Genomic DNA, 72,089 nt, shown 5'->3' on the forward strand with positions numbered 1-72,089 from the left:
TGCTGGAGTGGGAGGAATTGAACATCAAAGCTTCTGTTTTTGCTGCAGCCGTGGCTGGAGCCCTTAAACCCCATAAGGAACTACTCTTATTTTCAGTGTGTCAATATTGTGACTGTCTTCAAGAGTTCTTTCCATTATGTGGTTAATAATTATAGAAGGAACCAGATGATGCTGGGGTTTGCTGAGTGAGTCTATTCACAGTGGGGTGGGCCATCTGGCAAGTTCCAGGGGCTGGAGTGGTGATGGTTGTGTAGGCAGTCACTAGGCCACACTACCGAGAATCCTTGGATTCCAGGACCAGCATGTGGCCTGTGGCTCTTAGGAACCCCAAGTGAGGGTTGTGTGGATGGAATGCTTGATTATACTACGCAGAATCCTCAGGGGCCCACAGTTCACAGGAAGGGTTGCATGGTTCCTGGAAGTTCCTGGGTAAGTATGTGGCCTACAGTTCCCAGAGGCTTTTGCAGAGAATGTTGGACTGGCAGTCGCTAGGCTACACTTCCTAGAATACTCAGGGTATCAGGGAAAGCATGTGGGCTGAGGCTTCCAGAGCCTTCATGATCAGGGTTGAGCAGCAGGTTCCTGAATCCTTAGGGTGGACTGGCCAAGCATGTAGCATGTAGCTCCCAGGAGCCTCTGGGCGAGGGTGCATGGGTAGGATGAACTGCACTATGTAGAGCCCTCTGAGACATGCAGCTCCCAGAGACCTCTTCAGTGAAGGCTGTGAGTAGGTCAACAGGCCACCCCACACATGATCCTTGGGGGCTGCAGCTTCCGGAGGCCTCTTCAGTGAAAGCTGTATGCCTAGGTCAACAGGCCACATTACCCATAATCCTTGGGGCCTACAGCTCCCAGAGGCCTCTACAGTGCCAGAGTCTTCTGCAGTGAAGACTCTGTAAGTAGGCAATAGGACATACTAACCATAATCCCTGGAAGTCTGAAGCTCCCAGAGGCCTCTGCAGTGAAGGCTGTGTAAGTAGGTCCACAGGCCACATTCCCCATAATCCTTGAGGTTTAGCAGCTCCCAGAGGCCTCTGCAGTGAAGGCTGTGTGAATGGGTCAACAGGCCACACTACCCCATAATCCTTAGGGCCTGCAGCTCTCAGCAGCCTCTGTAGTGAAGGCTGTGTGAATTTGGTCAACAGGCTACACTACCTGTCCTGCATTCTTTACCACAGAGGATCCTGGGAGCTGGAGGTTTTACATTCACTCTGGCTCCCCCAGGGATTCTTAACATTGTAGTCTAAAATTCCTTCAGTGCACAACCCTCACCATGGAGGTCTAAAGGAATTGTAGGCTACACACCTACCTGGGCAGAAGAACTTTGAGTAGTGTAGTTGAGCCTGCAGCTCCCAGTATTGTCTGTGGTGAAGGCAGGAAGGACAAAACACCAGACTACACTGTCCAGAATCATTGGGGATTCCTGCATGAATGTGCAGCTGGTAATACCCAGAAATTTCTGTGATGAGGGCTGCTTTGGTAGAGCACTTGACTAGTCTACCTAGAATCCTTGTGGTATTAGGTCAAGAACAGGAAGAAGAGGTATGTGGGCAAAATACTGGGCTACATCACCAGAATCCTCAGGGTTGCCAATCCAAGGATCTTCTTGGTGAGCAGGAAAAACACAGGACTACATTTCCCACAAATCTTAAGGGGCTTTAGCTCCCAGGATCCTCTGTGGTGAGGGTTGCAGGCAGAGATCTGAACTTCACTACCCAGAATGCTACACAGGGGGTGGTGTCAAGGTGAGCCGGAAGCCTGCAACTCCCAGAGGTCAGACTCCACTACCCTGAAGCCCTGGTGTCCTTCATCCCCCAGACACTTGTGGTGGAGTGCTACAAGGACAGAGCTTTGAATTACTACTCAGATTCCTCAGGAGTGTCCTGGTAGGCTTGTGGCTTGCAGTTCCCAGGAGACTCGATGTGAGGTCCACTTAGGTAGGAGGGGGCTGCACTACCCAGAATAATCAGTGGCCTGCTGTTCCCAGAAACTTCTGAGGTCAGAGGGCTGCCTGAATAGAACTGATCACAATACCCAGAATTCCTAGGGGTGTGTGGGCAAATGTGCCAGCTGACATTCCAGCAACCTCTGCAGTCAGGGCTGCACTGTAGGATGGCAGACTACACTTTACCCAGAGTATTTGGAGTACCAGGCAAGCCTGTGACTCGCATCCCTAGAGACCTCTGGGGTGAAGGCAGGATGCCATCCAGAGTTTTCTGGAGTTCCTGGGCCAGGATGTGGCACACAGCTCCCATAGTCCTCAAGGCAAGGGCTGTGTGGGCAGAACATCAGAATACATTGTCCAGAATCTCTGGGAACAAGTGGACATGCAGCCTGGGGCTCCCAGAGGCCTCTAAGAATTCTCTAGAATCTCCCACATGCTAGTGGGGTGCATCCTGCAGCTCCCAGAGGATGCTGGGAATTTTCCTTTGAGCCGCAGGTTCTCCTCACCTTGACAGTGATCACAGTGGGCTGCCATTCACCTTCTTGCAACCCACAGTTCTGTCATTCGTCTCAAATACTACACTTCCCAGATGCCTCTGCAGTGGCCTGTTTCTGGCCTTAAGCCCCTGGGCGTGCGAGGGAAGGGTGGGGGGCACTGCCGGTGTGCACGCCCCTCCTCTGCCCGCCTGGCCCTGGCTCCTGCAGCGCATGGCCTTGGGTCTTGGGAGGTGGTTTCCTGGACGCCCTTTTCTCCTCGCTCGTGTTTCCGCCGTGGAGATGCCACAGGCACACTGCCAGGCGGGTAAACCACTGGGAACACGCTCTGCGCAGAACCGCGGGGGCGAAGGCAGCCTGGAGCGGCTCGGCCTCCCGGCCGCTGGGCGGCGCCCGCGGGTCCCGACCTCGGCGTCCCTCCACCTCCTTCAGGGCGCAGGAGCCTCCTCCTCCAGACCCGAGCGGGAGAGACCTGCCTCTGCTCCTGGTGGGTCACCTGCAGGGAGGAGCGGAGGTCCCCGCTCCTCAGAGCAGCGCGAGGGGGACGCCCGGCCTGGGGACGCTGTGGATCCTGTCTCTAGGGACGCTCGGGGCGCCCTTCTCAAAGCAGCCCGAGGGGGACTCCTGGCTTTGGGACATTGTTGGTGTTGTCTCTAGGGACACCTCGTGCTCCCTGCTACTCAGGCAGCCGGAGGGGGACGCCCAGCTTGAGGACATTGTGGGTCCTGTCTCTAGGAACACCTGGGGCTCCCTTCCCAGAGCAGCCCGAGGGGGACGCGAGGACATTGTGGGTCCTGTCTCTAGGAACACCTGGGGCTCCCTTCCCAGAGCAGCCCGAGGGGGACGCCCAGCTTGGGAACGCTGTGGGTCCTGTCTCTAAAAGCTTCCTCTCCTCAGAGCAGCCTGAGGGATCCCAGTCTCAGGCAGATGCCTGGCTTGGGAACCCTGTGGGTCATGTGTGCAGGGCCACCTGGAGTTCCCTTCTCTTGAACAGCCTGAGGGAGACACTGGTTGGAGACCCTGGGGGTCATGTCTTCTAACATGTCTCTTGAGCTCCCTTCTCAGAGCAGCCTCCGACGCCTGGCTTGGGGACACTGTGGTCCTGTCGGTAGGGATGCCCAGAGTGTCGCCGGCACAGCAGCCTCGGGCACACACCCAGCCTGGGGACACCGTGTTCCTGTCTGAAGGGATGCCCCGAGTGTCGCCGGCACAGCAGCCTCGGGCACACACCCAGCCTGGGGACATTGTGTTCCTGTCTGAAGGGATGCCCAGAGTGTTGTTGGCACAGCAGCCTCGGGCACACACCCAGCCTGGGGACACCGTGTTCCTGTCTGAAGGGATGCCCCGAGTGTCGTTGGCACAGCAGCCTCGGGCACACACCCAGCCTGGGGACACCGTGTTCCTGTCTGAAGGGATGCCCAGAGTGTCGCCGGCACAGCAGCCTCGGGCACACACCCAGCCTGGGGACACTGTGTTCCTGTCTGAAGGGATGCCCAGAGTGTCGTTGGCACAGCAGCCTCGGGCACACACCCAGCCTGGGGACACCGTGGTCCTGTCTGAAGGGATGCCCAGAGTGTCGCCGGCACAGCAGCCTCGGGCACACACCCAGCCTGGGGACACCGTGGTCCTGTCTGAAGGGATGCCCAGAGTGTCGCCGGCACAGCAGCCTCGGGCACACACCCAGCCTGGGGACACTGTGTTCCTGTCTGAAGGGATGCCCAGAGTGTCGTTGGCACAGCAGCCTCGGGCACACACCCAGCCTGGGGACACCGTGGTCCTGTCTGAAGGGATGCCCAGAGTGTCGCCGGCACAGCAGCCTCGGGCACACACCCAGCCTGGGGACACTGTGTTCCTGTCTGAAGGGATGCCCAGAGTGTCGTTGGCACAGCAGCCTCGGGCACACACCCAGCCTGGGGACACCGTGTTCCTGTCTGAAGGGATGCCCCGAGTGTCGTTGGCACAGCAGCCTCGGGCACACACCCAGCCTGGGGACACCGTGGTCCTGTCTGAAGGGATGCCCCGAGTGTCGTTGGCACAGCAGCCTCGGGCACACACCCAGCCTGGGGACACCGTGGTCCTGTCTGAAGGGATGCCCCGAGTGTCGTTGGCACAGCAGCCTCGGGCACACACCCAGCCTGGGGACACCGTGGTCCTGTCTGTAGGGATTCCAGGCACTCCCTTCTCAGAGCAGCCTCCAGGAGATGCTCCTGAAGCTTCTCAATAACCAGGCAGCAGGTGAGGAAAAGAGAGTGAGGAGAGAACCTGACCTGGGCCTGAGAGCCAGCAGCCTGGCCGGGACCCCTGCTGTCTTCCACTGTGCAGCAGCACCCTCCCCAGGCTGTCCTCCTCATAGTCTAAACAGGGTGACCCTGGTAGTTTCTGGGTAACCTGGCAGGGAGGAAGGAAGAATGCTGAGGGAGGTTCTCGAGCCTGAGGGGATGAGGCCCCAGTGAACCCCATTACTTGTTTCCTTAATGTTCTTATGGCTCAGTTTTTTCTTGGAGTGTTAAAGTAGTAGAAAATATTTTGAAAAATTCAAAAGTACATGTGTTAGTCCCACAGTTATTTAAGTAAATGTATTATTTCTAACAAAGAATTTAAAATTTATTCCATGGCTTTCATGGAAGTAGACTCGTTGACCATATTTTTCTTTGGCTGAGAAAGTCAGAGTTTAATTGACAGTACATGTTTATTTTCCCTCTTTAAAAAATGTTTTTGTTAGTGCGATTTAGTATATATGATAGTGGAGTCCATTTTTATGTATTCAGACATGTGTAGAATATGATTTACTTCATTTCATCCCCATACTTCTACTTTGCTTTTCTTTCTCCCACTCCCTACTCCCCCTTCTCTACTGGTTTTACTTTTATTAAATCGGTGCTTTTTGGATACACATAAAGGTGGGGTTCTCTGTGGTCTATTCACATATGTACATAGAATCATTTGGTCAATTTCATCCTGCAGTTTTTCTCTTTTCCCATACCTTCTCTCTCTCCCTTTCTTCTATTCCACTGATCTCCCTTTTGTCTTTATGGGATCTTCCCCATTTTATATTTCCTTATCTCTGTCTAGTTTCTGCATATGAGGTGAAATGTTTGACCTTTGACTTTTCAAGTCTGGTTTATTTTACATAGCATGACGTTCTCCACTTCATCCATTTACCAGGAAATGCCATAATTTCATTCTTTATGGCTAAGTAAAACTCCATTTTATATATATATATATATATATAAAAAATGTGATATATATATATATATATAAAATGTGAGATATATATATATATATATATATATATATATATATATATATATATATATAACATTTTATCCATTCATCTCTTGATGGACACCTGGCCTGTTTCCATAACTTGGCTATTGTGAATTGTGTTGCTATAAACATTGTGTTGCCTGTATCATTATAAAATGCTGATTTTTTTTTTTTTTTTTTTTTTTACAAATACCGAGGAGTGGGATAGCTGGGTCATATGATGGTTTCATTTCTAGTGTTTTGGGGAATCCCCATACTGATTTCCATAGTGATTGTATTAATTTGGAGTCCCACCATCAATGTATGAGTGTACCTCTCTTTGTACATGCTTTCCAGCATTTATTATTATTTGTATTCTTAATGTTTGCCATTCTAATTGGAGTGAGGTGAAATTTCAATGTAGTTTTGATTTGCATTTCCCTGATTGCCAGGGATGTTGAAAAAAGATTTTTCATATATTTGTTGGCCATTTGTATTTTTTCTTTTGAGAAATGTTTGTTTAGTTCTTTTGGCTATTTATTGAGTTAATAATTGTTTTGTTATTAAGTATTTTGGGTTCTTTATATATTCTGGATATTAATCCCCATTTGGAAGAGTAGCTGGCAAAGATTTTCTCTCATTCTGAGGGTCTCTCTTCGTGCTCCTATTTCCTTTGTTGTGCAGAGCTTTTTAATTTGAATCTGACTCACTTATTGAGTCTTGATTTTATTTATTTAACTTTATGGGTCTTGATAAGGAATTTGGTACCTGTTGGTGAATTAAGTTTCTATGAGCCCAATCTAGCTTTTCCACTGACTTATATCTTCATTTCAGAAATCCCGAATTTTGAATTTGTTAATCTATAATAAATAGCACCTTCCATTTTAGAATCAAGTGCTTTTAGCTTCTGCTAAATAGTTCATTGTCCATGAACATTAAAATGCATTAAAATGATGATGAAGATGAAGATAGAATAAAAAGAAATGGGCTTTATTGTAATAATGCATCCATGCCCCCCACTCCCCGCAGCAGTACTGTGGATTGAGCCCAGTATGCATCCTAGATAAGTGCTCCACCACTGAGACATGATCTTGCCCAGGTTGGTCTCAACTTGCAGTTCTCCTTCCTCAGTCTCCCAAGTAGCTGGGATTATAGGTGTGGGCCATCTTGTCTGGTTCCTCTCCTCTTTCAGCATTAGGTAATGAATACCTGCCACTTAGGCAGTACTTTAAGGCAGCTGGTACACAGTAGGTAGTGGTGGTGGGTGGCCCAGGGACTACTGACCCTGGATTCATGGAAGCTGCTGGTGCCTAGTGCGATGGCGGGTCAGGTAGGCAGTCACTACCTCTGTAGAACTTCAGCAGCAGTTTTCCTGTGGTAGGATGTCAGGATGGAAAGCTGGAGATTTGAGCCGCCCTGAGCTAGAGACCACCAAGGCCCTACCACCCTTTTGCCCTTCCTCTAGACCCAACCCTTCCCGGGCCCTGCCCCTTCTCCAGACCTGCCCTTCCTCTAAGCCCCACCATATCCAGGCCCCTCTTCTAAGATAACCCCTCCACTCTCTCTGGGCTAGGATGAGTAGCCAGCCCACTGCTGCCAATTGGCAGTATGTTTGCAGTTGTGCACAAAACAATGTCTGTTGTACAAACATTGATATCCTGCATTGGATAAAATTTCTTGACTGTATCAGGCTTTGGTATATTATAAAATGAATTTAGGAAAGTCACCTATTTTTTCTTTAGATCATGGACACTTGAAATAAAATCAGAATTTGTTAAAGATGACAGTTCATGAGCCCCAGTGACCCTGGGGTCTTTTCTACTGGGAGATCTCTAAGCACCAGTTTAAGCTTTTCTATACTAATTAATTGATTTATAGTCTTATTGTAGAGTCATGTTGCAATGTCTGTACTTACTAGGAAATCTTCCATCTCCTCCAGGTTTCCGGTCCCAGGCAGTAGGTTTCTTCCTCTGTGCAACTTTTATTTGTTCTTTCTAGATACAAATGATAGTAGAGTGCATTTTGACATATTATACATATATGAAGTATAACTTATTTTAGTTTGGATCCCATTCTTGCCATTGTACATGATGTGGAGTTTCACTGGTTGTGTATTCATATATAAACATACAAAAATCATGTCCAATTCATTCTACACGTCTTCTCTATTCCCAGCCTCCTTCCCTTATCTTTCCCTTTGTCTAATCCAGTGAATATCTATTCTCTCCTCCTGCCTTATTGTGAATTGTCATCCACATTATCAGAGAGAGCATTTGGTCTTTGTTTTTTGGGGTTGGCTTATTTCAGTTACCATGATAGTCTCCAGTTCCAGTCATTTACCAGAAAATGCCACAATTTCATTCTTTTTTATGGCTAACATTCCATTGTATATTTTACCACATTTTCTTTTTTTTAAACTTATTTTTTAGTTTTAGGTGGACACAGTGTCTTTATTTTCTTTTATATGGTGCTGAGGATCAAACCCAGTGCCTCACACATGCCAGGTGAGCGTGCTACCACTTGAGCCACAACCTGAGCCCCTTACCACATTTTCTTAATCTATTCATCAGTTGAAGGACATCTAGGTACTATTGAACTTTTAATTTCTCCTCTTTCTAGTTTTCTACAGAATTCTTAATCTTTCTGCTGTTTTCATCAACAATATTTAAAAAATAGTTTTAGTTTACTTTGTTTTTGATTGAGAGAATTATCTTGTTTGAAATTTCTCATGGTAATGTTAAATTATTTTAATTAATTTCCATTTATTAAGATATCTCTGGGGGCTGTGTGTGCATCTGGGTGACAGAGCAGTTGCCTAGCATGTGAGAGGTCCTGGGTTGGATCCCAGCACCACAGACCCGCACACACAGACGACACCTTTGACAGGACTCAAGCGTCAGAGGTATCCAGAGGCATGGTTAAAGAGATCACACATATACATATACACATACATCACAATACCCCTTCCAGATTTGGATGTAATTATTCAAAGAAAAAATTTCAAATCAGTTTTAGAAAACAGAAGCAGGATGGTGGATGGTGATCTTTTAATATTAATTATTGATAGTTCGTGATACTTAAAACCATTGTAGATGAAATTTCCTTAGGACTCAAATCATTAAGTATGTAAGAGACAAGTCAGTATGTAAGAGACAAGTCTGCTTTTTGTAATTCAGATACTGAAGCAGACCAGTTACCTCCACCCAAAAGACCCTTGCCATAATTAAACTTCTTTTGTCAGAATGATATTTACAAAGAATGTGGGCAGGGTTTCTGCCAAGGGCATTGTGATTTGAAGCTTTCTCAACTTATAAGTGCCAGGTTTGCTTACAAAAGGTGTGACAGGGCCTGTCTCAAAGAAAGCTTGTTGCTATGCAAAAGATACTATCTCTGTTTTCCTGGTAAAAAGTTATCAAAACCTCTGTCTAGCCTAAGAATATGGGACAAAGGGTAATTGTTTTGTACACTGACATGTAACCATCCCCCTGAATATAAAGTTTAAAGAATTTCCAGACTTTGGGGCCAGATATTTTTAGGCATTAGCCCTTCTAGACCACTCAACTTAAAAAACCCTGCTTCCTGAAAATTCCTTGGGTGTTCAGCCTCATCTATACTATATCAATACATTTACTAAAAATAAACTTTTTTTTTTTTTTTTTAGCAGTGTGTGTCTTTATTGCCCAGGCCGTGCTTCACGGGCTTGTAGGTGATGGAGAGCTCGCCCAGGTAGTGGCCGATCATCTTGGGCTTGATCTCCACCTGGTTGAAGGTCTTGCCATTGTAGATGCCAACCATGCTGCCCACCATTTCAGGCAGAATTATCAGTCCCTTAGGTGTGTCTTCACCACCTCTGGCTTCTCCATCGGGGGTGCCTCCTTTTTGGCCTTGCACAGGCGCTTCAGCACCGAGGGCTACTTCCTCCGCAGGCTCCCGTTCAGCCTCTGCTGGCAGGCGTTGTACAGCTGCATCAGCTGCTCGTGGGACATGTCCAGCAGCTGGTCGAGGTCCACACTGCGGTAGGTGAATTTGCGTAGGTCGGCTTCTTCTGCTCCACTTCCACCATCTTGCCTGCTCTGCGGATAAAAATAAACATTTTTAAACAGACACTTTCTTTTCTACTTTTCAAATTTAGGAAGCATCTTCATGTGTCTTATTGATACTGCTGGTTATTGGTGACGAGTCCTGCTTCCTCACATGTTGAAGTATAACATTAGAGAAGCACGCCAAGGCAAACATATAAAAACAGGGTTTATTTAAAAAGGGGATAACATAGACTTCTCCCAGGAGGGAGAGGGGGCCATAGCTTATATTGTGATATCCCAAGAAGTGACAGCATTCTGCCTTTTTTGTTATATGTCCTAGGCTTCCTTTGTTCTCCTGCTCTCTTCCCCTTATCTGTCTTTCCTGTGTATATGACTTGGCCCAGGAGATGTTCTGGTAGAATGGCCAAAGGTGAGAAGCAGATGGACAGGAGAGGCTAAGGTGGAGTGATCTGGGCAGCTTCAGTAGCAGTTTCCCCGTGGTAGGATATCAGGATGGAAAGTTGAAGATTGAGCCACCCTGAGCTAGAGACCACCAAGGCTGCTGCTTCTCACCATCTGTGGTCCCTCTTGCCCTTCCTCTAGACCCAACCCTTCTCCAGGCCCTGCCCCTTTTCCAGACATTCCCCTCCTGCAAGCCCTGCCTTGCGTTAACAACTGGCACATTGTCTTCCAAAGTGTCTGTGCCACATGTTCTACAAGCAGTGTACAAGACTACTGATGTCTTGCATCCTGCAGCTGTTGGTGTACTGACACTTCTTAGAGTTTAGCAGTTCTAATAGCTTTGCCATGCTACCTCATTATTGTTTTGTCATTCTCTAATGATATGTGATGCTGAACATCACTTTTGGCCATCTTTATATTTCCTTTGGTCAGGTGTCTGTTAAGATATTTACTTTTTTTGTTGTAGTAGGGATGAACCTGGAGGCACTTAACCACTGAGCCACATTACCAGCCCTTTTTATTTTTTTGAGACAAGATTTCACCAAGTTGCTTAGAGGCTTGCTAAGTTTCTGAGGTTGGCCTCAAATTTGTAATCCTTCTGCCTCAGCCTTTTGAGCAATTGGGATTGTTGGCATGCAACACTGAACTTGGTAAAATTTAATTTTATAAAGTCCATGTTATCAATATTTTTATTCTGTCAATTGGTATTGTGAGTTAAAACTCATCACCAAGGGCTGGGGAGGTAGCTCAGTAATAGAGAGCTGTCTGGTGTGTGTGAGGCCGTATGTTCAATCCCCAGTACTAGAACACACACACACACACACACACACACACACACACACTTATCACTAAGTGTAAAGTTACATAGATTACATAGATTTTCTTCTGTTTCCTTTTAGAATTTTTTAGTTTTCTCAAATGTTAGTCAAAAGACTATTATGAGTTAATTTTTATGGACATTTCAGTTTGCCTACATTTATTTCAATATAGTTTCCAAAAATGTTCAACCACCACTTTTTGAAAAATCATGAATCAATGGGTTTCATTTCAGTTTATCTTTCTAAAATCATTGTCTTGAATAACCTAGATACACTACTGAATTTCGTCCATTTCTCAGGATGGCCAGGAGGGGGCACATACACTGCCTCTGTGCTGAGTCCCAACAGCCACCAGAGGGCGAGTGCCTTCCTGGACCCCATACTGATATGGTGGTGTGATAATGCTGATGTGTTATCCACATGCAGCCTCTAATGCTAGTGCATTATATATAGTAGCTTTTGATACTAAGGTGTCCACATGTGGCCTTTGATACTAATATAGTGTCCACAGAGTGGCCATATGGTTTTTAATATTAACATGATGTTCCCACTGTGGCCTGTAATATTAATGTAATATTCACACTGTGGCCTCTAACACCAATATAATATTCACGTGGTGGCCTTTTTCTTTTTCTTTTTCTTTTTTTGGGGGGGAGGTACTGGGAATTGAACTCAGGGGCACTCAACCACTAAGTCACATCCCCAACCCTATTTTGTATTGTATTTAGAGACAGGGTGTCACTGAGTTGTGTAGCACTGGCTTTGAACTTGAGATCCTCCTGTCTCAGCCTCCCAAGCCACTGGAATTACAGGCATATGCCACCGTGCTGGCACATGGTGGCCATTAATGCTAATGTAATAGCAGAACTGTGGACTCTAATACAATATGCACACTAAGCCCTCTCATACTAGTATAATAGCTGCCTTGTGGTCCTTAGTATTAATGTAACATCTACACTGTGGCCTCTAACACTAATACAGAATCCACATTGTGGCCTCTAACACTAATTCAGTAGCTCCCCTCTGGACTTTACAATATCCACACACTTACAACGAATACTAATGTAGTAGCCACACAATGGTCTTATAATTTTAATATAAAATCCACGCAGTTGCATCTAACACTAATAGGTATTCTGTGTCCTTTAATGCTAATATAATGTCCGTACTGTGTTCTCTAACAGTAATATAATGTATTCCTTATGTCCTTTAATTTTAATAATATCTACATTGTGGCCTGTAATACCAATATAATATCTATTCTGTGGCATCTAACAGTAATTTAATTTTTACTTATGGCATTTTATTTAATATATTCTTCATACTGTCACTATAACATAATATCCATATGATTGCATCTTACACAAATGTAAGAGCCAATAGTGGCTTCTAATGCTAATATCAAATTTAAACTGTGGCTTCTAAAACTAATAAAATATCTGATGTTTGAAATTAATGTTAATATAATATTCATATTATAGACTCTAATACTAAGATAATATCTACCATATGTCATCTAATAGTAATATAATAGCTGCCTGTGGGCTCTAATATTAATATAATATTCACACTCATTAATGAAATATCCATATTGTAACATCTAAGATTAATATAATATCTTTCCAGGGAACTTTTAATACTAATATAATCTCCGTAGTATAGCATCTAAACCTTTATAATAGCTGTCCTGTGGCCTTTCATAGTAATATAGTATCTATAACATACAATCTGAAACCAATATAATAGCTGACCTTTGATCTTTAATATTAATATAAATAACATGTATACTATGGCATCTTAAACTTCTATAACAACTTCCCTGTGTGCCTAATGTAATATGCACAGTATAGCATCTAATGCAAATTTAATATCTCACCTTTGGCCTTTACTACTACTATATAATATTCATATTATAGCATCTAAAACTAGTATAATAGCTGCCTTGTAGATTTTAACATTAATATAACATCAATACTATGGCCTCTAAAACTCATGTAATAGCTGTCCTCTGGCCTCTTAATACTAATATTGTATCCAAACTATAGCATCAAAAGCTGGTATAATAGCTGGGCGTGGTGATGCATGCCTATAATTCCAGCAGCCTGGGAGGCTGAGGCAACAAAATTGTGAGTTCAATGCCAGCCTCAGGAACTTAGCAAGGCCCTAAGCAATTTAGCAAGACCCTGTCTCTAAATTAAATATTAAAAAGAGCTGGAGATGTGGTTCAGTTTTTAAGCACCCTTGGTTTCAATCTCCTGTACCAAAAACAAGAAACAAAAAAAACACCAAAACCAAAGACAACAACAACAACAACAAAATCTGGCATAATTAGGTGCTCTGTGGCCTTTAAAGGTAATATAATGTCCATAATATAGTATCTAATACTGATATTATAGCTGCATTGTGGCCTTTAATACTAATGTAATATCTATACTGGGGCCTCTAAGACTAATATAATGTCTTTCTATGGCCTTCAATACTAATATAATATGCACTATGGCAGCTAAAATATAATAATCATTAATATTATTATCATTAGCAGGAAGCACTGTTGTATATCTTTATTTATTTATTTGTGGTACTAGGGATCCAACCCAAGTCTTCAGGCATGCCAGGCAGACACTCTACCACTGAGCCACATCCCCAGCCTGGTACCTAAAATATGATAGTAGATGCTGTGTGGTCTTTGATACTAATGATATCCATACTGTAGCATCTAAAACTAAGGCAATAGGTGCCCAGTGGTTTTTAATACTAAAGATATCTATACTATACCTTCTAAAACTAACAATGATGGCCCTGTGGCTTTTAAACTATTATACATAGGAAAGCATCTAAAATTATTATAATAGCTGCCCTGTGGCTTTTAATATTAATATGGAAACCAAATTGTGTCCTCTAAAAGTAATATAATAGCTGCTCTGCTGCATTTAATACTAATATACTATCCATAGTATAGCATCTATGATAAATATAGCATCTCTCCTGTGGCCTTTCATACTGATGTAATATTTATATTATAGCATCTTATACTAACGGATGTTCTGTGGCCTTTTATACTAATATGCTATCCATGCTAAGGCATTAATACTAATATAATAACTGAGCTGTGACCTTTAATAGCTATGTAATTTCCATACTCAAGGACTTAAAAAATGTAATAGCTGCCCTGAGACCTTTAATATTGATGTAACATCTATAATATATAGCATGTTACACTAATATATAAGCTGTCTTGTGATCTTTCATATTAATGAGATATCCAAAATATAATATCCAAAACTAATATAATAGGTAGCCTGTGGCCTTTAATATTAACATAATATCCATAATTTGGCATCTAAAACTAATATAATAGCTTTCCTGAGGGCTTTAACATTAATATGAAAACTGTGGCCTCTAAATCTAATATGATAGCTGTCCCATGGCCTTTATTACTGATTTTTCCATACTTTAGCATGGAAAACTGATCAAATAACTGTTCTGTGGCCTTTAATATTAATATGATTTCCATATTATAGCATCAAAAACAGATATCAGGGCCATTCAGAGGTCTTTAACTAATATGATATTCAACCTATAGAAACTAAAATGAATATAATAGCTGTACAGTGGACCTTAAATCTAATGTGATATTCATTAAATCTAATGTGATATTCATACTATAGTATGTAAAATGAATATAATAGCTGTGCTGTAGCTTTTAATGCCAATATGATTTTCATATTTTGGCCTCCAAAACCAATGAAATAGATGTCCTGTGGCTTTTAATATTAACATAACATCCTGTCTATAGTGTGTAAAACCAATATAACAGCTTGTTGTGCTATGGCCTTTCATATTAATAAATTAGCTTCTATACTACTAAAATAGCTGCCTTTGACCTTTATTACTCATGTGATACCCACACTATAGCATTTAAAACGAATGGAATAGCTTCCATGTGACCTTTAATACTAATTTTACACTCATACTATAGAATCAAGAAAGTAGCTATTGTATTAGATTTAGATAGCATCTTTTATATATATATATCTTCCCTGTGACCTTTAATACTAATACATTATACATCTGTAGCATATAAAAATAATATAATTGCTTTACTGTGGCCTTCAATACGATATAAAACCCACTGTATACCATCTAAAATTAATTACATATATGCCCTTTGGCCTTTAATACGAATATCTACAAAATAGTATCTAAAATCACTATATTAGCTGTCCTGTGGCCTTTAATACTAAAGATACCATAATGTAGCTTCTAATATAATAGATGTCCTGTGATAACTAATACTAATATGATATCCATACTATACCATCTAAAAGTAATTTAATAACTACCACTTGGCCTTTAATATTAATGTAACATTCATACTGTAGCATCTACAACTAATATAACATCTGCCCTGTTGCCTTTAATATTAATATATTGTCTATACTATAGCATCTTAAATTGATATAAAGCTGTTTTGTAGCCTTTAATACTAATATGATATCCATACTATACCATCTGATACAATACTATCTAACTGATATAATAGCTGCCCGGTAGCCTATAATATGACTGCAATATCTATATTATAGCATCTGAAACTAATATCTCTATTATGGCATTTTTATTAATGTAATATCCATACTATAGCATTTTAAACTAATATTTAGTTGCTGTCTGGCCTTAAAAACTAATATAAAATGCATCTTTTAGCATCGTTAATAAAATAAGTGAACTTTAGCCTATAATAGTAATCTAATATCCATAGAATAGCATCTAGAGCTAATATAATAGTTGCCCTCTGGCCTTTAATACATTACTATATCCAAATATAGCATCTCAAACTAATTTCATAGCTGCCTTTTGGCCTTTAATTTTAATATAATAGCCATACTGTGGCATCTAAATCTGATATTATAGCTTCCCTATGGCCTTTAATACTAATACTAAATACATTTTGTTGAGGGCCATAGCCGAGTCGGGATGACGCCTGGCATTTGTGCCCAGCCAGACTGCGGCAACATTTTATAACGTCAAAAACTGATAAAATAGCTGCCTCCTGGCCTTTAATATTAATATGATAACCATAATATAGCATCAAAGACTGACAGAATAGCTGTATTGTGTCTTTTAATATTAATATGATATCTGATACATAACATGTCAAACTAATAGCTGCCCTGTAGCCTTTATTATTAATATGATATCTATCTTATACCATCTAAAGGTGACAAAGAGCTGCCCTATGGTTTTAACGTCTTTATAATGTTCATACTATAATATTTAAACTAATATAAAAGCTGTCCTGTGGCCTTTCATACCAATATGATATTCATACACCAGGATGTAAAACTAACATAAGAGCTTCCCTGTAGCCATTCATACTAACATTATATCCATACATTAGCATCTATGAGAAATATAAGATCTGCCCTAAGGCCTTTCATGGTAACATAATCCATACTGTAGCATCTAAAAGTAATATATAAGAGTTGCCCTGTGGCCCTTAATAGTTATATAATAATTACAATATAATATTTAAAAATGATATTATAGCTGTCCTATGTCTTTTTATAAGGACTATTATAATATCCATACTGTGGCCTCTAGAACTAATATAATGTGGCCTTCCATACTATTTTGATATGCACTGTGTACCTAAAAATTTTATAACAGCTTCCCTATCATCTTTAATATTAATGATATCCATACTATAGCATCTAAAACTAATATAATAATTGCCCTGTGGCATTTAACATTAATATACTATCAATACTGTGGCCTCTAAAATTAGTATAATAGCTGTCTCATGGCCTTTTAATATTCATATTGTATACATACTATAATAACATCAAAAATTGATATAATAGCTACCATGTAGCCTTTAAAATTAATATAATATCCATAATATAAAATCTAAAACTAATAACTGAATTTTGGTCTTTTTTAGGTGGGATAGTAGGTATTGAACTCAGGGGCACTCGACCACTGAGCCACATCTCCAGCCCTATTTTGAATTTTTCTGTTTTGAGACAGGGTCTCACTGAGTTGCTTAGCACCTTGTTTTTTGCTGAGGCTGGCTTTGAACTCACAATCCTCCTGCCTCAGCCTGCTGAGCCCCTGGGATTACAGCTGGGCACCACTGAGCCCAGTTGAACTTTGGTCTTTAATACTAATATAATATGCATACTAGCATATTACAGCTTGTAAATCCAAATAATACCTGACTGTTAACCTCTAATACTAATGAAATATCTATACTGTTTCATTAAAAACTAATACAGAAACTTCCCTGGGGCCTATGATAGTTCATACCAAAAATATTCATACCACAGCCTCTAAAATTAGCATAACAGTTGTTCTGTGGCCTTTAATGCTAATATCTTATGCATACTACAGCTGTCTCCTGGCCCCTAATGCTAAATGATCTCCATACTATTGCTACTAATATAATATCTGCTGTGTGTCCTTTAATACTATGGGAAATATCCATGCTTTAGATCCTTAAGTTATATAATAGCTGCCCTATGGCTTTCAACACTAATATCCATACTAACGCATCCATAGCTAATATTATACCCATTCTGTGGTCTTTAACATAATGTAATATTAATACTACAGCATGTTAAACTAATGTAATAGCTGCCTCAGGGCAGTTGATACTATTATGATCTCCTTAGTATAGCATCTAAAACTAAAACTATAGGTGGTTTGTAGATTTAATACTAACATGAGATGCATATTGTCACATCTGATACTAATAAAATAGCTGTGCTGTGGCATTTAATAGTAGTATAATATCTGTACTATAGCATCTAAAGTAAATATAATCGCTGCTCTGTGGATTTTAATATTGATTAGTATACATACTATAGCTTCTTAAGCTAATATGATGTATGTCCTGTGGTCTTTAATACTAATTCAATAATCATACATTGGTCCCATAAACTGATGAAATAGCTGCACTTTGTCCTTAATATCAATGTAATATCCATACTTTGCTATCTCAAATAATATAATAGCTGGTCACTGGCCTTTGAGTTAATGTAATATTGATAAAATAACATCTTAAACTAATATAATAAGTAAGCTTTGGCCTTTAATATTAATATAACATGTATACTACAGTATCTTATACCAATATATTAGCTGCTCTGTAGCCTTTCATATTGATATAATATCTATACTATAGTTTTTGAAACTAATATAATAACTGTCTTATGGACTTCAATATTAATGTAGTATTTATATTATGGCATCATAAACAAATATAAAAGCTGCACTGTGACCTTTAATATTAATGTAATATCCATACTATTTGCTTTTAAAACTACCATATTAGCTTCCCTGTGGTCTTTTAACACTGATGATATCCAAAGTATAGTATCTAAAACTAATGTAGTAGCTGTGCTGTGGCCTTTAATACTAATGTGACATTTATACTATATCATCTAAAACTAATATAATAGCTGCTCTGTAATGTCTAATAGTAATACAATATTCATGCTATAGCCTCTAAAACCAATGTAATAGATGTCCTGTGTCTTTTAATGTTCCATCCTTTCTATACTCTATAAAACCAACATAAAACCTTCCTGGTAGATTTTAATATTTATTTAATGTCCATAATATAACATGTAGAACTGATAAATAGGTGCTCTATGGTCTTTAATATTAATATTATATTCATATTATAGCACCTTAAGCTAATATAATATCTGCTTTATGGCCATTAACTAGTACGACATTCGAACAGTAGTATCTGAAATTAATATGCTAACTGCCCTGTTGGCTTTAATACTAACATGATATCCATACTCAAGCAAATCAAAGTGATATAATTGTTGACCTTGGGCTTTAAATACTAATATGAGCGCTGGGGATGTGGCTCAAGCGGTAATTGCGTGGGGCGCTGGGTTCGATCCTCAGCACCACATAAAATAAAATAAAAATGTTGTGTCTGCCGAAAACTGAAAAATAAAAAAAATACTAATATGATATCTATACTAGCATATATAAAACTAATACAATATCTGCCTTTGACCTTTGATATTAATATGATAGGCATACTAAAGTATCCATAGCTAATATAATAATTCTCTGTAACATTTATAATTAATATAATGTTAATATTGCAGATTTAAAAACCAATATAATAGGTTTCCTGTGGCATTTAATTTAAATAGAATATCAATACTATAGCATCTAAAACTAATATAATAGCTGCCCTATGACCTTTAATACTAACATGATATCCATACAATGGAATAGAAAAAATATACTAATGCCCTCATCTTAAAATTAATATAACATCTTTTAATGTGTTTAATACCTGAGTTCCCGTTGGTATCTAATGCTGATCTAAAACTGCCCTGTGTCCTTACATGTTAATATGATATAGATATTATATCAATTAAAATTAATATAATAACTGACCAGTCTCCTTTATTATTAAGAATATCCATAGTGTGGCCTAGAACACTAATATAATACCTGTCCTGTGGCTTTTAACATTAATATAGTTAGTATAGCCTCATACTAATATAATGGCTTCAGTGTTGCCTTTCATGCTCATATGATGTCCATATATAGCTTCTAAATCTAAGACTGTAGTAGCTACACTGTAGTCTTTAATACTAATATAATACTTATAGTATGGCATCAAAAATTAAATAAATAGTGGAGAGCAGTGGCACCCACCTGTAATCCCAGTGACATGGGAGGCTGAGGGAGGAGGGTCATGAGTTCAAAGTCAGCCTCAGCAACTTGGCCCTAAGTAACTTAGTGAGATCCTGTCTCAAAATAAACAATTAAAAGGGCTAGGAATGTGGCTCAGGGGTTAATTTCCCTAGGCTTAATTTCTGGTACAAAAATCTCAAAACTAAATAGATGTGCTGTGGCCTTTAATACCAACATGATATCCATACAATGGAATAGAAAAAATACTATGGCATCTCTCATTATGTAAAAATGTGGATGTGTAACCGATGTGATTCTGCAATCTGTATTTGGGGTAAAAATGGGAGTTCATAACCCACTTGAATCAAATGTATGAAATATGATATGTCAAGAGCTTTGTAATGTTTTGAACAACCAATAAAAAAATGAAAAAAAAATACTATGGCATCTCAAAATAACACAATACTCACCTGTGGCAATTAATACTAATATATCCATATTATACTACCTAAGGCTCATTTTTTAGCTATCCTGTGGCCTTTAATATTACTGTGATATCCTACTAGAGCATTTAACACTAAATAATAACTACACTTTGGCCTTTAATAGATATACTGTTTATACTGTAAAATTTGATCTTAATATATTAGCTTTAATGTTACGGCCTTTAATGTTAATGTAATATCCATATTTAGCATCTGACATTAACATAATAGCTGCCTAGCAGACTTTAATACTAATGTGATATCCATACTATAACTCTAAAGCAAAGGTTTATAGCTATTCTGTGTCGCGACCCCTTGCCCGCAAGGAAGACGCAACTCAGGAATCTTCTTTCAGCAGTTTATTCAGGCCTTGATTAAAGTATCTTTTAGTGACCTCCCTCTCTACTGGCGAGCGCCCAAGCACAGCCTAATAAAGCCTCCCACGTACCAATCTTAAGCCGCCGCGTGGATCTTTCTTATAGGGTGGCAAGGGATAGCGTGCCAACTCTCCACAAAAGAATTTGTTTATCACAGGCCACAGTGGAAGCCGGCGCCATCTTCTAATGGCGGCCACAATCTACAACAATGGCTTACCACAATTCTGTGGCATTTAACATTAATGTGATGTCAATATTATAGCATGTTAAACTAATGTAATAGCTGTCTTATGGCCTTTAATACTAATATGATATCCATACACTGAAAATTTGATGCAATAGCTTTTCTGTGGCTTTTAATATTCATGGAATATTCATGCTGTTGCACCTAAAACTAATAAAATATCTGAACTGTAGCCTTTAATATTAATATGATATCTATGTCACGTCATCTATAACTAATAATACTGGCTGTGACATTTAATACTAATATGATAGCAATGCTATAGCCTCTAATACTCATATAATAGTTGTACTATGGCCTTTAATAATGATAATATCCATTCTGTAGCTTTTAAAGGTGATATAATAGTTGTCCTGTGGCCTTTAATGCTAAGGTGAAATACATACTAAAGTATCCCAAGCTGATGCAACTGCTGCCATTAGCCTTTAATATTAATATGATATTCATACCTTGACATCTAAAGCTAATATAAAATAACTGCCCTGTGGTCTTTAGCACTAACATGATATTCATAATATAGCATGTACAACTAATATAAACATCACCCTTTGGTGTTTACTTAATCTAACATAATTACTGTGACATCTAAAATTGAAAGAACAGCTTCCCTGTGGCCTTTAATACTAATGTTAGTAACATAAACATTATAGCATCTAAAACTAATATGTATATTGTAGCATCAAATCTGATATTTGTCCAGTAGCCTTTATTATTAATAGAATGTCCATCTTACAGCATATACAATTAATATAATAGCTGCCATGTAGCTTTTATACTATAATTATATCCATTCTATAGTATCTTAAATTGATATTATAGTTGCTCTGTGGACTTTTGTGTTGATATGAAAACCATAATATTGCATTGAACGTGGATATCAGAGCTGCTCTGTGGCTTTTAATTCTACTGTGATATCCATATGTAGTATCTAAAACAAATATGATAAGCTGCTCTGTGCCTCAATTATTAATATTGATATACATAGAGAAGCACCTAATAGTTATATAGTAGTGTCCTGTTGCCTTTTTTTTTAAAAAAAATTTATTCATTTGTTTGTTTATTTATTTATTTATATGTGGTGCTGAGGAACCAACCAGTGCCTCACACATGTGAAGCAGGCGCTCTACCACTGAGCCACAGCCACAGCCTTCCTGGTGCCTTAATACTAATGTATTATCCATACTGTAGCATATGAAACTAATAAAATAGGTATACTGTGGTGTTAAATACCAATCTAATAGTATAGAATCTGTTACTAATATATTAGCTGCCCTGTAACCTTTAATACTATTATGATGTTATACTATACTTTCTAAAATTGATATAATAGCTGCCCTGTGACTTTTAATATTATAATAATATCCATAGTATTGCAACTAAAACTAATTTAATATCTGCCCTAATATTTTATACACATTATAGCATCCAAAACTAATATAATAGCTGTACTGTGGCCTTTAATATTAACATAATGTCCATATTTTGGTCTCTAAAACTAAATATAATAGCTTCCATGTGGCTTTTAATATTAATTTAACATCCATACTGTGGCCCACAAACTGATATAATGGCTGCACCGAGGCTTTTAATACTAATATGATATCCATAATACAGAATAAAAAATTAATGTTATTAGCTGCCATGTGACCTTTAATATTTATAGAATATACAAACTGTGGCATATAAACTAATATAGTGGCTGCTCTGTGGCCTTCAATACTAATATGATATCCACTGTATAGCATCTAAAACTAATAAATAGCTTCCCTGTGATGATTATTATTAATATGTTATCTGCATTATAGATTCTAAAATTAATACAATTGCTGCCTTATGGGAAGTAATACTAATATGATCTCCATAGTGTGGCCTCCAAAACTAATGTAATAGCTTCCACGTCACATTTCATGCTAAAATAATGTCCATACTATAGCATTTACAACTAATACAATAGCTGTAGTGTGGCCTTTAATACTAATACAATATCCACAGTGTGGTATCTAATACTGAATAAATAAAAGTTCTCTGGCTTTAGCTGCTAATGTGTTATCAATATTATGGCATTTGAAGCTAATATAATACTTGCCCTGTGGCAAATAATGCTAATATGATATTATAATATAGTACTTAAAGCTAATGTAATAGCTCTTCTATGGCCTTTATTATACTGTGATATCCTACACTAACACTAAATAATAGCTGCATTTTGGCTTTAATGGATGGACTGTCCATGCTGTGGTATGTGATACTAATGTATTACCTGTCCTGTGTTCTTTAATATTAATGTAATATCCATACTATTGCCTATTAAACTAATATGATATATGTCCTGTGCCCTTTAATGTTCACATAATATCTATATTGTAACATCTCTACTAACATTAATATAATAGCTATCATGTGGCTTTTAATACTAATAGGATATACAGGTTATAGCATCTAAAACTAATATCTACCCTATGACCATAAATATTAATGTAATATCCGTACAATGTACAAAACAAATGTAATATCTGCCCTGTGGTCTTTAATATGAATGTTCATAATTACATCTAACATTGACAAAACCTCTGTCCCTGGCCTTTAATATTATTATGATAGTCATATAAAACATCTAAAACTAATGTAATACCTGCCCTGTGACCTTTCAATGTAATAAAATATTCATAATATATCATCTAAAGTTAACTTAATATGTACCCTGTGGCCTTTAATACTAATATATAAATACTATAGCATCTGAAACTAATATAATTACTGCCCTGTGGCAATGAACACCAATGTAATATCCATATTATAGTATCTAAAATTAACACAAGAGCTTCCCTGTGGTCTTTAATATTAATATCATACTATAGTATCTAACACTAATAGAATAGCAGTCCTGTGACCTTAAATATTAATATGATATCAAAACAATTCTATCCTAAACTAGTATAGTACTTGTGCTATGGCCTTTAATAATATTTTTATATGCATACTGAAGCAACTAAAACTAATATCATAGTTGCCTTGTGTGCTTAATATCAATATGATATCAATAATGTGGCCTCTAAAACTGAAATAACAGCTGGCTTATGGCCTTGTAATAATAATACAATATACATAATGTGGCATCAAAACCTAATCTAATATCTGCCTTGAATACTAATAGATCTATCCTATATCTTATAAAACTGATATAATAGCTCCACAGTGGCCTTTATAACTAATATAATCTCTATATTATAACGTCTAAAACTAATATAATAGCTGAACTATGGTCTTTCATACTGGTATTATATCCATTTTATAGCAAGTAAAACTAACATAATAGCTGTCCTGTGTCCTTTGAATTAATGTAATATTGATGTGATAACACTTAAGTTATTACAATAGCTTAACTTTGGCCTTAATACTAACATAACATGTATATTTTAATATTGTAAAGTATATGTGTTATAAAATACTATTTAATCTAATATAAAAGCTGTGGCCTTTCATACTAATATTATGTCCATAGCACACCATCTGAAACTAATATAATAGCTGCCCTGTGGTCTTTAGTACTTATGTAATATTTATACTGTAGCATGTAAATGTAATAATGTAATGAAGACCCTGTGGCCTTTATTATTAATATAATCTATAGTATAGGACTGAAGTTGTGGCTTGGCAGTAGAGTGCTTGCCTAGTATGTGTGAGGCCCTGGGTTCAATCCTCAGAACACCATGAAAATAAATAAAATAAAAGGTGTTTATTGGTTGTCCAACTGCAACTAAAAAATAAATATAAAAAAATCTATAGTATATTATCTTAATCTAATATAATAGTTTTCCTCTGGCCTTAACAGTAATGTAATATACTATAGCATGTAAAACTAGTATAATAGCTTCTATATGGCCTTTAATATTAATATAGTATCCATACTGTGGCCTCTATAATATAATAGCTGAGCTTGCATCACACATCAAGATAATATCAATACTGTGACCTCTGAAGCAAATACAATAACAGCCCTGTGGCCTTTAATATTAATATAATATTCATAATATAGCATCTAAAACTAATGTAATTCCTCCTGTGGCCTTCAAAACTTATATGATATCCATACAATATCATTTAAAACTGATATAATAATTGCCCTGTGGCCTTTAGTACTGATATAATATCTATACTAGAACATCTATCTAAATATGATATAATAGCTGCTTGTAACCTTTAATATTAATATAATATCTATACTGTGGCATCAAAAACTGATAAAATAGGTGCTGTGGTCTTTGATATCTATAATATAGCATCTAAAACTAACATAATACTTGCCTTGCCTCATTATGCTAATGATATACATACTTAGTATCTAAAATTAATATGATAACTGCCCTGTTTTCTTAAGTACTAACATAATATCCATTCTCAAGGATCTAAAAATGACATAATAGTTGCCCTGTGGTTTTTAATACTAATATTACTGGTACATCTAAAACTGATAAAATAGCTTCCCTGTGGCCTTCTTTAGTAATATAATATCCATGATATCATATCCAAAACTAATATAATGGCAGCTCTATAAACTTTTTTTTAGTAAAATGATATACATACTATAAAATCTGAAGTTAATAAAGTAACTGACCAGGCTGGGGTTGTGGTTCAATGATAGAGTGTTTGCCTAGCACATGTGAGGCACTGGGTTCCATCCTCAGCACCACATAAAAATAAATAAATAAATGTCTATCAACAACTAAAAAAAACATTTAAAAAAACATGGCCTGTGGCTTTCAATAATAATGTTGTATCCATAATACAGCATCTTTAATATAGTACATGCCCTGAGGTTTTTACATTAATGCAACATGCATACTATAGTATCTAAAACCAATATAAAATATGCCCTCTGCTCTTTTTAAATTTATTTTTAAAAATATTTTTTATACCTTTATTTTGTTTACTTTGATGTGGTGCTGGGGATGGAACCCAGTGCCTCACATGTGCTAGGAAAATATTGTATCACTGAGTCACAACCTCAATCCTCCCTCTGCTCTTTTATTAGCATAATATGCATACTAAAGTATTTTAAATTAATATATGTCCCTTGGCCGTTATTACTAATATGAGATCCATATTATAGCATCTACTACTAATAGCTGCCTGGTGGCCTTTAACACTAATATACTAAGTCTTCTAGTATAGCTGTTCTTGGCACTTAACATCAACATAGTATCAATACTATACCATGTTAAATTAATATAATAGCTGCCTGAAGTATTTAATACTAACATGATATACATATTATAGCATCTAAAACTAATACTATAGGTGCCTCATGGATTTTAATTCTAATATGGCATCTATACTATTGCATCTAATGCTAATATTCTTGTCCATGTCCTGAGTGGGCAGTGGGAATGGAGTTCCTCTTGGTAGAATGGGCTGGCTGCAAAATAAAGGCTAAGAAAAATAAAGTGGTAAAAAAAAAAAGACATAGAACACAGGAAATTATTTTAAAAGTCGGGGTGGGACAAGCTAGCTAATCTTACAGGTTGAGCTTCCACACTAAAAGAGCAAATTTCGAGCCTGCACTGTATTTATATTGGGGAACATCAAAGGTTTTCCATGGAATATTCTTTGCTAAATAAAGTAGGAGGTGGGCTATCCAGTTCCCAAGGGGTTACGCCCAACTCCCAAGTAGAACACAGATAGAGGTCATGTTCCTTGAACAATCTAATGCATACAGGGGAGCCTGGGATAGTACCAAGGAAAAACCTAAATCTCCATGGCTTGATACCAAGATCCTCAAGTAATTAATGGGTGACTCCCTGCAAATATAATAGTTGCTTGGCCTTTAATATAATATCCATACTATAGCATCTTATATTAATATATTAGCTGCCCTGTGGCCTTTCATACTAATATGATGTCCATCATAGAGCATCTAAAACTGATATAAAAGCTACCTTTGGTTTTATAACTATCATACCATAGCATCTAAAATTAATACAATAGTTGCCCTGTGAACTTTAATATTGATATAGTTTCTGTAGTATAGCAATCAACACAATAAAGTAGCTATCTTTTGACCTTTCATACACTCAAAGCATCTAAAACTAATATTATAGTTGCCTTGTGGCCTTTGAATTAATGTAACATTGATATAATAGCTCCTTAAAGTAATATAATAGCTGAACTTTGGCCTTAATACTAACATAACATGTATAGTACAGTATCTTACACTAATATAATAGCTGCCATTTGACATTTAATATTTGTATAATAGCCATACTATTTTAAACTGATATGATAACTGCTTTGTGTCCTTTAATATTAATATGATATTGATACTCTAGACTCTAAAACTGATATGATAGCTGCATGTGGCTGTTAATATTAATGAAATATCCATACTATTACATCTCTAACTAATATAATATCTGACCTGTAGCCTTTAATGTAACCTAATATGATATCATATATATAATCTAAAACAGACATAATAGTTTCTCTGTGGCCTTCAATGCTAATATGATATTCATATTTGAGTATCTAAACTAATATAATAGTGGCCTCATGGTCTTAATACTGATATGATACTTGCATATAGCACTTAAAACTGATATAGTAGCTGCCTTTGGCCTTTAATACTAATATGATAATCACACTATAGTATCTAAGGCTGATATAATAGCTGCCCTTTGGTCTTTGACACTAATATATCTATTAGAGCATCTTAAGATGATATGTAATAGCTATCCTGTGACAATTAATGTTAATATGGTATTCATACTATAGCATCTTATACTAGTATAGTAGCCTCTAACATTAAATATGCATACTATATCACCTAAAATTGATATAATATTCACTCTGTGGCATGTAATACTAATATAATATTCATAGTATAGCATCTAAAACTGTTATAATAGCTGCCCTGTGGCCCTTAATTTTAATATAATACCCATAATAGCTTCTAAAATTAATATAAATGCTGTCCTGTAGTCTTTAATACTAATATAATGTCCATATTATTGCATCTAAAAGTAATAAGATGGCTACCCTATGACCTTTCAAATTAATAATAATTCCATACCTGTTATAGTTTATATGTAATATACCCCACAAAGTTCATGTCTAAGGCAATAAAAAGTTGAGAATGTGAAAGGATTGGGCCATGAGAGCACTAACCTAATCAGTGCATTAATCTACTGATAGTGATTAACAGGGTAGTAACTGTAAGCAGGTGGGATGTACCTGGAGAAGGTGGGTCACTGGGGCCATGTCTTTGGGGTTTATATTTTGTCCCTGTAGAGTGGAGCTCTCTTTTCCTCCTATTTGCCATGTCCCGAGCTGCATTTCTTTTTCATACCCTTCAACCAGGATGTCTGTTTGCTGTGACCTGAACCACATTCTTTTTCTACATCTCTCAGCCATGATGTTCTGCTTCTCAGGCCAACAGCAATTGAGTTGGCTGTCTTTGGACTGAGACCTCTAAAACAATGAGCACCAAATAAAATTTCCTTCTCTAAAATTGTACTTGTCAGGTCTTTTGGTCATGGCAGCAGAAAAAAGCTGACTAAAACAGAAATTGGCACTGAAAGTGGGTTTTTTTCTGGGACTAACCTGACCATGCTTCAGAAGACGTTGGAGCTGGAGTAATTTTGAAAAATTTAGAGATGCAAGGTGGAAAAGCTTGTAGATAGAGCTTAATGGGCAATTCTGATGGGAGCCCAGAAATCCAGAATGCTGATAGGACTATAGATAGTAAAAGCTGGGCTCATAAAGTGTCAGAGTAAGAGGACTTTATTGAAATTGAATTAGAGGCCATTCATATTACATTGTGGCTAAGAAGTTGTTTACATTTGCCTATGTCTGAGACTTTGTGAGGCTGAATTTAATGCTGATGGAGTAATTTATCTGGCAGAGAAATTTTCAAGGCAGCACAACATTTTGGTAGTATATGAATATTTCTAGCAGCTTTTATCCAAGTTTAATGTGATAATCAGGATCAGAAAGTAGAGCAGAGCTGAGTGCAGTGGTGCATGGCTGTAATCCCAGTGTCGTTGGAAGCTAAGTCCAAAGCCAGCCTCAGCAATAGCAAGGCGCCAAGCAACTCAGTGAGACCCTTTATATAAATGAAATACAAAAATGGGATTGTGGCTCAGCAGTCAAGTGCCCCTGAGTTTAATCCCTGGTATACCCCGCCCCCCCTCCCCCCCAAAAAAGGAAAAGAAAGCAGAGCAGAAAGATTTGAACAACTTGCAGTTTGGCCAGAAAAGTGGCCAGAAACTGGGGCTAAGGAAGCTGTGGTTGTTAAGGACATTAAAGACATGCTAAATACCTTACCCAGAGGAAAAAAAAAGATGGCTTGAGGGCATCTCAGGCTCAAAGTTGTTATGTTTGGATGTGAGGTGTCCTCCCAAAACTCATGTGAGACAATGCAAGAATGTTCAGAGGAGAAATGATTGGGTTTAGAGAGCCTTAACCCAATCAGTGAATTAATCCCCTGACAGGAATTAACTGAGTGGTAACTGAAGGCTGGAGGAGGTGGGCATAAGGGGCATGACTTTAGGGTATATATTTTGTATCTGGCAAGTAGAGTCTCTCTCTATGCTTTCTGATTGTCATATGAGCTGCTTCTCTCTACCATGATGTTCATACTTTTCCACCATGATGTTCAGCCTCACTTTGAGCCTTGAGGAATGGAACCAGCTTTCTATGGATGGAGGTCTCTGAAACTGTGAGCCTCTAAATAAACTTTTCCTCCTCTACAGTTGTTCTGGTTGGATCCTTTTAGTCACAGCAGTGAAAAAGCTAACTAAAACAGTTATATAAGTAAAAATTCCTTTGAGAAGAGACCAGTGGGGTACCCTTCTTGTATAGGGGATCTAGAACACTGCTTCACTATGCTCAGCTGCCCAGGCATCCAGAAACTACAGCAGCCATGCTCCCAGAAACCTTGGCTGCTACTTGAAATGGTAGAAGACCTTGGCATTAGCCACATGGTGATGGTTCTTTAGGATTGCAGGATGCTAAAGTTAGTGGTCATGAAGGCTTCCACTGAGATTTCAAAGGAAAACCTTGGAGACCAGATAAAGTGCAGGAAGTTGGAGTCCCTGCAGGCAGTCCCTGAGAGAGTGATGCATGAAGAAGTAAGAAGGAGCCCCAAGCTATAGAGGAGATTCCTAAGATAAAAGACACTAGTGGAATATCTTCCATGGAGATTTGCCTTGGAGTATCTCCCAAGGAAAGCTTGAAGATTTGAGCAGAGACAAGAAAGAGGCCATAGAGTTGCCACCAGCAAAGCCATAGGGTTGGAATTACATAAGACCTCTGGAGAGAACATCACAATGCCATGTGCTTCAGATGCTGGATGTGGATCTACAAGTCTTGTTTGTTCAGCTGGATTTCAGTTTTGCTTTGGTCTCATCCCTTCTTTCTATGCTTCTGTTTGTCCTTGTGTTTTTACATTTTGGATATATGCAACTTACTTTTGATTTTTACAGGGGTTCATGCTGAGATTTTGAGTTGAGTCTTAGGAGATTTGGACTTAGACTTTTAGGTAATGTTGGAACTGTTAAGACTCTGGGGACTCTTAGAAATAGACTCAATGTATTTTGCATTGTGTGACGGGCATGAATTTTGAGGGCCAGAGGCAACATGTTATGATTTAGATATGGAGTGTCCCCCCAAATTTTGTGGTTGAAAATACAAGAAAGTTAAAAGAGTTTTTTGATTGTGTTATGGGAGCCTTAAATTAATCACTGTATGTAAACACTGATAAGGATTAACTGCATGCTAACTGAAGGCAGAGAGGATGTGGCTAAACCAGGTGGATTACTGGAGGCTTGCCATTGGGATTTATATATATTTATCTGCTTCCTGTTTTCATGTCCTGATCTGTGTTTCTCTTCACACCCATTAGCCATGATGTTCTGCCTCACCTTAGGTCTAGAGTAGTGGAGTCGGAGGCTGGGGTTGTTGGCTCAGTGGTAGAGTGCTTGCCTAGTATGTGTGAGGCACTGGGTCAACTTTTCAGCACCACATAAAAAAATAAACAAATAAGATGAAGGTTTTGTGTCCATGTATAACTAAAAATATTTTTAAATTAAAAATAAAAGAAATGGAGTTGGTCCACAGATGTGGACCAAGACCTCTGAAACTGAATGCCAAATAAGTTTTTCCTCCTCTAATATTGTTCTTGTCAGAACCTTTAATTACAGAGGTGAAAAAACTGACTAAAACTATACTGTACCATTTAGAAATAATACCATAGCTGCTCTTTGGATATACCATACCACTTTGTCAAATACCAAGTGCTCAATGGAGACAAAAAAATGTGTTGGAGCACAGAGTGGAAAGAGAAAAGGCTAAGAGAGGCCAACAGAGACACTTCAGAAGAAGTTAAAGGGGAATTTGGGTTCAGGGGTTAGATTCATGGCCGCCATAAGATTCCCTTGAAGGTTCAGAGTTTTTAAGGGGGGGAGAATTTTTTAATACATATATATATATATATATATATATATATATATATATATATTAGTTTTCGGTGAATACAACATCTTTATTTTTATTTTTATGTGATGCTGAGGATCGAACACAGCACCCCCCACATGCCAGGTGAGCACGCTACTACTTGAGCCACATCCCCAGACCCTTAGAGGAGTTTTTTGTAAAATTTTTTTATGATGTCAGATTATAACTAAGCATTCAGAGAAACCTGCACTTTGTGTTGTTAAGCATTTAATCAAAATTTCTAGATTGGTGGGTGAAATGAGTAAAAGAGGGAGAGAAAGTGAAGAAGAGGCAGGAGAGAAATAGGAAAAACAGTAAGGGACAGTTGTGTAGAGAAGATAAAGTCTAAGCTCAATGAGCTACAGAAGGGAAAACAAGGACAGGAGCCTGGGAGATGGAGTACAAAAGGAGAGAGTGGGGATCTTGCCCCTTCCAGGAGGTAACAATCCTAGAGCTGCACAGAGTAAGCAGTGAGGACTGTCTAGCACTGTGCCATCTGTTCTGTAAAGTAAGACACTGATAACAGCTAAAAATCATACACGGCCAGAGTGTAGCCATCCCACAGCTGAATGTCTGCAGGCCATATGAGAGGACTGCAAGCCAGGTAGGTTTAGAGAAAACAGAACTCAAATTAGTGCATCTGTTAAGTGAAGAGACAACTGAGTTCATTATTCTTCCACACATTCCTAATAGTTTCTTTTTTAAAAAACTTTTTAAAAAATATTTACTTTTTAGTTTTAGGTGGACACAATATCTTTATTTTATTATTTATTTTTATGTGGTGCTGAACCCAGTGCCTCATGCATGCAAGGTGAGCATTCTCCCTCTGAGCAACAATCCCAGCCCTCCTAGTAGTTTCTTAAAGCTAACCCATATTGACCATTCCTTTTTCTTTTTTTAGTTGTCAATGGACCTTTATTTTATGTTAAGTGATGCTGAGAATTGAACCCAGTGCCTCACACATGCTAAGCAGGTGCTCCACCACTGAGCCACAATCCCAGCCCCCTGACCATTCTTAATAAGATATTATTGCCAAATACTGTACATTCAAACATAGGCTGACCACAATCAGAGCTCCAATTTTCCCTGAGCCTTCACTGCTTCTGTAATCTGCAGAATAGCAGGCAGCATGGAAGTTATTATTATTATTTTTTGGAGGGACAAGGAGAGTTGGGGTAAAAAAACCACCTAGCCATACATGTAAGAAAACAAGAGACATCCAAATCAATTAATCTAATTAGCCATTCAGAATCCCTTACCAAAAAAGTCATAACCTTTAGACCGATTAAGAAAAAAGGATTCTGCCACTCAGATCCTCTGAATCTGGGAAGCACTGGTTTTGATGATTCTAGTCGGTTTTTTTTTTTTTTTAAAGAGAGAGTGAGAGAGAGAGGGAGAGAGAGAGAGAGAATTTTTAATATTTATTTTTTAGTTTTCGGCGGACACAACATCTTTGTTTGTATGTGGTGCTGAGGATCGAACCCGGGCCGCACGCATGCCAGGTGAGCGCGCTACTGCTTGAGCCACATCCCCAGCCCCTCTAGTCGGTTTTTATTTTGGTTTTCTCAGGCACCTATGCTCTGCCCAGCATAGAAAAGCTTCTGCACCACATTTTAAAAAATATTTATTCTTTAGTTGTAGTTGGTTGGACACAATACCTTTATTTTATTTATTTTTATGTAGTGCTGAGGATAGAACCCAGGGCCTCACACACGCTAGGCGAGCGCTCTACCACTGTGCCACAACCCCAGCCCTCTGCACCACATTTTGGTGTGGGAACTTCCATGGTGCCATGGTCTCTCACTCTATTTAATTCTCCAAGTCCTCCTCTTCCTTATTTTCTTCCCCAGACTTCTACATCTTCTTCATTGTCTCACTACTGCTTCTGTCTTACTCTTCCAAGTCTGTTTTTCCCTGTCCTTCTAGTTTTTCTCTGAAGCTTTCTTTTTGCCTTTCTGTTCTCACTTATGTGCTTCCAGAGATTCTTTTAAGCAGATAATGAACCACTGGAACACTATCTCTTCCAGGGCTGAGAGCACATCCTTGGCACTGAGCATCTTGAGCTTCTCTTTCATTGTGAAGTTGTTGGCAGAGGATGTGGCTACAACATGAAGGTGCTGTGGCCAGGGGATGGGGCTCAGGCCTCCTTGGAGATGTTGGTACCATCCCAGAGCACATTCTTGGTGATGCTTGTGATGACGGTGTTACTGTCCAGGGATCTTTGGTTCATTGTCTCCACTCAGCAAATAATGGAAGAATAGGACACGGAGATAGCAAGCAAACAACAGGTTTATTCCCAAAGTAGCAGTAACAAATTTCTTTGAAGAGAAGGGGCCCTGGCACTGGGAAGACATCCCAAATACTATTGGGAGTTGTGGCGATGACCATGTTAGCTACTTCAGGCTGACAAGGAGTGTCATAGGAGTAATTAGGATATCCTTCTGAGGAAGATTTAGGGCAAGTGAAAAACAGCAGGCTGGTCTAGAGGCTGACACTGATGATATACATCTATGGGTTTATCGATGGGTCTGTGGTAGAAGTATGGAGGGAGGTCCATTTGGGGTTTCATTTGTAACATCAACTGATGTTTTATTGCCTCTGTACAAGAGGATACAAAATGGACAAGACAGTTGAAAAGGCATTGTCCATGCTCTGTAATTTTTGTGCAGTAGAATGTGGAGAGAGTAACACTGAAATGCCTGAGGTTGGGCTTTAAGACATCTACAGCCTGTATCCTACTATACAACCTTTTCTGAAAGCTTTAATGCCACAAATATGTTGATACTTGGAAAATATTATGATTAGATGTTGTTTTTGTACTGTTGAGACTTCTGCTTTGAAATTGAAAGCATCTTAATTAAAAAAAAGGAAATGCGTAGCTCAAAGCACAAAATTAATGAAATCCTGATGATAGGCACCAAAAGGGTAGTGTCCAGGTAAGGAGACTTACCCGAGGAAGAGAACAAGTTATACAATGAACTCCCTTGTACCCCTGCTTGTTCCTTGAGTTCATCTATTATGTGTATATACTTTTTGAGTCTCCTAAGGTTCTCTTTAACTACTCCAGAAGAGCTGATATATGTACAACAGGTTTCATTCAACATGGCACATAGGCCTCCCTTAGCTGCTGTGAGAATATCTAGCCCTCTTCTATTTTGTAACACCAGTTGTGCCAGTGAATCTATGCTTCTTTGTTGAGATTCAGTAAAATTTATAATATTTTCCCAAGATTAATGGACCATAATTATTACAATTAGTACTTATCTCTCTAGAAAAGGAATGCCAACAAACCAAGAGTCCTTTATAGAAAGAATGAGTCTAGGGGCTGGGCATCATGGTGCACATTTGAAATCCCAGTGGCTCACAATGCTGATGTAAAAAGATTGTGACTTCAAAGCCAGCCTCAAGCAACTTAGCAAGGCCCTAAGCAACTCAGTGAGGCACTGTCTCTAAATAAAATACAAAAAAGGGCTGGGGATGAGACTTAGTAATTAAGTGCCCCTTAGTTCAATTCCTGGTACCAAAAAAAAGAGTGAGTCTTGGACTGGAGTTGTGGCTCAGTGGTGGAGTACTTGCCTAGTATGTGTCAGGCACTGAGTTTGATCCTCAGCACCACATAAAAAGAAAGAAAGATAGAAAGAAAGGTATTTTGTCTATCTACAATTACAAAATATTTTTTAAAGTAGTGAGTCTTTATATATTTTAGAATTTTTTTGTAGTTATAGACAGAATGCCTTTATTATATTTGTTATTTCGTGCTGAGATTGAACCCAGTACCTCATATGTGCTAAGCAAGCACTCTGCCACTGAGCCACATCCCAACCCCAAGAATGAGTCTTTGTGGGATTTTCTAAAATTGGGTTTGTGGGCAGCCAGTCTGAATGATTTCACATTCTTCCTTGAGTGGAAAGACTCTGACCATCATTACGTCTCATAGTGACCTGGACATTGCCCCAGTCCCAGAAGTTTGAGGACGCGTCTTCAGATGTAGGTGTGTTGCCCCCATGGATTGATCTATGCTCACCTGTTCCTATTTGATATTACCCCTTTACCCTGTTTGGGATAGAATGTTCCATGGAAACACTCTTTGTGTGTCTCCTTCTCTTGCTCTGCCTTTGGATGTGGCCTTCCTAGATGTTAGTCAACCTGCTGACAGCAGACATCATGAAGCTAGACTCAAACCCCCGAAACCTGACCCCTAGCCTCATTTGAATGCTTCTCAATAAAAGGGTTCAGCATGCTCTCTCTTTCTGTGGACCCTTAAGGTCAGAGGAGCCATCACAGGATCCCAAAGAAAAAGGTATCTCTGTCTCTCATGTGGTTATTTTGTGCAGCTCAGTTCCCCTGGAGTGACACTGAGTGTTTTTGTCACAAGGAATGTGACAGGGGTTGTCATGTCTGTGTAAGAGATATGTTATCCCCTGTTATCCAGTTAGTGAGTGATAATTTTAAAAATAACCTTCTTATCCTTATAAAGTTTTAGTGTCCAGTTGAGGGTAACTAATTCTACTAGCTAAGCACTGGTATTAGTAGGAATGACCCCAATTCAAGAACTTCAAAATCTGTCACTACTGCATGTACAGAACTTTGAATTCTATAAATCACCAACAAATTCTCATCAATATATGGAGTGAGATTATCTATAGGATGATCAGGTAAATCTGGGTTAGAAGTGTAATTTTCCATTAAAACTTCCCCATAGAAGTAGATAGGTTTTTCCCTCTAATTCTGGTAAGAGGTTGGATTGAGATTATGACAAGTCTTTAAGATAATTTTGGGTCCTTCCAGCAAAAGGGCCTGATGTTTGAGTATATATGACTGTTAGCCAAAGACCTCTTTTAGAGCTTAGAATTCCTCCTATGTCATCATGAGAGGTAAGTATAGTTAGTGGCTTTCCCAGAGAAAGTTTATTTGCCTCATGACCAATTAATTGTTCTACTGTAGCCACAGCCATAAGCAATCCAGGCTGCCTTGTCTAATTCCTTTCTTAGGTATCTCATTGGCTGGGGAGTGCCCCCAATGATTGAGTGATCATCCTCAGTCACTCCATTCCTTTCTGTAACATATGATTGAGAGATTGACTGAGTGGGAAGGCCCAGAGTAGGGGCCTGGTTATTAGCTGTTTTTAATGAATTGAAGACTTTCCTTGCTTCTGGAGTCCAATTAATAATTGCCTGTGAATGTCCCTGTACTTCCTTAAGGCACTCATAGAAGGGTCTTACCTTCTCAGCATATCCAGGGGTCCAAATTCTACATTATTCAGTTGTTCACAGAAAGGCCCTGAGTTGTTTTACTATTGGAGGAAGGGAATATGACAATATGGGTTGGATTTTTTCTGAGCCAAGTTTTTGAGTTTTACCTTCCAGTATCATTCCCAAAGAGGTAACATAGGCACAATTGAGATTTGTCTCAGGATACTTTATATCCCCTATTGGACAGGAAATTGAGGAGAAAGCAAATGCCCTCTGAAATTATTTTTCTGAATGTCCACATAAAAGAAGGTCATCTACACATTGAAGTAACACTGTTTCAGGTTATTAGCAGTCCATGAGGTCTGTGCCAGTGCTTGTTCAAACAAACAGGGGCTGTCTCTAAATCCATATCCTTTAGGTCTAGGGCAGAATAATAATCAGTTCCCTTGGGAATCTGGAGGAGGAGAGTATATGGATTTGGAACCACTGGATATAAAGGGACTGCTGGTTCATTGCTTATTTGAAGGTTCTGAAATAATATCCATTTATTGGGGGCCCTTTGAGACTCTCAATATAGCAGGAGTATCATAGGAACTAGAGCATTCTATCAAAAGTCCCTGTTATTTCAAATTTAGTATAATATGTATCCTTGGCCTCTGGTCTGAAGGGATATTGCTTCTGATGGGGGAAGTATGAAGAACCCTTAAGATGTATTTTAACAAGCATCACAGTTCATGCTCTTCCCACTATATTATTTTCTGACCAGACTGGGATCTATATCCATTTCCATTAGAGACATGCAATTATAATCCCAGGTGGTAACAGTAATTTGAAATAATAGGTCTAAAAAAATCTATTTAATTGAGATAATAGGTCTCTCCCTAAGATATAGGTTGAAATTTCTAACATAATAAGATAGAAGTGGCAGAAGTAGAAATTACCCCATGAATAAGCAAGAGGTCTAGTAAAATATCACTTAGGGGGGTGGCCTGACATGGCCTGAAGGATTATCTTGGGACCAAGGTCCAGGAGAGAAGGATAGGATTGAAAATTGAGCTTCAGTGTTGAGAAGAAAGTTTATCTGGTGCCTGTCCACAAGCAAGGTCACCTGGAGTTCCTTGAGTTGTACTTCAGTCATGGGAGCCATGAAGGAAGCCCCTGAGACTCATCATTGAGAACTGGTAGGCAGTGGCTTCAATTCTAATAGATTTGGAGGATATCTTACCTTCCAATATTCCCCCTGCCCACCACCACATAGTGGGCAAGGTCCAGGAGGTGGTCTGGGAGATTTGTACATCTGGTGCATTCCTTTTTTTTGAGAGAGAGAGAGAGAGAGAGAGAGAGAGAGAGAGAGAGAGAAAGAATATGAATTTTAATATTTATTTATTTCTTTAGTTTTTGGCAGACACAACATCTTTGTTTGTATGTGGTGCTGTGCCGCAGTCTGGCTGGGCACAAATCACGAGCCACTGAAGCAGGAACAAACTTTATTTCTGAACTCCACCAGCACACTCCACACACGCTCCCCGGGCATTCTTCCGAATGCCACGCAGCTCCTCCAGGAAACAACAACCGGAAATCCCTCCTCCGGCACTTCCCCAACCAATGCGAACTCTTCAGGAATCCCCGTGAGAGCTCAACCGGAACTCAACGGGAACTCCGCGAGAACTCACTGGCATCACCTCTCAACCACTACTTCTGGCAAAAATGCCATGTGTCATCCCGACTCAGCTGTGGCCCTCAACATCTCCCCCCTTCTGTTTAATTAAACAACAAGCAATGTGGCTTAGGGACCCTGCCTGTTAGGCTGTCCAATACTACATATGGTCCTTACCCGTCATCGGATGAGCTGACCTCAAGGTGTCAGCCACCTGTCTTAGGTTGGTACCACTGCAATTGGATCATACCTGTCACTGACTACCGGTCCAGCATACAGCCATACTTGTGGATAGGCCTTTGCACCAGTGGGGGGGGGGGTGAGGTTCTTTGTCTCACCTCTGTTGGCCCCCAAATTTGGCCTTGGTGCCGGGGGGAGTGAGGTTCTTTGCCTCATCTCTGTTGGCCCCCAAATTTTAGACCATCACTAGCAGAAGGGAGGAGGATACAGAAATGCCACAACACAAAGCCACTTGATGGCTCCTTTGGAAAAATTGTATCACCGATGACACAATCAGCAAAGATACGCCAGCACTACCACAATTCACTGCACCAACAGATAGTTCACAATGCATACAAGTGATACATAGTCCAGGCAAGTTCTGCAAGCAGTTCAAAGCAGAGGAATCTATCAATATGTCCATTTCCTCGCAAAGTAAATTGACTCCTTGATTGAGCATTACTTGTTGAGTTATTATTCATTGATGTAGTTTATACAGTTTGTTTTGATAACTATCGAAGAAGCTGTAATTTGGTTTTATCTTTATCTTCACCAGCACTGGGATGAAGATAGGAATTCTGGCAATGATGGCTAAGAAAAATCATGTAACATTCCAACAGGTACTAAGAAAATAATTTTCTGAACAATTTACATTATCCTGAACAGAATTATTAAATATAATGAAAAGGAAAGGTGAAAGTAAACAAACAGATCTGTTAACCTCCTTTTTTTGTTCACATATTAAAACAATCCTCAACAACTGTTTACCCAATTTAAATTAAACCATTTAAATCACGTGAATAAAAAAATTCGGATCCATTTTTTCATGAGCGCTCCTCATATATGATATATGGACATACGCACATACAGACATACAACACAAAACAGAAGTGTGCACACATAACATACAACACATAAGACAATAGTAAAGGCCTTGTAGCTTTACACAGGTGAAATCTCCATTGCAATGTTTAAAAAATCCACAGTCAAAAAATAAAACTGATCAGAAAAACATTAATCTAGGTCTGTATGAGCTCAAAAAATAAAATAGAACTTTATGATGTTGGAAAGGGCAATGATAAAATAGATATTGAAAAAAGACATCCTGGTTACCACCTGGGTTTGACTCTTTTTTGAATATCCCATCCTTTTTTTTTTGTAATTTGCATATAGGTCTGAAGGTATTCCCACAAGCAAGCCTCAAGGTTTTTTACATTTGAAATAGGCCTTAATGGTGTTCATTATTCATTAGCCTCCAGGTGTGGGAGAATCACTGTTGCAGATGTAAGAATAGCCGAACTGGAGCTCTGGATATCAGCTGTTATGGATTTGAGTCAAATCATCTTCTTTTTGATCTTAGAAATTGCTTTGGTTAGTCTCTCTGGAATTCAAATCGGCTGCTGTTCTCCCTGTGGAAACACACAAACAGAACCCCAACTCCAGACAATCACTGGGTCAGGACCTTTCCATTGTCCTGTTAGAATATCCTTCCAAAGTACCTTAGGCTTATGTACATTTTTTTGGACACATATGCCTTTCCGCAGCACTAAGCCCTGATTAATCCAAATTTAAAAAGTTTAGAGTAAAAAGAGTAATTTTAAGTTTATCTTTGGGGGATATATACCCCTTTCCGATTCCCTCTTTTTGTTTTAATAAGTACATTTAATAGTTTGATGAGCTCTTTCAACTCTGCCTTGTCCCTGAGGATTGTATGGAATTCCTGTTATGTGAGTAATGCCAAATAATGAGCAAAATTGTTTAAAGGAGGTGGAAGTATAACCAGGATCATTATCTGTTTTTAACTGTTTTGGAACGCCCACAGTGGCAAAATTTTGTAAGCAATGAGCTATAATATCTTTAATTTTTTCTCTGGCATGAAGGGAGCCCATCAAAAATCCAGAAGAAGTATCAACTGTAACATGCAAATATTTTAATTTTCCAAATTCTGGCAAGTGTGTGACGTCCATCTGCCAAATATGGTTAGGTATCAGTCCTCTAGGATTGACTCCAAGATTAATTTGTGGTAAAAAGGTCACACAATTTTGACATTGTTTTATTATTTGTCTAGCTTGTTCCTTAGTTATTTTAAAACACTTTTGTAAAGTATTAGCATTGACATGTAACCTTTTATGAAAATTTATAGCTTCTTCTAGTGTAGAGAAAATATGTATGTCATGTGTAGTTTTATCTGCTAAATCATTGCTCAGACTAAGGGCTCCAGGCAATCCTGTATGTGCCCTGATATGTCCTATAAAGAATGGATCTTTTCTGTCCCAGATTAGACTTTGTATAGTGGAAAACAAAGAGAAAACAGTAGAGGAAGGGGAGATCCTACCAGCATCTTCAAGGGATACTATAGCATTAACTATATACTGACTATCAGAAAATAAATTAAATACAGAATCTTTAAACATCACAAAATAATACTGCATTAAGCTCTACCTTTTGAGCTGATTGTTTGGGTACTAAAAATGTAAAAGTTTGATCAGGGTTGTACTGATCGATGCTGCTGTACCATTATTTGACCCATCAGTGAATATATTTGGAGCATTCATGATAGGGGTTTTTCTTGTCATTTTTGGAAAATGATGACCTTCATCAGGATGCGAAGACCAAAAAGACAACAAAGGATTAGATGGTAAGTGGTTATCAAATGAAACATTAGATTTGCACATGATTATTGCCCAAGTATTTAACTCATTAGCTAACTCATCAATTTGATCCATAGTATATGGAGTAATAATTTTATTGGGAGAAATTCCAAACACTCCCTTTGCTGCTTTTATTCCTTTGAGTATTAATTGTCCTACAGCCTCAGGATACCTAGTAAGAATAGTGTTAGGAGAATAAGATAAATGTACCCACAATAATGGACCTTCTCGCCAAAATACTCCTGTAGGAATATTTTTTGTTGGTAGTACAATAAATAATAAAGGCAAACTTATATCAATTCTATCCAAATGCATATTTTCCATATATGTTTCAATAATTTTTAATGCCTTTCTTGCTTCAGGCGTTAACATGCGGGGTGAATTTGGATCTGATGGGCCTTTTAGGATATCAAATAAAGGTCCCAACTCTCCTGTTGGTATACCTAGATAAGGCCTTATTCAATTTATGTCTCCTAATAACTTTTGAAAGTCATTAAGTGATTTGAGTTGATCTACTCGTATTTGAATTTTTGGTGGACGGACCATGGTTGAGGATAATAGAACTCCTAAATAATTAATTGGAAAATTTAATTGTACTTTATCTATTGCTATCTCTAGATTATAATTTTTTAAATAAATTTGTAAGTGTGGCATAACATTCTAGCAATGTGTTTTTATCTTTGTGTGCTAACAATACATCATCCATATAGTGAAATATTTGTAGTTCAGGATTTTGATTTCTAAGTGGCTGGATTGCTTTTTTAGCATAAATTTGACACATAGTTGGGCTGTTAGCCATCCCTTGAGGGAGTACTTTCCATTCATATCTCTGATCAGGACCTTCATAATTCAGTGCAGGGATAGTAAATGCAAAACGTGGACTATCCTCAGGATGAATTGGAATTGAAAAAAACCAATCTTTAATATCTATAGCTAAAACGTACCAGGTTTTTGGCAAAGCAGACGATTGAGGAATCCCTGATTGAGCAGGTCCCACAATAACCATCTCATTATTAATGGCTCTTAAATCTTGCAATAATCTCCATTTACCAGATTTCTTTTTAATGACAAAAATGGGAGTATTATAGGGACATATGGAAGGTTGTATATGTCCCTCCACTAATTGTTGTTTGACCAGGTCATGGGCTGCTTGTATCTTTTCTTTAGTCAGGGCCATTGAGGAACCCATACTGGTCTTTCTGATTTCCAAGTAATTTTTATTGCCTCAGTGACCCCTTCTGAAAACCCAATCCATCTCTATTTATTCCTTGATCTATTTGAATTGGCGCTGCTATACCTTGTTCTTGTTCTCCTAATCTTTTTTCTTTCCTGAAACCTTGTCTAGCCCTAATAGTGGGCACATTTGGATTGATGTTATTTGTTAATGTCAAACGTAATTGATCTAGGACATCTCATCCCCATAAATTTGTAGTAAGATGATCCAATACATATGGCTGTATAGTTCCTTCACATCCTTCAGGATCCTTCCAATCTAATACCATTGCACTTCTTTTTTTTAAATTAATTTTTATTGTTAGTTGTTCAAAACATTACATAGTTCTTGATATATCATATTTCACACTTTGATTCAAGTGGGATATGAACTCCCATTTTTACCCCGTATACAGATTGCAGAATCACATCAGTTGCACATCCATTGATTTACATATTGCCATACTAGTGTCTGTTGTATTCTGCTGCCTTTCCTATCCTCTACTATCCCCCCTCCCCCCCTCCCCCCTCCCCTCCCCTCTTCTCTCTCTACCCCCTCTACTGTAATTCATTTCTCCCCCTTATATTTTTCCCCCTTTCCCCTCACTTCCTCTTGTATGTAATTTTGTATACCCCTGAGGGTCTCCTTCCATTTCCATGCAATTTCCCTTCTCTCTCCCTTTCCCTCCCACCTCTCATCCCTGTTTAATGTTAATCTTCTTCTCATGCTCTTCGTCCCTACTCTGTTCTTAGTTACTCTCCTTATATCAAAGAAGACATTTGGCATTTGTTTTTAAGGGATTGGCTAGCTTCACTTAGCATAATCTGCTCTAATGCCATCCATTTCCCTGCAAATTCTATGATTTTGTCATTTTTTAATGCAGAGTAATACTCCATTGTGTATAAATGCCACATTTTTTTTTTATCCATTCGTCTATTGAAGGGCATCTAGGTTGGTTCCACAGTCTTGCTATTGTGAATTGTGCTGGTATGAACATGGATGTAGCAGTGTCCCTATAGTGTGCTCTTTTTAGGTCTTTAGGGAATAGACCGAGTAGGGGAATAGCTGGGTCAAATGGTGGTTCCATTCGGAGCTTTCCAAGAAATCTCCATACTGCTTTCCAAATTGGCCGCACCAATTTGCAGTCCCACCAGCAATGTACAAGTGAACCCTTTTCCCCACATCCTCACCAGCACTTGTTGTTGTTTGACTTTCTAATGGCTGCCAATCTTACTGGAGTGAGATGGTATCTTAGGGTGGGTTTTGATTTGCATTTCTCTGACTGCTAGAGATGGTGAGCATTTTTTCAGGTACTTGTTGATTGATTGTATGTCCTCCTCTGAGAAATGTCTGTTCAGGTCCTTGGCCCATTTGTTGATTGGGTTATTTGTTATCTTATTGTCTAATTTTTTTAGTTCTTTGTATATTCTGGATACTAGGGCTCTGTCTGAAGTGTGAGGAGTAAAGATTTGTTCCCAGGACGTAGGCTCCCTATTTACCTCTCTTATTGTTTCTTTTGCTGAGAAAAAACTTTTTAGTTTGAGTAAGTCCCATTTGTTGATTCTAGTTATTAACTCTTGTGCTATGGGTGTCCTATTGAGGAATTTGGAGCCCGACCCCACAGTATGTAGATCGTAGCCAACTTTTTCTTCTGTCAGACGCCATGTCTCTGATTTGATATCAAGTTCCTTGATCCACTTTGAGTTAACTTTTGTGCATGGTGAGAGAAAGGGATTCAGTTTCATTTTGTTGCATATGGATTTCCAGTTTTCCCAGCACCATTTGTTGAAGGTGCTATCCTTCCTCCATTGCATGCTTTTAGCCCCTTTATCAAATATAAGATAGTTATAATTTTGTGGATTGGTTTCTGTGTCCTCTATTCTGTCCCATTGGTCCACCTGCCTGTTTTGGTACCAGTACCATGCTGTTTTTGTTACTATTGCTGTGTAGTATAGTTTGAAGTCTGGTATAGCTATACCGCCTGATTCACACTTCCTGCTTAGAGTTGTTTTTGCTATTCTGGGTCTTTTATTTTTCCATATGAATTTCATGATTGCTTTGTCTATTTCTACAAGAAATGCCGTTGGGATTTTGATTGGCATTGCATTAAACCTATAGAGAACTTTTGGTAATATTGCCATTTTGATGATGTTAGTTCTACCTATCCATGAACAGGGTATATTTTTCCATCTTCTAAGATCTTCTATTTTCTCTCTTTAGGGTTCTGTAGTTTTCATTGTATAAGTCTTTCACCTCTTTTGTTAGGTTGATTCCCAAGTATTTTATTTTTTTTGAGGATATTGTGAATGGAGTGGTTGTCCTCATTTCCATTTCAGGGGATTTGTTGCTGATATACAGGAATGCCTTTGATTTATGCGTGTTGATTTTATATCCTGCCACTTTGCTGAATTCATTTATTAGCTCTAATAGTTTCTTTGTAGACCCTTTTGGGTCTGCTAGGTATAGAATCATGTCATCTGCAAATAGTGATAATTTGAGTTCTTCTTTTCCTATTTTTATGCCTTTAATTTCTTTCATGTGTCTAATTTCTCTGGCCAGTGATTCGAGAACTATGTTGAACAGAAGTGGTGAGAGAGGGCATCCCTGTCTTGTTCCAGATTTTAGAGGGAATGCCTTCAGTTTTTCTCCATTCAGAATGATGCTAGCCTGAGGCTTAGCATAGATAGCTTTTACAATATTGAGGTATGTTCCTGTTATCCCTAGTTTTTCTAGAGTTTTGAATATAAAGGGATGCTGTACTTTGTCGAATGCTTTTTCTGCATCTATCGAGATGATCATATGGTTCTTATTTTTAAGCCTATTGATGTGGTGAATAACATTTATTGATTTCCGTATTTTGAACCAACCTTGCATCCCAGGGATAAATCCTACCTGATCATGGTGCACAATTTTTTTGATATGTTTTTGTATCCGGTTCGCCAGAATTTTATTGAGGATTTTTGCATCTAGGTTCATTAGAGATATTGGTCTGTAGTTTTCTTTCTTTGAAGTGTCTTTGTCTGGTTTAGGAAGCAGGGTGATGTTGGCCTCGTAGAATGAATTTGGAAGTTCTTTCTCTTTTTCTATTTCCTGAAATAGCTTGAAAAGTATTGGTATTAGTTCCTCTTTAAAGGTATTGTAAAACTCTGCTGTATACCTATCCGGTCCTGGGCTTTTCTTAGTTGGTAGTCCTTTGATGGTTTCTTCTATTTCCTCAATTGATATTGGTCTGTTTAGGTTGTCGATATCCTCCTGACTCAATCTGGGCAGATCATATGACTTAAGAAATTTATTGATGCCTTCACTATTTTCTATTTTATTGGAGTATAAGGATTCAAAATAATTTCTGATAATCTTCTGTATTTCTGAAGTGTCTGTTGTGATATTGCCTTTTTCATCCCGTATGCTAGTAATTTGAGTTCTCTCTCTTCTTCTCTTCATTAGCGTGGCTAAGGGTCTGTCAATTTTATTTATTTTTTAAAAGAACCAACTTTTAGTTTTGTCAATTTTTTCAATTGTTTCTTTTGTTTCGACTTCATTAATTTCAGCTCTGATTTTAATTATTTCTTGCCTTCTACTTCTTTTGCTGTTGTTTTGCTCTTCTTTTTCTAGGATTTTGAGATGAAGTATTAGATCATTTATTTGTTGGTTTTTTCTTTTTTTAAGGAATGAACTCCAAGCAATAAATTTTCCTCTTAGAACTGCTTTCAGTGTGTCCCATAGATTCCGATATGTTGTGTCTGTGTTTTCATTTATCTCTAAGAATTTTTTAATTTCCTCCTTGATGTCTTCTATAACCCATTGATCTTTCAATAACCTATTTTTCATTCTCCAAGTGATGCATGATTTTTCCTTACTTCTTTTATCGTTGATTTTCAATTTCATTCCATTATGATCAGATAAGATGCATGGTATTATCTCTACTCCTTTATATTGTCTAAGAGTTTCCCTGTGACATAATATATGATCTATTTTTGAGAAGGATCCATGTGCTGCTGAGAAAAAAGTTTAACTGCTTGATGTTGGGTGGTATATTCTATATATGTCAATTAAGTCTTGGTTATTAATTATGTTATTGAGTTCTATAGTTTCCTTATTCAACTTTTGTTTGGAAGATCTGTCCAGTGGTGAGAGAGGTGTGTTGAAGTCTCCCATGATTATTGTATGGTGGTCTATTAGACTCTTGAACTTAAGAAGAGTTTGTTTGATGAACATAGCTGCACCATTGTTTGGGGCATATATATTTATGATTGTTATGTCTTGTTGGTGTATGGTTCCCTTGAGCAGTTTGTAGTGTCCCTCTTTATCCCTTTTGATTAACTTTGGCTTGAAATCTATTTTATTTGATATGAGTATGGACACTCCTGCTTGTTTCCGAAGTCCATATGAGTGATATGATTTTTCCCAACCTTTCACCTTCAGTCTATGTATGTCTTTTCCTATCAAATGCGTCTCCTGAAGGCAGCATATTGTTGGGTCTTGTTTTGTGATCCATTCTACTAGCCTGTGTCTCTTAATTGGTGAGTTTAAGCCATTAACATTTAGGGTTATTATTGAGATATGGGTTGTTCTTCCAGGCATATTTGTTTATTTATGTTACTAAACATGGTTTGTTTTCTGCCGGGGTCCAGCCCCAGCGGGGTCCAGGGAGTCCTGAAGGAGGAGTGGCGTCAGCGAGATGATGAGACAGGAGTCGTTCCGTTTGAGCAATCTCCAGAGAGAGAGCTGAAGCTGCTTTCTCTGGGTCCCCTTTTTATTACAATTTTTCTCATCATTATAGATTCACAATACGTCATTGATTATATAATTTAAAACTTTGCCAAGACATGACATTTCCTTAACCATGATTGAGAGCACACCGATCTACATTCTTCCAGGATATGACCCCCAGCCATACAATCATCAAAGTACAGAATCATCAATAAAACATGTCACCAATTTACATCCTTCAGATTTTTCAAGATTTACTATTTTTCCCAAGATATGTTATTTCCTTATTAACTAATGCCAAACTACGTAACCAGACTCTAAGTCTCCTAGCCAATCATTAACCTAAAGTACACTTGTACTTTATTTCTAATTCAAAATTCCCATCTAAAAAAGTCCCTTTAAATCTTATATTTAAAATATCTTAAAGTTTATGAATCATCCTTAAAGCATATCAGAAACCTATACAACTAAAGACTTAAGAATTTCTAAACTTAAGAATCTAAATAAAATAATATTTCTAACATTATTCTAAAACTGTGTCTTATAAAGCTATTTTAATTGATTCCTAAATTTATTCTCATAAAACTGGTTGAGCTGCTTTCTCGAAGAGTTTCTTTGTTTCTCAGTCAAGGTACACTAGTTCTCAAAGAGTTTGTTTCTCAGTCAAGGTGCACTAGTTCTCAAAAAGTTTGTTTTTCAGAGGATGATTGTTGTCCGTTATTAGGTTTGTCCACAATGTACTAAGATAGAAGAATAGCCTTTTACTTTGTCCGTGATATGCTGAGGGGTGGGTAGAACGGCCTCCAAGGCATGAACTACCTGTTCTGTTCTAGCCATCTGAAATTTAATTTGTTTGGCATTTAACATACCTATGCCTCCTGTGAGAAACATAAGCATGAAAATGCAAAGTCCCAATTACATAAAAAAGGGTCTCATGGTTTTGGTTACCCACCAACCAGCGTGGCTTTGCCAGCATTCATCCTCACTGTGACCCTGTCAAGACAGTGGGAGAGCAGCTTTGCCAACACTTTTTCTCACTGTGACCCTGTCAAGACAGTGAGTGGGGGATCGCCTCCACCAGTTTTCCTCTTTGATTATTCCCCCCCCCGTTTATTGTACTACCTCCCGCTGTTGGTTTTCATTGATATTTTCCATTTCCTCTTCCTGTAATATTTTGCCGAGGATGTTTTGAAGAGATGGTTTTCTAGCTGCAAATTCTTTTAACTTTTGTTTATCATGGAAGGTTTTAATTTCATCTTCCATCCTGAAGCTTAATTTCACTGGATACACAATTCTTGGTTGGAACCCATTTTCTTTCAGTGTTTGAAATATGTTATTCCAGGATCTTCTAGCTTTCAGAGTCTGTGTTGAAAGATCAGCTGTTATCCTGATTCTAAATGTAATCTGCTTCCTTTCTCTTGTAGCTTTTAAAATTCTCTCCTTATTCTGTATGTTGGGCATCTTCATTATAATGTGTCTAGGTGTGGATCTCTTATGATTTTGCACATTTGGCGTCCTGTAGGCTTCTAGGATTTGGGATTCTGTCTCATTCTTCAAGTCTGGGAAGTTTTCTCGTATTATTTCATTGAATAGATTGCTCATTCCTTTGGTTTGGACTTCTATACCTTTCTGTATCCCAATGACTCTTACGTTTGGTCTCTTTATGTTATCTCATATTTCTTGAATGTTCTGCTCATGGTTTCTTAACAGTTTTGCTGAGCTGTCTATGTTCTTCTCCAGTTGAAATACTTTGTCTTCATTGTCTGATGTTCTATCTTCTAAGTGTTCTACTCTGCTGGAAGTATTCTCAATTGAGTTTTTAAGTTGGTTTATTGCTTCCTGCATTTCTAGGATTTCTGTTTGTTTGTTTTTTATAACCTCTATCTCCCTGTATAATTGATGTTTTGCTTCTTGGATTTGTTTATGTAATTCATTGTCGAAGTGGTCGAAGTGGTCTTTCATTGTCTGATTTTGCTGTCTAATGTCTTCCTTGAGACTCCAGATCATCTGAAGCATGTATATCCTGAATTCTTTATCTGACATTCCATCTGCTGCAGATATTACCTCTTCTAAAGTTGAGTTGACCTGCATTGCTTGTGGTCCTTTCTTTCCTTGTCTTTTCATACTGATCGTGTTTCTTTCTGCTTGGTGAAACTGTTGTGTTATTGATTTTCCCCCTTATATATTTATATTGCTCTTGTATAGTTGCAAAGTCTCCCTCGCAGGCTTTGGCGGTGGTTCTGCCCCTCATCCAATTGGGGCAATGTGCCTACCATGCCGGCAGGCCGCTGGGCCTGTACTTTCGGTGGGCCTGTTCTTTTGGTGGTCGCAGGTCTGCCTACCTTGCAGGCGCGGGCAGCGGCTCAGTCCCTCTGCAGGCCGCTGGGCCTGTTCTTCCGGTGGGTCGCAGGTCCGCCTACCTTGCAGGCGTGAGCAGCGGCTCTGCCCCTCCGCAGGCTGCTAGGCCTGTTCTGTCTGTCGGTTGCAGGTCTGTCTACCTTGCAGGTGCTGGTGGTGGCTCTGCCCCTCCCCCAACCGGGGCGATGTGTCTGGCGGGCCACTGGGCCTGTTCTGTCGGTGGTCACGGTTCCGCCTACCTTGCAGGTGCGTGGAGCAGCTGTGCCCCTCCGCGGGTTGCTGGGCCTGACCTGCTGGTGGGTGGCAGGTGCGCCTACCTTGCAGGCATTGGGGGGGGTGGCTCTGCTGCTCTGCGGATTGCTGTGCCTGTTCTGCTGGTGGGTCGCAGGTCCGCCTACCTTGTAGGCGCCCGGCGGCTCTGCCCCTCCCCCAACCGGGCGATGTGTCTGGTGGGTCACTGGGCCTGTTTTGTCGGTGGTCACGGTTCCGCCTACCTTGCACGCGCGTGGAGCAGCTGTGCCCCTCCGAGGGTTGCTGGGCCTGACCTGCCGGTGGGTGGCAGGTGCGCCTCACCATTGCACTTCTATAGGGATTAGTTGCCACTCCTAGGCCTCGAAGCATTTGAGTGGCTTGTTGTAACGGCCAATGTTTTGGCCATTCTTGACGAGATATGATGCTAAGTTCTGCACCTGTATCAAGTAGCCCATTAAATTCATGTCCTTGAATATTTAGTTTTAGCATTGGGTGAGAATCTAAATTTAAAGACAGCATAGCCCAATCTACACCTGTGGAGCCGAATCCCCTGGAACCTCTTTCTATACTACTACTGGAAAATTTATCATGTAGGCTGGGTATTATTAATAACTGTGCTATTCTATCTCCTGGTGAAATTACTGATATACCCTTTGGAGAACTAGCTATAATTTTTATTTCACCTTCATAATCGGGATCAATTACCCCAGGACTTATCATAAGTCCTTTTAGAGTAGAAGAACTGTGTCCCAACAATAAGTCTACTGTTCCTTGGGGAAGAGGTCCTTTTACTCCTGTGGGAATGATTTGAACTCCCATCTCTGGAGTTAGTACTGCTCTGGTGGAGGCGCAGATGTCCAACCCTGCACTCCCTCTGGTTCGTCTGATGAGAGATCTGATGGATAATGTGTCCTGGGCACTACCCTGATGGTGTTGCTGGGTTCCTCCATGGTGTTTCTGGGTTCCTCCAGTGCCCCGTATATTTGTGGTCGTGGGCCCTGGAGCATTGGGCTCCCCTGTCCATTTTTTTGGCAATGGAGCCCGATGCCTTTCTCCACGATATCGTGGGCAAACACCTGGTCCTTGTCCGTTTTTTGATAATGGAGTACCCTCTATGGTGGTTTGAGAATGGCATTCATTAGCCCAATGTCTCCTTCTATGGCATCGTGGGCAAATACCCGGTATTCTATTCCTTTGATGCCTAGTTTTGCTAAACCCTTCTCCTATGGGGCAATTCCTTTTAAAATGTCCTGTTTGTTCACAATTGTAGCATGTTCTTGGCCTGGCACCTAAAGCCTGTTGTACTGCAGCTGCCAAGACTTGTCCTTGTTCATTAATGTCTCTACATAATTTAATATATGTGTTTAAATCTCCATGTTTCCATGGTCTAATAACCTCTCTGCACCAACGATTTGCTTGGTCATAAGCCAGTTGTTTTATTAATGGCATTGCTTGTTCTGTATCCCACAAAACTCTGGTAGCTGTTTGAATAAGCCTATCTACAAATTCAGCATAAGGTTCATTAGCTCCCCGTATTACCTTAGATAATTGACCTTTTAAATCTCCATGCCCTTGTAAAGTCTTCCATGCCCTTACTGCATCTGCAGCAATTTGTGCATATATAGCAGGATCATATTCAATTTGTTGCCATTGACCCTCATAAGGTCCTTTTCCCAACAACATATCTAGATGTCTTTGAGGGTAACTGGCTGCAGCATTTTGCCTAGCCATCTCCATTAAAAATTCCTCATTGGCAACCTTTCATAACAAATATTGTCCTCCATTTAGCACTGATTTACACATGCTAGCCCAATCTGCTGGCATCATGTTCAAGTTGGTAATGGATTCGACCATGCTTACAGTGAAGGGTGCTTGGGGACCATAGGTTGTTACAGCCTCCTTTAACTGCTTCACTGTTTCAAAATCTAAAGCATGGTGAATTTTCTGTCCTCCTGCCTGCTCAAGTACAGGTCATGCTAATCTTTGAGGTCCTGTCTCAGGATCCCATCTATCAACTACAGGGGTTGATGGCCACTCAGCTGTCTCTACAGGTGGAGCTGTTGGTTGAATTACGCCCTCTGGTGATAGAACAGTGTTAGTAGCAGCCTCGTGTTGTAGCTTTTTCCCTAATAGCCCCTTTTCCTTTAAATTTTCTTCCTCTGTCTGACTAGCTCGAGAGATCTTCTCTTTTGCTTGATCTAAAATGTCTTTCTCCATGGTCTGAACCTCTAACAATTTACTTAACACTCTTTCAGTTTTTTTTTTTTTTTTTACTAATTTCTAATCTACTATAAAGATAATGCAACCCAATAAGATAACACAAAACAAAACCGAAACAGAATGAAACAAAAACAGAACAAAAATCGTTGTATCAATTTTCCTATTTTATTGACATGTGCATTTATGGTCTATTTCTATCTCTTCCTCAGGGGCGAACAACTTCAAACCTTGAGCCAACCATTTTTCCCAGTTTGCCTGAGAAAGTTCTAGGGATAGGCAACTTGAAACAAAAACAAAACAAATCAAAACAAGAACACATTTTTTTTTGAAATGGTCACCCATTCTCTCGCCTTCCCTTAGGGGCGAGCAATTTCACTTACCCCTGAGCTTCAGGCATTCCCCATATGGGCCACCAAATGCCGCAGTCTGGCTGGGCACAAATAACGAGCCACTGAAGCAGGAACAAACTTTATTTCTGAACTCCACTAGCACACTCCACTCACGCTTCCCGGGAATTCTTCCGAATGCCATGCGGCTCCTCCAGGAACCAACAACCGGAAATCCCTCCTCCGGCACTTCCCCAACCAATGCGAACTCTTCAGGAATCCCCGTGAGAGCTCAACCGGAACTCAACGGGAACTCTGCGAGAACTCGCTGGCGTCACCTCTCAACCACTACTTCTGGCAAAAATGCCATGCGTCATCCCGACTCGGCTGTGGCCCTCAACAGTGCTGAGGATCGAACCCGGCTGCACGTATGCCAGGTGAGCGTGCTACCGCTTGAGCCACATCCCCAGCCCGGCATTCCTTCTTAAAATAGTCTTCCTTCCCCAAGAGAAACAAGAAGCTGAGAAGTATCCTTGTAACCCTCATCTGCAGGGCTGCCACTAATTCTCCATGTCATTTGTCCTTTTTTTCTTTTTTAGGTCCCTATTATAAAAGACTATTTTAGCAACCTGGACTAATTGGAGTTTCCTCTATATGTCTTGGACAGATAGTGTCAAGAATCTGTCTTTAAGGATAATTTCCTCCATCACACTCTGGCCAAATATACTCTGGTTCAATATTAGTAATAGCCTCAGTGTTCAGTAATAGCTTCTTGGGGTCTTGGTAATAAGGTCACTAGTGGCTCTCCTCCCTGAACTACATTTGTTAATTGAATGTAATCAAAATGCCTAACTTGGGCCCTTCTCCATCCTTCCTACATCTGTCCCATTAATCTCTGTCTTTGTCAGCATTCCAATTTATTTCAATGAGAGGAACTGCCTGACTCCCAGTGGGAATGCTCCAACTCCTGCCAGCCATGGTTACTTTCTCTCCTCATGCTGTATAGTAGTCATTTTCTGTTTTGATAGCCTTCTCTAAGGCCCTTTGTTTTTTAAAGGAAGTTAGTCTGATTCAAAACAATGTAACATACTTCCATGCTAAGTCATAAAGATTTGATAACTGCCGGAAGGTTTGAGGATATTGTTCTGGCTTTTCAGTGTAGTTCCCTAGGTGTTTATGTCCTTTAATTCAGTTAATGAAAAAGGGATGTGTACCATCTCAGGTCCAAATTCACTGCCTGGCATTGTCCTGAGGGGAAATTTGAGTAGCAGGTTTTTATTTTTAGCAACTCTGGGACCTTAGCTGAAATTTGCTCCTGGATAAGGAGGACTAGGCTCTAGTCCTTTTAAATTAAGATATGAATGGGAAGTGATCTTAGGATCTATTATCTGTTCTTCAGATTGGGCTGAGGGAATTTCCTGTTTAATTGGTAAAGGTCCCTTTTCCTCTGTGGATAAGTTTTTCTTTTCTGGGGATTTGGTGTCTGGTTTAATTGCTGAATGTTACTATAATTTAAGTGGCCATTGTTTTTCATCTCCCAATGGGTATTGAGGCCAGGCTTCAGTGCAAAATTATATCAAAGAGCTAGGTGTGGTGGCACATACTTGTAATCCCAGTGATTTGGGAGACTGAGACAGGAGGATCTCAAGTTCAAAGCCAGCTTCAGCAAAACTGAGGCAGTAAGCAATTCAATGAAAACATGTCTCTAAATAAAATAAAAAATAGGGCTGGAGATGTGCCCTGAGTTCAATCCCCAGTATCCCCTTGCAAAAAAAAAAAAAAAAAGAATATCAAAGACTTTCTCTTTAATTGGGGGTCCAATTTATTTTTGAGCAGACAGGAAAGAGGTGAATCTCATGGGATGTTGGAAGAATTTGATCCCATCTGGAAACAGAAATAAATAAGAGGTCCTGACAGAGGTTGCCCAAACGCCATAATCAATCTCATAAATCTGGAGGGGTGGCTCTGCCCTGGAATTGGGTAGACTGACTTGGCCCAAAATCTGAGGGGGACCAGGTAGGGATTAGCCAAGCTTACCCATGGCCTGCAGTCCAGGTCCCTGATATTTCTCTTTGCAACCTAGATAGCTCTGATGCTTCCATTCCTGGAAAGCATGTAATTTCCACTTACTCCTGTCAAAAATGGATCAATAATTCTCAAGAGAATAAGAATCTGGAAGGGAAACAGCTGCCTGGAAAAAGATTCCTGTTGAAGTCTCTAAGCCAAGAAGAGTCCCCTGAACAACTGGTAATATGACCTCTAAATCCACATATATGGTTCTTCTTTTCCAGTGTAAGAAGGTTTCCAGCAGTTGTTAGAAATCAACTCCAGGAGATGTCTGTTGATGGTCATAATGATATTCTCATTTTTTTAATCTTCTTCCTTTTGGAGGGTCCTTAAAGCCACAAGGGAGATAATACATGGGTGTTCCCAAATGTCTCAAAAAACAGGGAGTTCCTTTAAATATAGGTCCTTTTTACCAGCACTAACTATCCTGACAAAAGGATATAGTCTCTGGGGCTGGGGTTGTGGCTCAGAGGTAGAGTGCTCCCCTACCATGCATGGGGCACTGGGTTCGATCCTCAGCACCACATTAAAAAAAATGGAGATATTGCATCCACCTATAACTAAAAAATAAATATATAATTTTTTTTAAAAAGGATAAAGTCTCTGCATAGGGCAAAAACAAATTCTGATTTACCTAGTCTCAACTGATGAACTGTATTCGCAAAAGGAGGAAAAGAAGTGTTCCCAATTTTGTCATGTACAGTGGGGCCTATTACTCATTGTGTCTGCTTGAGAGGAGAGTAAAAAGTAGTCAGTCTGAGAATTCAGCCATGCTTGTCATGGCTGGAGGCTTTCCTGGCCTCGGAGAGCCATAGAAATGCTAGATGATCAATGGTTACTTTCCAGTCTCATCAGCCATTTAATATGACTGCTACTAAATTTTGAGTCAGTGGTTTTTATCCTAGATGAGCCTCCCAATTTTGTTACCACCCAGGGGTCTTGGGTTTATTGTCTTTGCTCAACAAATAATTGAAGATCAGGACACAGAGATGGCAAGCAAGCAGCAGGTTTATTCCAAAAGTGACAGTAACAGACTTCCCTAAAAAGAAGTGGCCAGTGGGGAAGTTTCAGCTTCTTTTTATGGTTCCTGGAACTTTCTCCTTTCCTTATCTCCTCTCCTGTCCGCGCTCTTCCAATTATTGTTCACTGGTGTCTCCATGTCCAAGGATCTATTTTAGTTTTCCTATTGGATTTCCTGCTTAAGAGCATGAATCCAGAAGTGTCAGTCTCATTGGGTCCCCCTCTTGTGTCCAAGAACGCTTTCATCAGCTGGGTAGTTGAGCTCACTGGAAGATCCTCTCTGTGCTCCTTTGGTCTGAACCTGTCCCTGACTTCCTCACTCACCATCTTGCTCTGGCTGCCTGCACCCTTCTACATCTCCCTCAACAGCATTGGGTGGGTTTAGGTTCTCTGGTCTTTCTGCCATTGCCACCTCTGGAGCCTCTTCAGTCTCAGGCCTCCTCTACAGGCAGCTAATACATTTGGAATTCTTGTGTGACTGCAGTCTGATCCTTGTGTCCTTTGATCAACATGACATCCATACTTTACCCTCTGAAACTAACAACTACCCTGTGGCCTTTAATACTAATGAAATATCCATGTTGTAGTACCTGAAACTAATATAGTAGCTACTTGTGTCTTTTAATATCAATATGATATCCATACTACAGCATCAAAACTAATACACTTGGGGCTGTGGTTGTGCTCAGTGGTAGAGTGCTTGCCTTGCACATGGGAGGCATGTGGGTTCAATCCTTGGCACCATATAGAAATAAATATATAAAGGTATAAAAAAACAAATACACTGGCTGCACTATGGCTCTCAATACTAACATGATATACATAGTATAGCATCTAATATTAATATAATAGCTACCTTGTGAATTTAATACTTATATAACATCCATTCTATAGCATCTAAAACTAATGTAATATTTTCCCTGTGGACTTTGATACTGATGAATTATCTATATGGTAGCATCTGAAGCTATTATAATAGCAACACTGTGTTCTTTAATACTGATATGATATCCCTAGTGTAGCATCTAATACTAATGTAATAGGTGCCCTAATATTACAGTTGTGCTGTAACCTTTAATACTAGTGTGACATCCATGATATAATTTTTTTTTTGCTTTTCAACTTTATTTTTTAATTTTTTTATTAGTTGCTCAAGACAATACAATGATCTTGACATATCATACATTTGATTCAAATAGGGTATGAATTCTCATTTTTCCATGTGTACAAATTGCAGGATCACATTGGTTATACATCCATGTGTATACATACAGCATTCATATGATATAATTGAAAAATGATATATTAATTCCCTGTGGCTTTTTATATTAATGTACTATCCTTAGTATAGCATCTAATACTGATGTAATCACTGTCCTGTGAAATTTAATATTAATATGATATAGACACAATAGAAACTACAATATAATATAATAACTGCCCTATTTTTATTATTAATATATTCATACTATGGTCTGTAAAACAAATGTAATTTTGCCCTGTGGCTTTTATTATTAATATATTCTTTTTTTAAAAAAATTTATTTTTCAATTGTAGTTGGACACATACCTTTATTTTATTTGTTTATTTTTATGTGGTGCTGAGGATTGAACCCAGGGCCTTGCACATGCTAGGCAAGTGCTCTACCACTGAGCCACAACCCAAGCCCTTAATATTAATTGATAGACCCAACCTGATCTTTTATTAAAATTGGGAGCCATCTTGCCACAAAGCCATGAAAAGATAATTTCGGCTTTACTATAAATTACTGCAAATTCTGAACCTGCTTGGAATGCCTGCCCGTGCCTTGAACTCACCCATGCCTGGCTCTCTGACCAGATAGCAGCCCTCTCTGAAACTTTAGTGACACCTCATAAATATTGGCCTTCCCTGGCCAGACAATGATCCTCTCTGAGGTTCTAATGGTCCTCATAAATTCTGATGTTTGGGCCAGCAAAAAAAAAAAAAAAAAAAAAAAAAAAAAAGTAAAAAACCATTAGTGTAATGCTTGTCAGAGTTCTGTTATCTGTAATCCCCCTTTGTGTAACTTTCTGGGCTATAAAGCTGGGCTGAAGGAAAGCTGGGCTGCTGTCTTGTTCCCGCCGTTTTGGGAGGGAGAGGCAGCCCAGCCAGTCGAAATAATAAGCTTGCTTTAATTTGATTTTAATTGGAGTCAGTGGTCTTTTCTTGCGTCCTGGTCTAACATTAATATTCTTAGTGTGGCCTCAAACTAATGTAATAGCTTCCATGCCACCTTTAATATTAACATAATGTCCATAATATAGCATCAATATTAATTTAATAGGTGGCCTGTGGCCTTTAATACAAATGTGATGTCAATACTATGGTATCTGAAATGAATATAACACTTTCCCTGTGGCAATTAATACTAATCTAAAGCTAATATAATAGCTGGACTGTGGACTTTAATATTATTTTGATATCATACTATCATGTAAAACAATATAATAACTACACTCTGGTCTTTAATATTGATGTAATATCCACACCATAGTAATACATTAGTTGTCCTGTGGACTTTAATACTAACATGATATCCATGTGATAGCACCTAAAACTGATATAATAGCTGTCTGTGATCTGTAATGCTAATATGATATCTACACTACAGCACCTACAACTAATATAAATGCCACTTTTGCTTATTATTAATATATAATTATATTGTAGCTTCTAAAGATAATACAATTCCTACCCTGTGGCCTTTAATAAAATATAATATTTATATCATGACCTCCAAAATTAGTGTAATAGCTTTCCTGTTTTCTTTACTAGGAATACAACTTCCATGGTATAGCATCTTAAATTGATGGAGTAGCTGGTTCTATGGCCTTTAATACTAATAATGAAGCCAGATTTAAAGATAGGTAGTTAGTGTAGTTAGGTAAATCAGTTCTAATATCAAGTCCAATAAAGAAACTGGACACCATAAAGAAAATAGAGTCCAATCTAAGCCCAGAAACCTGAACAACACCTGAGGAAATTGAAATGTAACTGTCCCCAAGGCCCCAGGCCTGTCCTAAACAACTGTTAATGACGCAGTTCCCAGCAAAACAGGGAGTTGTTAATCAAACCACCCTAGGCCCTTCCTGCCCAGATCACTCCTCCCTGCTCCATTGGTCCACCTGATTCCCACCTTTTGGCCTTCCCACCTGCATCTATCATCACTAGAGGGAAATAAAGTACAGGAATGTGGGAGGACAAAAGAAGACCATAGATATAAAAAAGGGAAGACCTCCCCTTTTCATGGATTCTGCCTTTCAAGCCCCCTTCTTCCTGGGGGGTGGGGGTAGTCTTTTCTGCTATCCTTTTATAAAGCCTTTTGTTAGGTTAGTGACGACTTGGTGGCGACTTAGTGGCAACTTAGAACAAAGCAGCCCGGCCAGAAAAGAACATCAATCAGATGCCGGCGGAAACGCCTGTCAATCAGCCAGACCTCCTGACCAGGAGGACCCTCTGGCCAATCCTGGAGTTCAGCCAACTCCCTTGACCAACTCCAAGGAGGCAAAGGGACCCTAGAGACACCTTTTCCTGTCCCAAGCCCTTTCCTTCCTGCTGTAAGCCCCATAAAAGTCCAGTCTGGTCGAACTTCCACGCGGTTTCTCCTCAGACCCTTCCCCTGTCCCCTCTGTGGGTCTGATTGAGTTCCGCCCAGGAGTAATATCTCAATAAAGCCTGTTCAGCGGCCCTTTTAAATCTGCCTCCTTTGGTTGCTGCCTGCCCAGCCTGATCTGACACCTTCCATATCCATTGAGTCCCATTGGGTGCTGGCCAAATAATTATAGATCTAGAGAGCCAATCTGATCCAAACCAATCATTGGCTTGTAAAACCATAATTTGTTGGCATAGTTGCTCTGGGGTCCATCCTAATTCTCAAGTAGCATTAGGCCACTTGTCATAGGTGTGGTTTTATTGTTCCCAACAGATTGGGGCTTCTTGGTTTAAATGACCAATAGTGGGAGTAAGCCATAAATTTCCATCCCAAATCTGATAGTAACCATCCTTATACTTGTGACATGTGGCACTGATGGTGGAAGGTGAGGATTGGATGGGCCTGTATGGGACTTAACAATGGTAGAAATCTGAAGATTGGTCTGTTCTAAAGTGAAAATCTCCATGACCTGGTTGTAATAAAGTTAATGGGCTTTTGCTTGATTCTCCTGAGGGCCTCAAGGACCAAAATTTGGAAATGTCTAATCTTCCAAGCATTTTAGTCATCATTTGGGTCCCAGTCAGGATCATTTGTGGGAACTGCCTGTTCCAGATGGATAATTGGGCTTGCTTCTAGTCTGTGCTGCTGGGGCATGAGCAAGGTGTAAGCCATCCCCAAACTGTTCAGCTGCTCTTAGGGCAGCTTCCTTCTTATTGGATGCTAAAGTCTAGTTGAATAATAGCATAATATCTTTCCAGGTGAGGTCAAACACTTGGCATAAGTTTTGAAATACCTCAATATATTTTTCTGGATCCTCTGAAAATCTTCCTAAGTCTGTTTTTATCTGTTTTAAGTCTTGAAGGGAGAAGGGGTATTTACTTTGATTGGTCCAAATTCTCCTCTTGGCATCTTCTGGGGGGTAATATATTTGATCTGTCTATTGGGACAGATGGAGAGAGGTCAGGGTATGCAGGACAGGAGGGTCACTGCTGGCCATCAGCAGGGGATGGAGATTTTGTGGATTCTCCTGATTCTTTCTCCTCAGTAGGTGATTCCTTAAGATATTCTCCCTTCATGGCAGCAAAATAGCTAAGTCTACTTTACATTGTTATCCCTTAGGGCAAAGAAAGCCTGGATATATGGGACCTCACACCATTTCCCTTCCCTTTTGCAAAATCTATCAAGCTGTAAAATTTTATTAAAATTGATACTTCCCTCTGGTGGCCAGGATTCTCCATCAGGGAGTTTTTATTGAGGCCAGGCCTGGTGGCAGAAGAAAATGAGGCACTTTTTCTTGAGCATCTGAGGGTCAAACTTATCCCAATTTTTCAATATTCAGGTAATTGGTGTACCTATCACACTGGAGAGAGAAGTTCCCATCTGAGTGAGAAGAGAAAAAACAAGACTCAGGCACCTGCACCAGAGAAAACTATTCATAGGACATCTCCCTAAGTTTGAGCTTCCTTAGGGTCCAGAAAACCCATCTGTCATCTGGCTTTGCCAAGGTTGTTTTTTGATAATAGAGTACCCTCTATGGTGGTTTGAGAACGGCATTCATTAGCCCAATATCTCCCTCTATGGCATCGTGGGCAAATACCCGGTATTCTATTCCTTTGATACCTAGTTTTGCTAAACCCTTCTCCTATGGGGCAATTCCTTTAAAAATGTCCTGTTTGTTCACAATTGTAGCATGTTCTTGGCCTGGCATCTAAAGCCTGTTGTACTGCAGCTGCCAAGACTTGCCCTTGTTCATTAATGTCTCTACATAATTTAATATATGTGTTTAAATCTCCATGTTTCCATGGTATAATGACCTCTCTGCACCAACGATTTGCTTGGTCATAAGCCAGTTGTTTTATTAATGGCATTGCTTGTTCTGTATCCCACAAAACTCTGGTAGCTGTTTGAATAAGCCTATCTACAAATTCAGCATAAGGTTCATTAGCTCCCCGTATTACCTTAGATAATTGACCTTTTAAATCTCCATGTCCTTGTAAAGTCTTCCATGCCCTAACCGTATCTGCAGCAATTTGTGAGTGTACACCAGGATGATATCTAATTTGTTGCTGCTGATCCTCATAAGGTCCCTTTCCTAACAATATATCTAGATTTCTCTGAGGATAACCAGCTGCTGCATTTTGCCTAGCTGTCTCCATGCAAAATTCCTCATTGGCAACCTTCCATAACAAATATTGCCCTCCATTTAGCACAGCTTTACACATACTAGCCCAATCTGCTGGCGTCATGTTCAAGTTGGTAATGGATTCAACCATGCTTACAGTGAAGGGTGCTTGGGGACCATAGGTTGTTACAGCCTCCTTTAACTGCTTCACTGTTTTGAAATCTAAAGCATGGTGAATTCACTGCCCTCCTGCCTGCTCAAGTACAGGGCATGCTAATCTTTGAGGTCCTGTCTCAGGATCCCATCTATCAACTACGGGGGTTGGAGGCCCCCCAGCATATGTTGTCTCTATAGGTGGGGCTATTGGTTGGACACTTACGCCCTCTGGTGATAGAAAGGTGTTAGTAGCAGTTTCCTGTTGTAACTTTTCCCCTAATAGTTCTTCCTCCTTTAAATTTTCTTCCTCTGTCTGACTAGCTCGAGAGACCTTCTCTTTTACTTGATCTTCTACTATAGTCTGAACTGAAGCTTTGGACTAGGCAAACAAAATCGTACCAATGTCCATAACGGTAATATGCCAACTGACAGAGTTCCTGGGTTTTTCTTTTCCTTTTCTCTTAAATCTTTACCATGATGGTCCCGTTGTGATATATTTAACAACTCCTCCTTAAAAAGCCATGGGCTACATTTTTGTATTGTATCAACGTATGCCCTGACTATTTTTGGTTTTACTGGGGTGCCTCCTTCCTTTAACAATTTACTTAACATTCTTTCATTTTGTTTTTTGCTAATTTATGACCCCATATTTCTGCTACAAGGATAATGCAACTCAACAAGATAACTCAAAACAAAACTGAAGCAAAATGAAACAAAAAATCATTGTATCAATTTTCCTATTTTCTTGAAATGTATATTCGTGGTCTATCTCTATCTCTTCCTCAGGGCCGAACAACTTCAAACCTTGAGCCAACCATTTTTCCCAGTTTGCCTGAGAAAGTTCTAGAGATAGGCAGCTTGAAACAAAAACAAAACAAATCAAAACAAAAACACATTGTTTTTTGAAATGGTCACCCATTCTCTCGCCTTCCCTCAGGGGCAAGCGATTTCACTTACCCCCAAGCTTCAGGCGTTCCCCGCACGGGCCACCAAATGCCGAAGTCTGGCTAGGCACAAATAACGAGCCACTCAAGCCACAGCACTCCATGCTTACTCCCCGGGAACTCTCCCGAATGCCACCCACGCGGCTCCTCCAGGAACACACCGCCAACCGAAACTCCCTCCGGGAACTCTTCTCGAACACCACTGGGCTGTGCGCACCCTCACTCTCCGAATCCCATGAGAACTCAACGGGAACTCCAAAGTAGTGGGCGCCTGAGGCAGCAAGAGCTGCACTATACCAAACAGTAAAGGTCTAATATACAATTGAATCAATCCAGCATCATCTTAATGGCTCACCTCTCAACCATTACTTCTGGCAAAATGCCAGGGGCCATTCCGACTCGGCTGTGGCTCTCAACACAAATCTACAATGGGTCATGCTCTCATTTCCCAAAGACACTTCAGATACTGGGGTACATAAAATGTCAACACAATTCACTGCAACATTTCTTGAGTAAACTTCAAGTCACAGATATTTTCTGACATTCACACCACACTTACATCTAAGGTTTCCAAAGCTATCTGTTACAACCACCCAGAAATCACAATTGATACAGGTACCCTTTCTCATATCCTAAGTCCCCACATCTTCTTCCTTCTACACAATCATCCTAAAAACCTCAGTGGAGGTTATATTACCTATGCAAGTCCAAGATTCTTTCAGATAAATGTAACCCTGCATCTCATTTGACTAAAGTTCTGGTGGGCAGTGGGTTAGATGCCCTTTCTACGGACCAGAGAAGTTGAATTTGCCCAGAAATAATACTGCTCTCAAAACAAATAATGTGCTTAGTGTCTGCCAATTAATTAATTAACTATTTATTTATATATCCTTATTTCTATTTATTTATTTTTGTATAGTTTTGTGAATATGAGCTAGAAAAAACTTCAAAGACCTTCATCTTGCCTACTTAATTCTAAAAAAATAAAACATTGAACCTAAAGGGTAATTGTTCTTTTTTCATAAATATCTTGAATCTTACAGGATGCAATGATGAATCCCCACCTAATTTTTTAATCCATATTATTTTTGTTAAACATAAAATATAAATAATGATTTTAAGTGGTGTTGAGGATCTGAAGCAGTGCCTCACACAGGTGAGGCAAGTGCTTTAGCACTGAGAAATACAGGAAACCAATTCAAGCAAATTCCTAAAGTAATTTTCCTGAGGCTTCATAAAATAGAGCCCTAAGGCAGAGAGTGCCTTCAACTGAGGATAGCAGAACAATAGCATATAAAAAAAAGCTCTGAATGGTTCTTTACAGTACCAAAGCTAGGGCAATGAATTTCTTCTATTGCTCATGTGCTTGGATATTTATGTATGCAGGCAGGGTTCTTCTCTGAAAACTTTACCTTCCACAGTGATACCTGAGATTTAAAGTGGTGCTGATGAGTCTCTTCATGAAGTCATTAGATGGATATTTCATAGCTCTTAGAGCTGGTAAATATCTTTTTGAAAAATCCAACATCATGTTCTCAGCAGTGGCCAAATTTCAGATGAAATACCCAAACAAATATCCAAAATAGATCTTTCTCATCTAGAAAATAAGCAGCTCTCCATTCATTCATCTTCCAGTTTGAATCCTGAGAACGTTTTCCTTAGTAAAGACACATTATTTTGAGGATGCTTCCTTGTTATTTGGTACTTGAAATTGATGTTGGTATGAGGAACACTGTTCTTCTTTGAAGAAACACCACCACAGCTGGATCTCTTAAACTTTGATCTAGAAGATTTTTTTCCCCATTTTTATTGTTGCTGAGGTAGTATAGCTGAATCTTTTTCCTAATGTGTACTATGGGCACAGGTGGGCTGAATGTCTCCTTGTACTTTGTGTAGCCATTGAGCTATTCTCTGGTTTTTCAGTGGTTCAAACTCCACCACAGGACATATGAATTTTTTTTTAAAATATGAAGATCAACTTAGACATATTGCTAAAGGAAATGACGTTACAGGTTTTAAATCAAGATGTGCAGGAAAAAACACCAACTTGACAACTATGACATACATCTTTCTTATTTCAGATTAGAATCCTGATTCTCAGCATAGCTCCCAAACAGTACCCATAATAGGATGCCATGATATACAATAGTCTACTCACTGCATGATGTCAGAAACATGCTGTTTAAAAGCCAATTCCAGAGATACATAGCCTTGTCATATATTTTTTGAAAACATCTTCTCTTTTTAATCAAAATTTCTTGATTCATAGACTCAAAATTTCAGGAGCTGTTATCACCACAATTTTCCTGAGTTCCGGTCAATAATGTCTAAGTCTGATTCAGTGGTGAAGAGCAACAAGAGTTCCTAAGGTGCTCCAGAGGTACCAGTTCATGAATATTGGATAATTTTGAGTCTGATGGCCTAGGAATATTTCAACTTGAAACAGGAGGCTAGGTAGTGTTTGCATTTAGACAGTTGACAAGAAGTTTGGAGCAATCTCATTGAGTTTCACATCTATAGAACTCAGGCCGAGAGGGATTTCCACATTTCATCCACAAGGACACATTCAGTCAGTCCAATTGGTCCAAAGTGGGAGGAACATTTGTGCTTCAGGCTCTCACTTTGGTTCAAAAGGCTCTATAGCAAAAAATGTGTGATATTATCACTGAGATTCTTAATGCAGTAAACAAATCCACACTTGGGAATGCTCTCATTTCTCAAGAACAATTCTGATACTGAGGTACCTAAAATTTCAACACAATTCACTGCAACATTTCTTGAGAAAGCTTTGAGTCACAGATCTCTTCTGACATTAACATAACTCTTACATACGAGGTTTCCCAAGCTATGTCTTTCAACTACCTACAAATTACAATTTACATAGGAACCCTTCTTCAAAGTCCAGGACCTCACATATTACTTTTCTAAGCAATCATTCTAAAAACCTGGGTGAAAGTATTCATTACCTACTTAACTCCAGGATTGTTTGTAATGAATGTATCCCTGCTTCTCATCTGAATAAAGTCATGGTGGGCAGTAGGCTAGAAGGCCTTCCAAAAACCAGGAAAGTTGAAAAATGCCCATAATTAATACTGCATTTGAAATTATGAGATGCCTAGTCTCTGCCAATGTTGCATTGATGGATTTATTTATTTATTTTCTTACTACTTACTTACTTATGTAATTATTTAGTTAATTTTGTATTTGAATTTGAGCTAAAAATTTTTGAAACACCTATGTCATATCTACTTAAGAGTAAAGAATAATACATTGAACCTAAAGGGTTACTGTTCTACTTTCATGAATATCTGGAATCTTAGAGGATGCAATGAAGATTCTCCATCTTATGGTGAAAAAGACTCTTTAGCAAATATTGTATAAAATTATCAATGAAATTCCTAATATAGTAAACATATCACAGTTGGCAATGCTCTCATTTCCCAAAGATATTGCGGTATGTAAAATATCAACACAATTAATTGCAACATTTCTTGAGTAAGCTTCAAGTCACAGATCTTTTGTGACTTTCACAGCACACTTACATCTGAGGTTTTCCAAGCTATCTCTTTTAACTACCTAAAAATTACAATTGTTACAGGAACAATTTCTTATATCCCAATTTCTTATATCCCAATTACACACATGTAATTTCTTCTAAGCAATCATCCTAAAAACCTCGGTGGAGGTTACGTTACCTACACAAGTCCAAGATTCTTTCGAATAAATTGCTCCCTGCATATAATTTGACTAAATTCATGATGGGCAGTTGGCTAGCTTCCTTTCCTATAGACCAGGGAAGTTGAATTGCCCAAAGTTAATACTGCCCTTCAAAAATATTAAATATATAGTGACTGCCAATTTTGGTTTTATTTGTGTATTTATTTATTCATTCATTCATTTATTTATTGTTTTGTGAATATGAGCTTGAAAAAATTCCAAAACTTTTGTCCTGTCTAATTAAGGGTAAAGAATAACACATTGAACTTAAAGGGCCATAGTTCTGATTTCATAAATCTCTGGAAACTTACAGGATGCAATGATGATTCTCCACTTAATTTTTTAAACAATATTACTTTGGGGGTGGATATACAGTATCATTAATAATTTAAAGTGGTGCTGAGGATCTGAAGCAATGCCTCACAGATTTGAGGCAAGTGCTTTAGAACTGAGAAACACATGCATCCCATTCAAGACAATTCCTAAAATGATTCTCCTGAGGGTTCACAAAAAGAGCCTGAGGTGAAGAACACCTTCAACCAGGATATTCAAACAATAGCAAATAACAAATGCTCTGAAGGGTTTTTTAGAGGAACACAGCTTGGGCAATAAATTTCTATTATTACTCATCCTTCTTGAATATCGATGTTCAATATCAGTTGGCAGTTTTCCACTGAAAACCTCACCTTCCTCAATGATATCTGAGATAAAATGGGGTGCTCACGAGTCTCTTCATGAAGTCATTAGATGGCCATTTTATAGGGCTTAGAGCTGGTAAATATCTTTTATAAATATCCACCAGCACCCTCTCAGTAGTGGCCTATGTTACTAGGAATACAAAAACAAATATACATGATAGGTCTTCTCTATCCACAAAATAAGAGCTCTCCATTCATTCATCAGCCAGAATGAGTGCTGGGGATGTATTTTATGGGCACACATCCTAAGAGCCTGCCTTGAAGCTTTTGGTACTTGAACTTGATGTTGGTATGAGGAGCATTGCTCTTCTTGGAAGAAACCCCACCACAGCTGGATCTTATTTATTGTTGATCTAAAAGACATTGTTTTCTATTTCCAATGTGCCTGAGGCAGCACAGCTGAATCTTCTTCCTAGAAGTGTACGACTGGCACAGGTGGGCTGAGTGTCTTGGGAGAGTGTAGCCATTGAGCTATCCTCTGGTTTTTCTATGGTTCTATCTCTACCACAGCATACTTGGCATTTGCTTTAAAAACGCACGAAGGAACACTGGAACATGGTGCTGAAAGAGAACATCTCAGGTGGTGAATCAAGCTGTGAAAGAAAAAAAACACTGACTGATTACTGTGATATACATCTTTCTTCTTTCAGATTAGAAACCTGATTCTTACCAAAGCTCCAAGACAATACGCTTAACAGGATGCATGATATACAACAGTCTAATAGTTGCATGATGTCATGAACATGGTGTTTGAAAGCCAAAGCCAGAAAAATGGCAATTTCATATATTTCTTGGTTAACACCTTCATTATTCAATCCTAGGTTTGTCATCCACAGGCTCAGACTTATTATAGCCATTATCCTCAGCAGTTTTGTGAGTTGTGGTCAATGAAGCCTGAGTCTGATTTGGTGGTTTGCAGCAAAGAGAGTTCCTAAGGTGCTCGAGAGTTTCCAGGTCATCAAAATTTGATGATTGGGAGGCTGATGGCCTCCCTTTTATTTATTTCAACAATAAAACCAAAGGCTAGCTAACGTTTGGATTGAGACAAGGGCCAAGAATTGGGAGCAATCTCCTTTAGTTGTAACATCTATAGATCTATAGAAGGGAAGGCTTTCCACATCATATCAACAAGGCCAAATGCATTAGGTCCAATTGGTCTAAGGAGGGAGAAACATTTCTGATTCAGTTTCTCACTTTAATGAAAAAGATTGAATATCAAATAATGTTTGAAATTATCCCTGAAATTTCTAATGTGGTAAACAAATCCACACTGGGCTGTGCTCTCATTTTCCAAAGACACTTCTGATTCTGGGGTACATAAAATGTCAACACAATTCATTGCAACATTTCTTGAGCAAGGTTCAAGTCACAGATCTTTTCAGACATTCATACCATATATACTTCTGAGGTTTCCCAAGTTGAGCAAAAGAAAATTTCACACACCTCCGTCATATCTACTTAAGAGTAAAGAATAAGACATTAAACCTAAATGGTCACTGTTCTACTTTCATGAATGTCTGGAGTCTGAAAGGTTGCATTGAAGATTCTCCACCTCATTTCTTAAATAATATTAATTTTCATTAGATATACAATATGATTAATAATTTTAAAATATGATGAGTATCTGAAGCAGTTCCTCACATATTTGAGGCAAGTGCTTAAGCACTGAGAAACCCATGTAACCCATTTAATCAAATTCCTAAATTGATTCTCCTGAGGCATCACAAAAGAGAGCCCTGAGGCAGAGAACTCCTTCGACTGAGTAGAGCAGAACAATAGTAAATTACAAATGCTTTGAAGAGTCTTATAAATTACCAAAGCTTGAGCAATGAATTTCTGTTATTGCTCATCCTGCTTAAATATTGGTGTATCCAGGCAGTGTTCTTCCTGAAAACCTCACCTTTCACAGTAGTATCTGCGAATAAATCAGGAGCTCGTGAGTCTTCTCATGAAGTCATTAGATGTCCATTTCAAGGTGCTTAGAGCTGCTAAATATCTTTTACAAATATCCACCAGCACCCTCTCAGTAGTGGCCAAATTTTAGTAGGAATACAAAAACAAATATACACAATACGACTTCTCCATCCACAAGATAATCAGCTGTCCATTCGTTCATTGGCCAGGATGAGTACTGGGAATGTTTCATTACTTAGGACATATCCTTTACATCCTTCCTTGAAACTTTTGATTCTTGAACTTGATGTTGATGTGAGGAGAATTGGTCTTCTTGGAAGAAACCCCACCACAAGAGTCTCTCTCTTATTGTGATCTAAATGACACTTTTTCTATTTCTAATGTGCCTGAGGCAGCACAGCTGAATCTTCTTTGTAGAAGTGTACTATTGAAAGATCCCAGCCCAGAAATCCCAGGCCCCATTGTGAAACCATCAGGGCGTGTTGCTAACCCACGTAAACACCGGAGAGGTCTATCTGTTAATCAGTTAAGGGTAGTCTATTGTGAGAGGACAGGATGGTTGAGAAAGAACAGAAAAGCAGATCCCAAGGCATGCCTGAACAAACAGGAACTGATAATGATAAGCAGGAACAGAAAAACCAGAGTGTTAATATGTAACTGTCATGAGGTTTATCCAGGAACATAAAGTGAAAAACAACTTTGCCCTTTAGGTAATCTATATGTTGGGTTCAAAATAACCAATAAGAAACCTGTTACTTCCCGCGTGTGCGAAACCTGCCCCATTATCCTATAAAAGACCTGTACCCCAAAGCCCGGTGTGCCAGTTCACCAAAGCTCCGGCTGAGGTTTTGCTGAGCACCCGCAGGCATCTGTGTATTAATAAATTGCCTCTTGTTTTTGCAGCCAGTGTCTCGTGTGTCTTTCTTGGACAGGGAATCGGAGGGTTTTTCACTATGGGCACAGGTGGGCTGTATGTCTCCTTGTGAAGTGTGTAGCCATTGACATGTCCTCTGGTTTTTGCTGTTGTTCAAGCTTTACCACAGTGCATTTGGTATTTGGTTTAAAAATATATGAAGGTCAACGGGGACATGGTACTGGAGGGAGAACATCAGAGGTGTTGAATCAATCAGTGAAGGAAAAAAAACAACAACTGATTACTATGACACAAATCTTTCTCTTTTAAGACTAGAAACCTGATCCTCAGCATAGCTCCAAAACAATATCAGTAACAGGATGCCACGATCTACAGCAGTCTACTAGCTGCATGCTTTCATGAACATGCTGTTTGGAAGCCAATGAGAGACTACACATCCTTGCCATATATTTCTTGGCCAACACCTTCTCTATTCAATTCTAGGTTCCTCATCCACAGACTCAAACTTATTACAGCGGTTACTCCATGCATTTCATGAGTTGTGGTCTATGAATCTCGAGTCTGATTCTGTGGTGAGGATCAATGAGAGTTCTTATGTTTCTCCTGAGGTTTCAGGTCATGGAAATTAGATAATACATGGTAGGTCTTTTCATTCACAAGATAAGCAGCTGTCCATTCATTAATTGGCCAGCTTTGGTGCTGGAAATATTTTCATTAGTCAGGACACAGCCTTCACAGCCTACCTCAAAGCTTTTGATAAATGAACTTGATGTTGGTGTGAGAAGCATTGATCTTCTTGGAAGGAACCCCACCGGAGCTGGATCTCATTTATTGGGATCTAAAAGACATAGTTTTCTATTTCCAATGTTCCTGAGGTAGCACAGCTAAATCTTCTTCCTAGAAGTGTACTAAAGGCACAGGTGGAATGAATGTCTGCTTTTGCAGTGTGTAGCCATTTAGCTATCCTCTGGTTTTTGCTGTGGTTTGAACTATACCACAACACATTTGGCAGTTGCATTAAAATATATGAAGGTCAACTGAGACATGGTGCTGGAGTCAGAACATCACAGGTGGTGAATCAAGCTATGCAGAAAAAAACACCAACTGATAAGTATGACATACAGCTTTCTCACTTCAGACTAGAAACCTGATTTTCAGCAGAGCTCCCAAAGAATACCCATAACAGGATGCCATGATGTACAACAGTCTATTATCTGCATGATATTAAGAACATGCTCTTTGGAAGCCAATGCCAGAATACACAGACTTGTCATGTATTTCTTGGCCAACACCTTCCTTACTCAATCCTAAATTTGCCATCCACAGGCTCAAACTTACTGTAGACCTTATCATCAGCATTTTCGTGAGTTGTGATCAATGAGGTCCAGAGTCTGATTCTATGGTGAGGGGCATCTGGAGTTCTTAAGGTGCTCCAGAGGTTCCAGGTCACAGAAATCAGATAATTCTGAAGTTGTTGCATTAGTCATATTTAAAAAATAAAATCAGAGGCTAGTTAAGGTTTAGATTGAGACAGGGGCCAAGAAGTTGGGAGCAATATTCGTTAGTTGTAACATCTATAGAACTCATGCAGGGAGGGCTCTCCAAATCATATACACAAGGCCATATGTAGTCGGTATCATTGGTCCAAAGTGGGAGGACATTTGTGCTTCACGCTCTCACTTTGGAGCAAAAGCCTCTATAGTAAATAATGTATGAAATGATCACTGAGATTCCTAATGTGATAAACAAATTCTCACTGGGCTGTGGTCTCATTTCCCAAAGACAATTCTGCTCCTAGGTTATGTAAAATGTCAATGCAATTCACTGCAACGTTTCTGGAGTAAACTTCGAGTCACAGAACTTTTCTGACATTCACACCACACTTACATCTGAGGTTTTCCAACTACGTCTTTCATCCACCTAACAATCACAATTGATACAGAAACCCTTTCTGATATTCCAAGTCCCCACATCTTCTTCTTTCTAAGCATAGCTCCCAAAGAATACCCATAACAGGATGCCATGATAAACAACATGGTGGGGTTATATCACCTACACGAGTCCAGGATTCTTTCAAATAAATGTACCCCTGCATCACAATTGACAAAAGTTATGGTGGGTAATTGGCTAGATGCTATTCCTAAAGACCAGAAAATTTGAAGTGCCCAGAGTTAATACTGCCCTTCAAAACAAATTAGATGCTTAGTGTTTGCCAATGTTGGTTTAATTAATTAATTAATTAATTTATCTAACTACTTATTTGTTTATTTTGTATTGTTTTGTGAATATGAGCTAGAAGAATCTTCAAGGACATTTGTCCTGTCCAATTAAGACTAAAAAATATCACTTTGAACCTAAACAGTCTTTGTTCTAATTTCATGAATGTCTGGAATTTGAAAGAATTCAATAATGATTCTCCACCTAATTTTTATACAATATTACTTTTTTTAGTATATAAAATATAATAAATGATTGTAAGTGGCGTTGAGAATCTGAAGCAGAGCCTCACAAAGTTGAGGCAAGATCCTTAGCACTGAGAACTACATGCAGCCCAATCAAGCAAATTTCTAAAGTGATCCTCCTGAAGCTTCATTAAAGAGAGTCCTGAGGCAGAGAATGCCTTCAACTGAGGGGAGTGGAACAATAGCAAACAACAAAAGCTCTGAAGGGTCTGCTACAGGACCAAAGCTAGGGCAATGAATTTCCTATATTGCTCATCCTGCTTGGCTATTTATGTATGCAGGCAGTGTTCTCCTCTGAAAACCTTACCTTCCACAGTGAACCTGAAATTTAAAGTGGTGCTCATGAGTCTCTTCTTGAAGTCATTCAATGGCCAATTCATACCTCTTAGA

The 72,089-nt window shown here is 39.0% G+C and overlaps 1 protein-coding gene and 1 pseudogene across 1 annotated transcript; one reads left to right on the forward strand and one right to left on the reverse strand.

Moving 5' to 3' along the window:
• The first annotated feature begins 2,595 nt into the window (after nt 1-2,595).
• On the forward strand, nt 2,596-51,993 carry LOC143394556 (uncharacterized). Its single transcript, XM_076849266.2, has 2 exons — nt 2,596-4,674; nt 51,936-51,993. The coding sequence occupies exon 1, from the start codon at nt 3,554-3,556 to the stop codon at nt 4,661-4,663; it is 1,110 nt and encodes a 369-aa protein (XP_076705381.2). The 5' UTR covers nt 2,596-3,553; the 3' UTR covers nt 4,664-4,674; nt 51,936-51,993.
• Nucleotides 9,343-9,748, reverse strand: LOC143394951 (small ribosomal subunit protein uS19 pseudogene; annotated as a pseudogene).
• Nucleotides 51,994-72,089: the final 20,096 nt, after the last annotated feature.

This window comes from Callospermophilus lateralis, chromosome 3 (assembly GCF_048772815.1).
Source record: "Callospermophilus lateralis isolate mCalLat2 chromosome 3, mCalLat2.hap1, whole genome shotgun sequence".
Lineage (NCBI taxonomy): Eukaryota > Metazoa > Chordata > Mammalia > Rodentia > Sciuridae > Callospermophilus > Callospermophilus lateralis.

Bases quoted from the DNA above. Each gene is read 5' to 3' on its own strand.
- LOC143394556 (XM_076849266.2), top strand. From the start codon at position 3,554: ATGCCCAGAGTGTCGCCGGCACAGCAGCCTCGGGCACACACCCAGCCT.